Source organism: Osmerus eperlanus, chromosome 5, assembly GCF_963692335.1.
Source record: "Osmerus eperlanus chromosome 5, fOsmEpe2.1, whole genome shotgun sequence".
Taxonomy (NCBI): Eukaryota; Metazoa; Chordata; class Actinopteri; order Osmeriformes; family Osmeridae; genus Osmerus; species Osmerus eperlanus.
In genome coordinates this window covers 12,200,646-12,272,734 of record NC_085022.1, presented here as the reverse complement: position 1 = coordinate 12,272,734, position 72,089 = coordinate 12,200,646, and the positions used below count along the sequence as shown (strand labels likewise).

At 39.4% G+C, this 72,089-nt stretch overlaps 1 protein-coding gene and 1 long non-coding RNA gene across 3 annotated transcripts; both read right to left on the bottom strand.

The window, feature by feature from the left end:
- Positions 1-34,996: 34,996 nt before the first annotated feature.
- Positions 34,997-41,915, bottom strand: nr2f2 (nuclear receptor subfamily 2, group F, member 2). 2 transcript variants are annotated; one of them, XM_062461654.1, is made up of 3 exons: positions 40,704-41,915; positions 39,234-39,779; positions 34,997-37,398 (listed from the first exon to the last, which is right to left on the bottom strand). In XM_062461654.1, the coding sequence occupies exons 1-3, from the start codon at positions 41,158-41,160 to the stop codon at positions 37,124-37,126; spliced, it is 1,278 nt and encodes a 425-aa protein (XP_062317638.1). In that variant the 5' UTR covers positions 41,161-41,915; the 3' UTR covers positions 34,997-37,123. The 2 variants fall into 2 exon arrangements, with proteins under 2 accessions (XP_062317638.1, XP_062317639.1); XM_062461655.1 differs by having other exon boundaries at positions 39,234-39,761; positions 40,704-41,914.
- Positions 41,916-59,323: 17,408 nt separating this feature from the next.
- LOC134020516 (uncharacterized) lies at positions 59,324-61,888 on the bottom strand. Its single transcript, XR_009930408.1, has 3 exons — positions 61,812-61,888; positions 60,802-60,899; positions 59,324-60,204 (listed from the first exon to the last, which is right to left on the bottom strand). It is a non-coding gene; the product is annotated as an uncharacterized LOC134020516 (long non-coding RNA).
- Between the last annotated feature and the right edge of the window lie 10,201 nt (positions 61,889-72,089).

Here is a 72,089-nt window from a genome sequence, read left to right as displayed (position 1 = left end):
AGTGTCTGCATAGTCCATGCATTCAACTGGATACAATGATGCACAAGATGAATAAAGTTATCTCTAAGAGTGAATGGGATGTTGCTGGTGGGAGGGGATAGGGAGGGTCCCTGGTTTGGACTGAAAAGAGCCCTGCTTTGAGGGCCAGTGCTACAGGGTCAGGCCCCAGCTGCCTTAAAAGGTGAAAGGGACACCAGCGGGCTGGACAGGCTCAAGGAAATAACAAAACCAATCGTGTCAAATAAAGACATCCCACATTGGACGTCTACAGATTCAAATCCAAAGTTGCTGAACACACATCTCCCACACTGAAACCTTGCTCTTTGGTCTGATTTGTGTCATACATCAATTTAACATAGTAATCTAATGGTCAGATTTTCAGATTTGTGGTTGTTCTTTTTTATATCGTCTTTGGTAACATTACAAAACAAACTGTAGCTACTTTGATGAAAACAACAGGTCTACAAAGGTAGGAAACACATTCTAACTTTTACTATAATAATAAGTCAGGCTTGATACTGATTTATTTTCATTCCAAAAATAACTAAAAGGTCTTAGTATCAACTGTTGGTTACATAGTAGCAATTGTTGGTCAATAAGGATTTGATTTCAGAATTGGCATTAGCCAATTTGAAATGTTTTGTAAATCTCCTTTTTGTTTGTTGGTGGTGTTTATTAGGTGTTCTGTAGATGTGGTTCTCTAATGATGGAGCATTTAATAGACTTGAAAATTCCTCATATAAAATATATTATCTGATCATATCCTTGATCATGTTTCAAACTATTTAATTTCTCTATTATTTTAACATATTTTATATTGGATATTTGTTTTGGCTTTGGCCAGAGAGATTGGCACGTGGCTTCATATTCTCTGAGGTTACTTGATTTCCGAGATGGTGTTGAAATGCTTTAAGTTTGAATTTGCAGGGGGTAAGTAGGATGATAATCAGGCCACATTATAAGGAATTGATGGTTCATTTTCCCTGTCAGGAGTAGCAGTGCCTCACCCAAAGATGTACCGACCTGTGCAGATGGGGTTCAAAGCCAATTTCCATGTTAAAAACTCCATGTGGTCTAAATTTCCCTCTTAGCAAGGATGGTTGATCATAGCATGTGACTTGCCTGTCTACAAAAACAGGCCTGCTCATGTAAGTGGATGGAAATCTAGTACTCTAAATAGATACTATTCAGGCTAAGAGTTTGAATGATGAAAAGACATTGGTATTAGTATTTTTTCACGCATGCTTGGAAAGAAAGCAAATTACTATTGATGGTTAATGGGTCTGCTTTTTACTGTCAGATCTAAACATGTGGGTGCCTATGTGTGTGTCAGCCATGTAAACTGTCAAAGGTACCACTTTAAGTTTGTTTTTAGTTTTCTTTTCTTTCTTTTTTTCTTTGTTTTAACAGCTTTCATCAAATTTGTGCCAAGTGTCTTCACAAAGCTTTAACTGCGCCAGAGAATCAGTTTTCCCATTCATCATCTACTCACATTTAAAACCCTTTTCCTCCAGGCTGGAATATTTCCGTATGTATTGGGTTTACACAGAGAATAAAACCAGGGAAAAGAATAAAGCACTCACTGAGATGGAGGGAATTGCTTGATGAGTTATGAGATGAACCCATTTAAAAAGCTAGGAAAAACTACTGGTGCCAAATATCATTCGTTGTATCCCGAGGACAGGACAATTTAGCTTTTTTATCTTGCTGCCTGCTGGATGTTTGAGAATTAGACTTTCCTGTGTGTGAGTTTGTTTGTGTGTGCTTGTGTCTGTGGTTCCACATGTGTGATACAGAGAACACATGTGCTTGCAAGTTCTGTAAATAATTACAATGTCCCGTATTTAACCATTTTCATTTTGCTCAGACTACTATCTTAATTGCGATCACATTCTTGAGATGAGAGAAAACCACAGAACAGACTCATTCCATTTGCTTTGTTCTGTATATTAATATCACAGAACTTTGTGTAATGGTGTCCGCAAGGAAAGACAAGGATACCTGGTTGGTTGCTAAAATGGGTTTGAGATATAATATCTATTTATAGGTCTGACAGTTTAAAGTTAAACTGAAGTATGAGGCTGTCATGATTTTAGTAGTCTCTGCAAGTAACAATTGAGAGTGGTGAGATGACTTATTAAATACAGGCAACTGGCTGCATGGCTTTTCTCATTACCTTTTCCATTCCCAACCTATAATGCCTATGGGGCTTGTGACAAAACTCCCGCCATGTAATTCTCTCTCAGGCTGCTTTCATCAGGCGATTTGGTGGAGAAATATGAAGCCGATTTTATCTCACTTTATAAATTCACAAAAGGCCCCCAGAGTGCCCCCATGGAAGACATACCCCATCACAGCAATGTGGCACCACAATCGCTGATCCACTGCAATTGATAACGGCACCTCTCCTTTTTAATGATTTGACAGGCATCAAACGCCAGTCCTGAAGACACTGTGGGGATTTTTTAATAAACTTTTCTTCATGTCATTGCCTGTTTACAGCGATCAGGTCAGAGGGAAAGACATATCTTCTGCCATATCCCTTTCTGAGTGAATGATATATATATATTAAAACTCAGCTTTCCACCTCTGTGATGTCAGTATTACACAGCTCCTACTCATGATAGACTATCCCCTTTTTCAACTGTATGCAAAATATTCCTAAACATCCTTAAAAACATTCCAAATACGTTTTCATTGATTGTTATTGATAAGAATGAACACAAATGAATTAAAACTCTAATGGAAACTGATGTGCTACCAATGTCGTTTCGTGTTTTCATTCATTTTAGTCATATTATCAAACAGAACAAACAAATCTATGTAGGGAAAAATATGTCATTTATTAGAATTCCATCTCACAATATCTTTTTGTTTTTACAAGTTACATTCTTTATTTTAAACAGGATGTGGGAGATTTATGACAAATAAGGACATCACCATGACGCTTTATTTTAATGAGGTGGCTTTGAAAGAGAGGAATAATCTGGACACTTACCATCAATGGTTGTTAAAGTTATGATTTTGACATGCTTGAATTGTCTTGTATCTTCCAGCAATGTGTTCCCCTCTCATCTGATTTTGTTATGTGCTACCTGTCACAATTTGTGAATTCAGTCACCCAACAGGGATAATATACTTTGAAATGTTTTGTATTTAGTGTCATATGTAAAAAAAAAAAATCATCCTTCAGGGATTCTAAATTAAGTGAAATGTGATTGCTTTAAAGCTGCTCTGAAGCCTAGCAAAAACAACACCAAACACCTGCCACTTATCATTCACATTCATGTCAATATCCCACGTATATTCTACTCCTCAACAATGTTGAGTATCGGAACAAATACTGTTGAAAAAGAATGCTTTTAATAAGATTTTATATCACAGTCACCAGAAAGATAGTCAATAACTGTCATATTATTTTTTTCATTTGTGTTTTGTTTTACTATATGTTGTGATATATGTAATAAAAATAATGATATGGACTGTATAGAATATTAATAAAAATAAAAATAAGACTTACAATTGTAATCATGCAAAAATAGAATATGCTTTGTCTGATTGACCTTTTGCTTTCAAACTCAGTTTGAGCACCTAAGCTTTCTCCCACCCTCACTACCAGCCCCAGAGACAGCAGTTCATAGGGTCTTGGTTTGATCAATGCTCCATGTGGGGAAGCCCCCCTTTATCCTAATTAGGATTCCTTCATTAAAAGTTTGATAATTCCATTAGATTTGGTTTCTTCAAATAAAATTAAAAAGTGTATGCACATGCAATATTCCTTCTTGTTAACTCCTTTAGGGTCTGCACAGCAACATTATTTCATATTTGCCATCTTCACCTCAATACCCATAATTTTTTATCTGTAATAAAATAATCATTATCATGATTCTTTTTGTGGTGTGTTGGTGCCAAATAACTAATTTAGTTGTGAAACAGCTTCATCTATTTTGCCTACTCATTATTCTTCCCGATCATATATCTAAATACAAATCTTCGTTTCATAACTGACAGCTTATTACCTCAGAGCACATACTGATAAATTTAATTCCAATGAGTTAGCTTCAATTTTCGAATCCTATTACCTGCTAATATTGCATCATGGGAGCATAAAACTCAACACAATATAGAATACCAAAGCAAAAAAAAAGTATTAGTGTTTATAAATTATAATGAACAGGCAACAGACAAGACCTATTTTGGAAGATGACTGATTTTACTATCCTTTAAATACTATTAGTATTTCGAGTAATAGATACAACAATAACAGGGATAATGATAGTAATAGCAATAATACTAACAAGAAAATTAAAGTGTTGTTGTAATAATGCATATCATTATGTAATAATTGTGATTAGCTGTAGCCGTAAAGTTTGTATTCATTTTATTATTATACTTAGAATTAGTGTTTATTATTTATAGTATTAGTAGTAGGATTGTTGTTGTTGATATTATTATATGAATCACAATATTTTAAGTCACTAACGTTTCATATATAGAGGCATGCACTTCTATGTAATACAAAAAGGCTGTATTGAAAAGCTTTGGAGTCCTTTTCAAAAGTCTCTGTAAGTGGAAAGGGAACAAAGATTGGTGTGAAGTTGTCGAAAAGAGATGCTGCTTATAGTGTCACAATGCTCTCACTGTAATGACACAAAATAAACGCAAACTGATAAGCCTCCTCAAGAATACACTCCTATGAAAGCAACATTACAATGTTGGGTCTTTATTTTGGCTAAAAGAAAATAAAGAAAAAAAGGAACTGAACACACTTATTATCTGCTTTGATGTTGCCCTGAATAGCACTCAATTAACAATGTGGCTAATGAGCCCATTAAGGATGAAAGACTTCTCAACAGGTATGAGAGGATTCTGCTGTTTTTCTGAGTCTCAGTGCTCAGCTGAATACTGCAGAAATAACACTGAGCTCTTTCTCGCTCGCTACAGAGGCAAAGCCTCTATGCTAATATAATGTTGAGAGCAAAGTTAAATAAAGGTTTACTAGACAATTGTCAAATTTGCTGTCCCGCCATACATTGCGCCAACAACCAATCCATCTTTGGCTGTGCAAACTAATTGTGTTTCACTACAAGGAACATTTATAAAACTACCTTGAAAGTGATTTGATGCAAAAACTTAAGAATACTTACTCTGTGTTTGGAGTCTTGGAAGGTATTGAGAGATAGTCATGTATTAAAATGTCAAATAGCTCAAAGTAGGAGGAAATAAATAAGATTTATGTCAATTAGGTAAGTCTTGATTATGCAGTTGTAGCTCAAACTGTGATAATTGTTAGTGATGGCAGGTTGATCTTGAGAGAGAGCAACAACTGTCAGGCGCATTCAGCATGTTAAACTTCCAACCCCAGCACTTCAGCTGGAACACATCTCACTCAGAATGATTTCCACTATGGTGCACAGGCTGCCTTGTTCTTGGACCCCATCCAGATTCTGTAGTGGGGATGTGTTTCAGTTCTTGATGAGTAGCATAGTAAAATTAGTAGTTCCTTTTTGTTTAGAGCAGTCTTTTACACTTAAAAATATATAATGAGTTAATATATACTGATGACATCAGTTTTCATCAATGTAAAAAATACAGTGATTGTATAAATAATTTGCAGGCTCATCAGCTGTATGCAATGCAACTGAAGAATACCATGAACATTTTTTTATAACAAGTGTGTCCTTTCACTCTCTAAGATATGGTCTAGCTATTCAAGGTACTGTGTGTGTCCAAATGCAGTAGCATTTCAGCTAGTTCCACATTATTTCCATGTATCCAGTAGTTAAATGTGCTCTGAAAATGAATGTGTTGTATTTGGGGAAGCCACAAAGAACACAGAATGGCATTCAAAAACACTGCACTGTTGATACTAAAATGACAATAAGTCAATAAAATGACACAACAGGATGAATTTATCTATATGGGAAACCTGCTTGTCTAAGGAAGTTTTAGAATATTATCAGTAGTTTCAGCTCAAGAATGGCTTGAGGTGTTTCGAGTGTAAATCCGTCTAAAGCTGCCAACACTGACATACACAGCATATGCTAAATACAGATAAGAGCATTTTTAATAGATCTGCAAAAAGTCTGTCCACATAGCTCAATGGATGTGCTTTGAATGTAGTTGATAAGTTGGCTTAGCCTGAATGTAGTATCCCATGCAACATTGTGCTGCTGGGTGAGCCCATCACAAACTAGCCTTCCAGTTAAGACTGCTTCCAGGGAGGGATTATAGTAAAGCCTCAAAGATCAGCCTCATGTCTTACTGGAGTTTATTTTTTATTTTTTATCATAAATAGTTATGTGTTACAAAATAGTAAATTTCCCAGGAATAAGAGAAAAGTCCCAAAGGCAGTTCACAACATGTTAATGCATTTGTATTGCATACTTTGCACTTTAGAATTGTGTTTGTTGTATTTTTGCATTTCAAAATGTGTTCCATCTTTACAAAAGAAGTCCATTACTACTGATCATAAAATGAGTTTCAAAAAGTAACAAATTTCTCTCAATCTCTACTGCATTCGGATTATTTTTCAACTTATCGTCTTGATGGTCGGAGCTAGGGCTTGGAATGCAACTTTGAGTTGTTAAGGTTTGGTTCAGTAGAACAAGGAAGTATAGATTACAAGGAAATCCTCCTTCACCAATTCTCTCCTCCAACCACTACATACCACTCTGTGCAGTGTTGTTTTTAACAGTGATACCCCCCTACCCCCAGCCACAAAACGTGAACAAGTTTGTTATGTATTTAGACACCTACATTAAAATAATGATTTCTCAATTGCACAGTTTATAGGTACTTGTAGTAGTCAGAATCTTCAGCAATATTTTTTTATGATCTTTTTTTCCCCCAGATGGTTGAAAGACTTATGTAATAAATTGACAATTCTATTGACATAAAGCATTTATAAAAACATGTAAAATCCTTCATACCCTCTGTGTGATTCTAGTACAAAAATAAGAATGTGTCAATTTGCATCATATTTCAGAACCTTGTGTCTGATCCATTGGTTCCACACTACGCTATGCTCAAAGAAAAAACCTCATACTTTAGTTTCTCTCACTGCAGTTCCACTTCTACCCATTTCCCATCAATATGTGGGGGTGAGGAGATGAGAAGGGCAGCTAAGCCTCTTTTATGCTTTCCAAGCCTCTTAAAGGTCTGAAGCACCAGCTTCTGTTGCTATATAGAAGAAAAAAGAAAGCAAGTCATCTTTGTGCTCCAAAATGGCTTCCTTTTCGGACAGTCCCTTTACATCCAAGCACATACACCACAAAACAGAACAGTATGCATGTTTTTAGGTGAGCTTGGAGAGTTAATCTATTGAAGCAATGAGGCTTTGTGGGCACAATAGGGTGTTTTATTCCAGTTGGTGTGATTTGAATATGTATTATACTGGATACAGGTGATTTGTCATGATGACAGCAGTCTCTGCCGTACTGTTGATGTGCTCACTTGCCCTGAGCGCTTGATGTCTAAGGGCATTGCATGTTTGTAAATACTCAGTAATGTTAAGTTTCAAGATTGACTTGGTAACATCCCTTGAAAAAAAAAAAGAAAAAAAATGGTCTAACCTGTGATGCTAGGGGCCCATTTTGGAACCACATTCTTCTAATGAGGTTGCCCTGTTTGCTACTAAACACGTACAATTGAAAGCTTATAGATCACGAAGATGTCCTCTTGGTAATATAATTGCCAATGTTAGACCTGGCTGTAGTGATTAGCTTTCGGCATCTGTTTGTTTTACTGTGTTGTCAGGGAAGGAGATCTCACAGAGGAGACTGTGAAAGGACATGAACATAATAAAGGTTGCTTGGAACCATATTACTATAATAACCCAACACTGTCTGAGACGTGGAACCCCAAATGCAGACCTTTGTACCTTTATGATGTCATCTTGATGCAGTGATAAATGCCATTGTTGAAAAGCAGGAAATTTGGGTTCTATTTCATTCGGTGCACATCTTCTATTTCAAATCAGTCGCAATGTTTGGCCAATTCACATCAACCTACTACAATACTAGGACATTTTATTATCACAAGCATGAACACACTGTAATTATTTTCCCTTCCTCTATCCTTGAGATGGCCAATGCTAAGCATTATAAATACAGTATAATTTAACCAACGTGGAAAACTGTTCTGCTTTTTGGCTCATTAAGTGCCTTGTAAAATCCCTTCTTCCTGGTTTGAAATATTTCAAGCAAAACTTAAACAAAATGAAAAAAATGCAGTAATATGGTTAGCAGAAAGCCTGAGGTGATGTTCTTTTGGACCATGATAAACTGTGTGTCTCCCATGCTTATCCATGTATAATGGCGATGCAAATTATATTTAACTGGTCTTCATCAGAGCTGGTGTGTGTATATTTATACATATGTGGTGCGTATGATAGATATATCTCTCTGTGTATATATATATATATATATATATATATACACTCAGGTGTTGTCTTGTCTATGTTGGAATATTATGGCAAAATGTCCTCTAGCTCTAAGCTTTGTGTTATCCAACCAAAGGGCTGGGTAATGGAACTGGTGCACATGCCATACTAGATAGGAACTACATCTGACACAAAGAATGAGCTGTAGAGTAAGGATGATTAAACACATCCATTACTGAGATTCTTTCTTTCAAGTCAAGTCCAAAAATTGTTGCGAGGGTAAAATAAACAAGTAACATGCTTTGTAACAGTTTTTATTTTATTGAATAGTGCAGAAGAATATTAAAATAAACACTGTATTCTCATCAAAGGTATAAAAAGTATTTAAAAAACGGTTTGAAGTATTTACAGTCTATTGTCTTGACTGGACTAATGTAACATACTAGCTGTAAGGGAATGTTGCATCCTCTTTCTGTATCAGGAGATACCATACCATTGTGAGTGTTTCAGAGTTAATAAATGTTTATATATATATGTCAAATACACAATCATGTGTGTGTGAATAAAGGTACCTTTCACAAGGTTGTGAGTAACATGCTAGAAAATGAATACAGTAGTGATGTGTATTTAAATAAAATTGTTATTGGCTTGTCTTGTAACCTTTTATATTAAATTGCATATAAAACAATATCTTGGTTTGTAATTTATTCCATAATATGAATATGTTCTCAGTTCTGGAGAAATGTGTTGCGAGGTCCTCTCTTCAATGCCCCAACCTCTTAATAAGGCAGCTCCACAGACCTCTACTGTAATATATTTTACCAATAAAGCAGCTGCAAAGCCAGCATGGCCTTTGACCACCACTGAAAACTTGGAAAGCAGCAAGCAGTCTCTGCTAACTAGGTGTTCTATCTAATATGATATACCTGTCCTCTGGCTTTGGAGAAGGGGGCTTAGCGGTTGATATTTTCATTTGGGCCTGCCAAGATGCGCCACCCCACTTTAATCTTCTGTTTGACGTTAAGCAGAGTGTTCATGAAAAGCCTAAGTGAACTTCAACCTAGGGGTGGTGCTGTCATACAAAAATGATGTGGTGGGGGAGTGGAACAGCCTGGTCTGTCCTTGACCTATGCTGTTGGCCAGCTAAGGCCTTTCCCCTGGCCTTTTTAAAACCGGTGGGACCTCTCAATTTAGGCCTGAATAAGACATCTTTCCAACTCTGACAGAATTGTTTGTGCAAACAGACGAATAGAAACCATGAAAAAAACTAAATGCTAGAATCTATATGCTTCAACAAAAAGCTAATTAGCATTAGCCTTGACAGCAACGACCTACAGTACAAATTCTGCCATATGCTTTCATTGGTCTTGTTCTAATGTGGTTATATTTATTGTCTACCACAAGACTTTAGAAGAGTAGAGCTGAGAATATGTTCAGCTAAGAATGACACCATTTGTTGAAACAACATTACTAATATAAACTTATTTACAGAAAAGTCAAGTTATGGAAGTTATATATTTTATGAGAGTTGTGGTACTACTCAAAAAAAATTAAAAACATCGTCACTTTAGTAAAGTAGTTTGGAAACTGGAATTAATTTAAATTATTTCCGAAGGTTCACTCTCCACTTAATGACACTGTTGGAATATTTATAGAAGTAGGTGATACACTCACACACACATAGAATAGACATTAGATGTGCATAAAGTGACAGCTTTCAGGATCTGCATTCAACACTGTGTGTGGATCAAAGGTTAAATTCAATTTGGCAAAGTTCTTATGATCTTGAATGTTTGGTTGCATGATTATTGAAGATGTTTCACAGTCAACATGATAACACTAGAGGGGGGGTGTTTTTAAATCCACTATTGGAATTCACATAGGCTGTAACCCTAGTACCTAGTCCGTCCTCACAAAAAACACACCACACACACCCCAGGAATTCATATTTTCACTTTGAATCACAGTGTATCACTGGTCATCATGCAGAGGAGCTATTAAGAACTATTCTTTTCTCTGGATTTACAAATCCACAACTTTAGTCATCATGCATTCACATTATAAACACCCACGTTCCATCCATCATATCATGTCCATGTATCATCCCCATGACCTACATTTATGGAGATCATTCTGACAGAGATACATCTAGGGGAGTCAGGTGGCTGAGCGGTGAGGGAATCGGGCTAGTAATCCGAAGGTTTCCAGTTCGATTCCTGGCCGTGTCAAATGACGTTGTGTCCTTGGGCAAGGCACTTCACCCTACTTGCCTCGGGGCAATGTCCCTGTACTTACTGTAAGTCGCTCTGGATAAGAGCGTCTGCTAAATGACTAAATGTAAATCTAAATCTATCAGCAAAAAGTAGTAATCGGATGACCCCTCAACAGTACTTTAGGTTACCACCCCTTCAGCCAGTCTCAGATTTGAATAGCAATATAACTGTGTCTTTAAGCTGTCATTTATGGTGATGAGGACAAAAACAAACCACTTCTACTGATCATTAAGCTCAGTTTCACAACTGATTGGTGTGTAGAACCAATTGTTCCCCATAGCATCCGTGTCAGTCTATTACCACGTTCTCTGGTAATGATAGGCTGTCCCCTGGAAGATTACAGGGCTCTGTCGCAGAGCAACAATGAGCAAAGTCTCTCTCACACTGACCTGCTTGGTGATCATTGTAAATAGCCTCATTTCTATAGGTAAACACAATGAATTACACTGATGAAGGATGGAGGAGTCATGCTTCTCAAACTACTGTATTTCAAATTACCATATTTTTCTTGTGCTAAGTGGTGAATTATTGATTAAATTGAATTGCCAGACAACTATTATTTCAGACTATATCTCCTTTTGAATAACAAGTGTATTGGACATTGTTAAATGAATAAAGTGAATGCCAACATTCTTGTTTCATTTGTCATCACCTGTGTTATGAAGAGAAACATGATTTTTCCTGTTCTTCTTTATCAAAATGTCTGAGCAAACTCTGTGAAGACTACTGTTTGACTCTTGAGCTGTAACTTTTACATAGAGAGGTGACCTCCATGTACTTGTATGCATGTGGTACCAAATTGACCTCATACTGTAGTGATTGTCAGTACTAGTTGAACTGCTGGAAGGCAGGCTTGGGAGGGTGACTGGTAAACAATGCATTTGCTTTTGGTGCCAAAGAGCAATATTTGCATTCCATACAGAGAGTGTTGTTTCATTCCAACTTTTCTGATAGTTCGCATTCCCACTTTTGTGGCCTTCATTTACATCATTGTCATGAACCTTAAAATGCCAGTCCAGTATTTTGAGTCTTATGTTGTGTTTATGTAGTTACTGGGATTGTAGCAGAAACATGCAGATAAGTACTTCACTGATCCTGTAGTCTGAATAGTATAGCTTCACTAATGGTAAAGCTCAATAGAATCGTTTTTACACTTATCTCATAACTTCTCAAATCTATCTGGCCATTTTATCAAATGGCCAGATGAAATGTATTTTGTTTATCTGCAAGTACTATACTGAGGCTATAGGGATCGCCATAGTTACACAGCAGCAGTGGTCACTGGTACAATTAATGCTAATATTTAAAGTGGGACCTTCTGTACTCTCCTCCAACATAGGCCTTTACCATCAGATTTGGTTATTGACTTTGAGCCAATTAGAGCACTGCTACAAAACACAGTAGATTTATATACTAAACTTACAAGTAGCTTAAATTGTCATTCTTTTTGCACTCCTTAGTTTCAGAGGAAACTGGCAGAAAACAGAATAGAGAAAAAGTTATTCATTGACTTTTTAAATTGTAAGATAGTGATTTATGATGAGTGTGCTTCTTTTTTAGTTAGATATAGTGCTGACAGAAGTATAACTATACTGTTTGGAGTCAATATGATAACTGACTCAATGGTTGACTACTTTTGGGTAAACTCAGGCTAACTAAAGGTCAGGAGCAATCAGATTACTGGGGATACGGCTCCCCAAGTGTAATTGCAACCAATTTATGAAAACATTAAGTGTAGTTAATGACCTATAGATTACGTACAAGGTCCTGACCCTCATTAAACACACCTAAAGTACAGTTGAACAACAATCCCAAGTCTTTGAACTTGAGTGAGAACTGCACGTTCAGTGCTACAAAGTGTTTCTCCAAAATGACTAATTGAATAGTTTTAGCAGTTTTATTATGTCTTGATTCAGCAATTGGCATTTTTCTTCAGGTTGACCTCAATCATTGGAATACTCAGTGTATTTAATTACCTACTGTAAAATTTGATTACGAGAAAATATGATGAATATCAAGTGATTTAATATAGTTGTAGTTGAAAAAAGATGGCACAGACTTTAGTCAAAACAAAAGCCACTAGCTACTAATGAGACTGGTTAGTGATTCTAATTTATGGAAATGTTATTAATTACAGACACCTATCTTTCATCTGTACCATTTGGTGGTGAAGTAATTAAAAAACAACAATGAGAAACTCAGCAGTAGAAAAGCAAACAAGATCAGAGGAGGCTCAGTACACAGGAGAAAGTCCCCTATCCTGAACTGGGCCTTGCCACGGGCAACAGGGCCTCATTAAAGTCAGAAACTCTCTGTTGATCACCAATTAACCTGATTTGTTTTCCTTCTGATTAGAGCCTTGAATAACATTGCCTTTTCTTCTACTACTGAATGACAAGGTTTATGAACAATATGTGATTCTAGGTGCCAAAGAAGGTATAAAGGCAGCATAATCATCTGCTTGTGACACCAAACTACTTTGTATGTGGGTGCAACAATTACTTGATTGGATTGGAGCCCAATGGCAATGCTTTGTAGACAGAGATACCTTTTGAACATAACAGGGTTAGCAACCATACATTGTACCATGTGACCTGAATCAAAGCATTAGTAATAGATATGGAGAGATCAATCACCCTCTCTGGTATCCCAACCCTCAGGATATTGACCTATACTCATGCAAGACCCTCCAGTTGAAATAGTATTGCGAAGATAAGGAAAGGTAAGGGAAGAGCACATTAATGGTAATACTATTCCAAACAGATGACAGATTGCATATGATTGATTATCATTTATAAAAGCTGTGTACCAGTTTGTTAAACAGAGTATTTCTAAGGTGTTGTTGCATAATGTGTATCGTCTGCATATTGTGTGTTGTATTCCAAAGTTAGATATGGCAACCAAACTTTAAACAGTAGTAAAAGTCCTAAACAATGCACAATTATGTTTGCACATTACATTCATTAGAAAGATAAAGATGAAATAAGTGTTTTCAGTCGTTTTTTGGCCATGGTACTACTGAAAAACATCAGTTTTTGTATGCGTGAAGTCAATTTTCCTATGAACAATAAAGTCTCCAACAAAAACATTTTCAATTCAGATATTCTTTCCATCTCAGAAATACTTTTTGATTCCCTGTTGCAAACAATAGGAAATGTATAGAGTGAAAGCTGTATGGAGAACAAATAAGATGAGCAATCTTAATGTGGAATGTGATGGGTGAAGGTTATATTCAAAATGAGAGATTAGCTGCTCATCACAATATTGGTGGGTTATCAAGCACCTTCAATGAAAGAAAACTCTGGCTTTGGGTCGATAAGGGTTTGACTGCATTTCGAATTAATTTTCCTCAGCTTAGAAGCTCCTATCATGTTATTGATCGCACTGTTAATCCATAACCAAGCTCATCCCTTCCCTATGGAATGAGCAGAGAAAAAAGATCATTGGGAAGGAACTCTTGACGCTATAAATAAGTGGAAGGGAGTTATGAGTGATTAGGACTGATTATTTAAGAATGAACTCCAAAACCATTGTTACATTTATCCTTTCAAAGTGGCATTCGCTTCCAATAGCAGACCAGAAAATCATGTAAGTGTGCCACATATTGTAGGCTAAAGCATTGTGTGTAGGTAGATGAATTTAAAAGGTTTCTTTCAATGCAGTTGTTGCAAAATATGTGAACTGTGCTAGCTCTTGAATTCCTTGATGTTCGAAAGTGTGCATATGTGACCCACTGGAGAATGGTCACTGATGGTAGAGGCGTCTCCTCCCTTCTCTGTTTTTCTTTTCCAACTGAGTGACCTCCTCTGTGGACAAAATTTAGCCCTGACCCCTAACCTTAGGGTTCACCATTTGTCTCCAGTCCACTCACCACAAACAACTCCTGGATTGCTGTAAATGTCAGTGCAGTGGTGTTTCCAACCTCCCCCCTCTGAACCATAGGGGTCCACTCAGCCTGCACAAACAGGACTCTTTCATAACTACAGACCACTGTTTACCAGGTCTACCTCGTATCAGTCTCACATACTCTTGCATTTACATTAGTTTTATTACAACTTCAAAACTATTTAATCGAAAGGAAAAAGGACTGGATATTTTTGGTGAAACTACTGTATTACTCTGTTGAGTATTTTTAAGTCACATATCTCACTCTTGAAACATACTATGCTTAAATGGTTTCCTTGTTTGAAAACGAGCACAGGATACGTGTTGAGGATGGTATTACACTTTCCAAAAAACACCCTCTAATCAACCCGCTAATGGGGACCCCCATCTCACCTCACCCCCTTTATAAACTCAGTCACACACACACTCTCCCTAACCTCTCATAGTGTCCCAAGGTTGGTGTCTCTGCGTTAGGGCTCTATTGTTGCCTACTGCCGGATAATGTCCTTATTAATTGTACCTCTTTGTAAGGTGTCAGCTGCAGCCTCAGATTGAGATGGATGGATTCCCTGGAGTCCGCTGCCTGGCCGTTCACAGTCTTTCTGTCTTTAGACTGCACACAGGTGCAGTGTTTCGCAGGCAAGCTTACAAAACCTCATTCAAATGTGTGACTAAAGGAAAAAATATATAACACAAATAATTTGATTCTTGGTGAAGAGAGAGTGCTAATCTATGCTCCTGTGTTGGTACTGTATAACAACTACCACAAGGTATTATACACAAGCAAGATACCTTGCTATACAATGTCACACAATCAGAAATTGACAGCTAAGCTAGACAGTGTATGTTAGTATCAGTAGTTGATGTTGATGTTGCCCTTCCATTACTAAACTACAACATCTATTCCTGGATCTGGGAGTTGTGCATTCTTGTTTAGTGAACAGCATTCTTGCACCTGCCTTTGGCTGCATTTTTATGACAAAAAAAGATGGAAAATATGGAATGAAATGGCTTTCTCGTCTCTAAGTCTGTATTCTCAAAAACATATTCTCACCCCCAGAATGTCTTTGTCTGGTAGTGATAAAAGTAGTAATGAAACATCTTTTTATTGATTACTTTGGTCTGTTGAGAAATACTAGTTAATTAGGTGGAATGAAGCCTCCTTGAGAACTCCGGCATTAACATCAAATCCTCATTAAAGGAAACTGAGTCAATTTAATTAATGCATAATAATCCCCACCGATGCTCATTTTGGCTTTCTGAAAAACATAGCATGACTGCATGGGCTTCAAAATAATTCATTTGAAACATGCAAGTTTGATCATTGCCTGAATCTGTAGGCACCACACACAGGGGCCTCAATCTGAAACATTTGGGAAAATGTTCTATGATCTCAGCTTAGTTAATTAAATAGGGGCTTTAATTATATTAACTCTTCTCGGACATCATCATCAATGATGTGAGAAGTCATGTCCTCCTGGTGAAGCTTACTAATATAGGTTCAACAATGGATACGAGTGGCAAAATAACACTGCCCTAGTATCGCAAGCCTCAAAGTATCAATTGTTGTTCTTTGACTGAATGGATAAAAACAATAATTGAATGTTCGATGAGGTTCATGAAGGTTTGTATTATTGAAAGTCAGCAGGCACCCATGTAGTAATTGATTAAACAACCATATTTTTGGCATTGGTGTTAAAATCGTTTAAATCGTATTGTATGTCATTTTCTATACTCCTCCCCTGACTTCTTTCAATACTCCTCCCTTGAATGGGGGGATTGTTTGAGTCAGGGGTTATCCTGCATGCCCTTGTCAGTTTCCTGGCATGAACTGCCTCTGCCTGGCCAACACACTATTCTTACTGGTGACACACAGAAGTAAACAGACCTGCCAGTAGGCAAACATGACCAGGGCTATCTTAAAGAAGGAGTGAGATAGAGTAAGGAGGCTAAAGTGCTGATCTGGATACCCACTTGCATGCTTATCTCCTTGATATGAATTCTGTGAATGATCAACAAGACATAGGCGTCTGGTTAATAAAGCACAATGGAAAGGTAGCTACCCTGCACCTAAAAGTGTACATTTGAAGGGTATCTGCCTTCAGGCTTCAGCAGGGTCAGTTTGTTGGAAATGTAAAGTCAAACAATGAACACACTGTACTGTGCAACTAAGGTTAATTTACAGAATTGTTTCACTTTTTTTCTTTTTTAATGCATATATTTGTTAATTCTTAAAAAGCTTATCGAGCCCCTAATATCATTCATCATCCCTACTATTTGGCCGTCTGTTCCTACTGACAGAGACCACTTTGTAAGTTGCAAGTTGTAGACCATGTTACAATCCCTGTCAAGTGCAGTGATTCCAGACTTAGGAGCTGAAAAGGAGACTGAAAGACGTTGAAAGTGGCATTAATGGTTTAGAACCATTCAGCACTGCTGGAGATTTATAAGCAGGACCAAACTTTCACTCAGTCTCTTGTTATAATGATAGACATTTGGGGGATTATGAGCAGAGGCAAATTATTATATCACTGTCTGCTACCAATGTACTATCCCCACACTATCATGGTATCCAATGATAACCAAAGAACACTGCAAAAACATCCTCAAACATACTTACCAATCATATAAACCCAGTTTGATACATAATCATTCATAGAACATTGCCTTTTTTTCATAATAAACATACATGGGTAACTAGACTAATAGGATGAACAAGTAAAACAATCAGAGAGCAGAAGATGGAAATCCTTTTCTTTCAGATTCCATTTAGAGAGGCGCTACACGTTTTTATAGTGTCAATTTTTTTTTCTCTCTTGAAGTGTAGATGGAATGTTTGAATTCCAGTATTAACTGTAGAGCCTGCTGAGTTAAATTATGGTCATGGACGGTGAGAAGGCAGTAATCAATAAGGATACACGGGTCAGTGTGTAATGTGTCTGCTCCAAGCAGCAGGGACACTGCCCCCTGCTCTGTCCCCCAGCAGGTTAGATAAATATGATACTGAAACGGGGCATAATGGATTATATGATATCAATGTAGAATCAGGAAAGTGCTATTACACTCCCCTAGCCCACTGTGATAACTATTGACAAGGTTGGCTTTGAACATGATGATGGTTCTCTCTCTCTCTCTCTTTCAGTCTCTGTATTCACTCTCTCATGCTCTCTCTCATGCTTTCTCTCTCATGCCCTCTCTCTCTCTCTCAATTCAGTGAAGTGTATTGTATTTGCATGAAAAAGACTATTGCAAAAGACTATTATGTATTACAGACAAACATTAATGATCTATCTATCTGTCTGTCTATCCATCTGTCTGTTTACGCCTTTAGGTAATGGCACAGTGTATTTTGCAAATGTATACATTAATTGGCATTCCTTCGATTTATATTCTCATTCTACTTACCTGTTAATTACTTATTCATTTGATGAAAAAGATCTGTTAATAAATGCATGCTCATTTTCAAGATGACCCAGTCAAATGATAAATGTCAATTAACTAGCTTACTGATTTTGCTGCAGTTCTTACAAGCTGGCCATACAGTAAGCTCATATCACTGATCTACTCACATTATTGATTAACTCACTTCCTTAGCTGGTGAAAGGGATCAAACACGGCATGTGTGAAAGGCAATTATCAGTAGCCACTTCAGATAACCTGCCACAACCCGATACAGCCTTTTTCAGAGGTTGTCACCTCCATACCCTATCTGGTCGTCATTATTTTACTCTCTCTGTCCCGCCCCTTCCCCCCAAGCCCCGCCCGGTCTGTCTTTATTTTGTCTTTCTCTTACCTCTCTCTCTCTCTCGCTCTCCCTCCCTTTCAATCTGTCTCACTGTCCTCTATCACTTTCCCTTGTTGTCTTTATTAAACCTGCTTGTGTGTCAGGTAATTCAATATAAATAACACATATCAAGAAGTAACTGGTAAGGTTGTATCTCCATGAACAAGATTCCCGCTCACACTGGCACCCTCAGCCTTCTCTTGGGTGCTATCTTCAATGGACAGATAGGAGTGTGAAGAGGCTCTTGCCGTTGTCTTGATGGAGTGTTGTTGGGCCTTTGGTAACCGGTAACCCCTTAACCTCGGCTGCTGGAAAGCACGTCCTCTGAACTGATGTAACAATGCCCTAGGGGAGACCAGAGACTGACCTGAAGGCTTACATGCCTGCACAGTGGGTCATTATCAGATTCTCTGTGACTTCATATCAAACTTTATGAGTATTCATAAGCTTCCTATTTCCCAGTTTCAAAGGCTAGTTTGCGCATGGTAAAAGAAGAAGAATACTATAAATGTTACTTGTGCTAATATAGTTAAGCATTGTTGCTGTTTAAACCCAGTGGTTGAAAAGATTAAATGTGATAAAACCATAGCAAACTGGTCGTAGAATTATCATGACCGTGATGTTGGGCCACCATAATACAACATTCTATTTATGGGATTTTTCTTTTTTGTACATGTCTTTTCGATATTTGTTCTATTGAAATGTGAAGAGAAGTGACAAGACAATGTTGCATCCTCTTAGAGTATCACTGTCAAGAGAATGTCATAATAGTTTTACCAGTTTATTGCTGTTTGATCATGCTCAATCTGTCTAACTAGTTGAATACATTCCTTAGAAGTATATTTTGTGATAGTGAGCTCAATTATAACCAATCATGTTTCCAGATGTCCTATGTAATGTTCATTTGTGTATACTAACATTTATTTTCTTCTATGTTTGCACTGTCCAATTCTGTCTATGTTATTATGTTTGGAATATTTCATTTAATCTGTATTTTCTTATTGTAAGGAAAAGCCTCATCATTGGAGTTTTTGGTGACAGAATTTGTGACTGGTCTTTTCTATTTTCCCCACAAACGATTCTATAGAATGTTATTTGCATAATGTGTAATGCTAGAGCCAAGATCCTGATGGAATTTGTGCAGCATCCTTGTCTCTTAGCAACACTCTTGCTCTCTTGGTCTCTGTGTTAAATTGACTGCTCCTTAGCGTTCATCCTTTACCCATGAAACTTACAATAAAACCATCCCTCCAACCTGTGTCTTATCAGACATAGAAAGCCAAACCTCTCTTTTCTACATGCAAATATGTTTGTTTCATAATGCAATTATTGAATCTCTACACCATTTAGGTCACGGTGAAGAAGTGTTAACCTCTAAAAAGTTCATTATTTTAGTATTATTTTGGCAAGATGTCAGTAAGCAATAGGCCTACAATTAAGAACATGCATTTTTGGCTAAATCTTTGAACGATTAAATGGAGATATCTGCAAAACAAAAGTACCAGTGGAGGACTGTGGAAAATGATAAAGAATTAGAAGGAGGTTCTGGCTTTCTGCCTCTGTCCATTTAGGTGATGATGGGGATGTTGTTTTCTTAGAGGGAGATTTGGTGTGTTCTGAAAATGACATGCGCTGTCTCCCTCCATGTTGGGAACTGGAGACAGGATACAGATGCTGGAAAGCCGTGTTAATAGAGGGTCAAATTTTAGACAGTAGTATCCACCCAGGCTTTCAGAACTGCTTCTGTAATCCAAGCCATCTCTGACTGTTCTCTCATAAGCAAAACAGGACATTTGGTTCAATTACCTCTTTTTGACAAGACAGCCAAACCCTACAACCAAGCCCTGTACTGCTAGTGATGGGGACATTTTATCACCTTGACCACGTTTGGTCTCAGATCAGATATCTAGCATGGAAGAAATTGGCCTTTAATATATATGTTATAGGCTATATATATTGCACCGATATTAATTACAATTAATATAAGTAGGCCTAGCACTGTCTCAACGATCTAGTATATTGCCTACTTTACCGACAATTAAAATGTTGCCTAGACGTTGTAGTATGGTAAATAATTATTTTGCGCTAGGTGGTAATCATGTTGGATTATTACATTTGAGATCATTTATCTTGTGCAATCATACATTAAAATCATGTTAAATACTCTACATTCTAGGAAGCAATACTTGCCGTCCAAATTCAAAATAGCCTGGCAAAAAAATAAATAAAAAAAATTTCGAGTGGTTCTTACAGTTGTCGAACAAAAAAAATAACATTATATAACAGACAACTAGTTTGTCTGTTATACTCTAATTTTGTACTCTAATTTTCTAATTCTAATTTTAAATCAACGTAGAAAAAACATGATATAAATAATATCCTAATTTGTATGTAGCCTAAGTTTGTTTACACATTTGAGTAATTTGAAATACATTATTGTAAATTATGTGTTTGCTAGTGTTGTAAATCTGGGTCCTAAGTGTCTGTGGGATGTTTGCAAGTGGGACAAGACTGAAGCTTACAATGTCTTGTGCAAAACAAAAGCGCAAGAGGTTTCATGCCTTCACAAGAATCTGTTCAGAGCAATGATAATCGAATCAAATCGAAACAAATACCAAAATGATTAAAGTTGTCAATACCCATGTTACAGAGACACAGAGTAGGAAATCGCTGGTTCTTGGTGAACAAAAAACAAATGCTGTTCAACTGTTAAAGTGTCCCCGAACAGCTGCTGTAGACACCGTATTACACCTGTGAAGTTCGCCCGCGAGAAGGCTGCGGAAGAAAACGCACTCCTCATTCGCCTGCAAGCAGCCTGAGTCAGAACAGTGACCCTTCAAATTTTAATTAACTGCGAGCAGATGCAGTGGAGACAAAGGTTCAGTAAAGGACAAATTGGGAATCATGGAGTAAAAGGGAGAGGGAGGTAAAGAGGTGGGATAACATCGATGCTGTGATCAGTTTGCCCTTTAAACAACTAATGTCTTTGCATGGTGATGAACAGAACCAGACCTTCAGGATTTTTGTGTACTTTTTATTCGTGTTAGAAATATATAAATTGCAGGCTAATTGTGGCCTTCATCGAAATTGCTAAATTATTATTTCTAATAACAGCGGACTATGTTGCAGTCTAGATCTAAACCAAAGCTAGGCTGCATTTCACAAAGATAGATTTATTCAGACTGCTGACAGTTTTTGACATGCTCTCCACGGACTCATCCTTTGTATGAATCGGCTTGCCGCCCCATTTCGAAGGGGTTGTCAGGTGATATTCACCTGTCTAACGAGAAAGGCAGCAGATGACCTATCCTACTAATTGGCTGTTACATCGAAACAGACATGGTAACTGTACCAGGCAGCTACTGGCTGTCTCTGCGTAATGATTTCCCACATCTTCATACACTCTGGCCCACAAGTAGTTTATGGCTAACATTTACACTATGGTATAAATTCTGTAAATTATGGAGAGGAAAGTACCCTATTTTACTTGTCAAAATATTGAGGGTGTAAAAGGTGTGTAGCAAGGCTACGCTGCCCCCCCCCCCCTCCCAGCGGATTAATTGATCGCCTGCTGCTTGGTGCCACTTGAAACTAACACAATTCTAATAGGCCATAGATTAAATACCTTTTGTGTCCGGTCCTATCGATTTATAATCAGCTGTCGTGTGTGTAAGTATTTACTTGCGCCACAACGTGTAGCCTTGCCTATATAGGCCTACCTGCCTGAACTATCATTCAAATAGCCTACACTCACTCAAGAAGTAAGTATTCATTCTAACATTCAGGCGGGATATCTGGGATCGATATCTGGAGTTTAGATTGGGTTTTGGCAGGGACTGAGTTGCTCGCGGCAATTCTGTGGACTTTTATCCCAATCTACCACAGATTGTAATGATATAAAGCCCTCTGTCCAAGAACGTTGATTACATCAGAGATTCTCCGCCTCTACCTATCATCTCAGGTAATCTCCACTCCTCGTGGCATGCTCCCTAAATATCTAGAGCATTTATATTCCACTTGTCATTTCCCATATACCCCATGTCTTCTCTCGTCAGCGTGTCATAACCTGTGATGAAATCGTAAAATTGCCTGTTTTTTGGGGTGGGGAGAGAGTCCAAAGGGCATCAGATTCATGTCAAACTGACAGAGGAGGAGAACGCGGGACCACGGGGGTTTGGTAGCTACTCCTCCCCTTTAACACATTCAGCTCCAGGCATCATATTCCCAAAATGTAAACGATTGAATCTTTTTGTGGTTCGTTTTTAAGGTAAATTACTTGAATTATTTAAACAAGGAATAAAGGTTTAGCTTGGTTGCAAGCATCTTGTCTGTGTTCTGGTTGAGTGACTATCCTACTCTTGACACGATATGGTCTTGTCCCGCAGAGAGTTGGAGAGCGGGAGACACCCCCTGCAAATCCACGAATCCGGCGTATTCTAATGGTCTTAGGTTTTGGTTCCTGATAATAATATTTTGTATTTGTATAGGAAGCTTCACAGTTCTCAAATTCCCTCTCTGTGGTCGGATTTTATAATTAAGTTCCAATGTATTCATCCGTGAATCCCAATCAATTAGGCTAAGACTATCCCACTTGATGTTTCCAACTATATACATTTTTACAGTTTATATAAAAAAATTGCTCTATGTGATTTTTATTTAATTTTTTTATTTAGTCTGAGAATGTTTAAATATAAATGTGTCCTTAAACATTATACCCAACCTTACCCACCTTCCACTTAATGCCCTGTGTGTGTAACTGTGTCGCTCTGGATAAGAGTGTCTGCTAAATGACTAAATGTAAATGTAAACTGTGTACATTTTCTCCCCAGCTAGCTGAGCCTACTGATGATAACATGATGTAGCACTCCCCTGATGTAATTGTTTCTCAAACCAGTCTATCCCCAAAAAATATATGCTGTGATCATGCAATAGTAGGTTTACAAACAAGCTGTGTGTCTTCTGCTGGTTAAATCAGGGCATCATGCATTGTGTGTAGCAGCCTCCCACTGCCACACCTAACTGATAAAATGAAAATATCATCACAGTGCTTGTGTTGACATGAATCCCAAATGGACTTTGACAATTCTTTACAGTATGGCCTTTCATCTGAACCTATTGCAATGTTAAACCTAAATATTGTCCATTGTTGGTAAAGGAGGTCAAGAAACTTATGAGACAAATAGTTAAGGTTATATTCCATAATGAAGTATTCATGAAGAGTCAGTAGGAGCAAGGTATCGGTTTACATAACACTGGTGTCTGCCTGCTTCAGCTCCTCTTGTGTGGTGCTCTCTTCCCCACAGGCAGACAGGCCATCATTCCTCGTGTGTACGTCCAGCAATGATATCAAAAAAAAAAAAAAAAATTGGTCAAGCCAAAGAAAGGTCACTCTAATAATACGCAAGGTCAGTGGTGGGAGCCAGAGAGTCTCCCAGTCATTTTTCATTTGTTCACAGAGTTAATGACAGTTGCAGGGAGACGAGAACTTGGAGCCAGCCGCCATGTGATGTCACTAACACATGCCAGGGGATTAGGAGGGCAGGCAGGGGACAAGGACTGTGGATTATAAAGAGAAAAAAATCTTTACCCCCTCAGACAAGTTTATTCTATTTGGTCCCATGCTGATTTTAAGTTGGCTCTAAATTGCTGAACATTGTACTGCTGAACATCATGTGATACACTGATATGAATTGTGAAGAGATCAAAAGTAAGACTTTTAGCATAGGTAGTCTGACTTGTTTTATATGTACATAAACAAGTACTGCTGGTAGGCCGAAAGAACGTTCATCCAAACCCAAGGTACAAACCAGATGTCCTTCCACATCCAGGGAAGTGATGCTTATTCACAGAGTTTGGCTCGTGAAATTTGTTCTTGTCTATCTATGCTGATGGTGCTGCATGTGTTGGTTAACATAACACTAGGTTAGATTGAATACCTGCCAAAAAGTGAAATATGTAACTAAAATGTACTAGAATTTTGTAATTTAGAGTGGACCAGCGCCCCACCCTCCCATTTTTGCATCAATCTGTTGAACATACTGATGCATTAGTTGCCTCTGTCAAATTCCTTCAGCTAAAGTATCATCTTTTCCAGCTTCTGCATTTGTAGCCTGAATGTGGATACAGTAGATCCACTGTTTGAGCACAAGGTCACAGGGTAAAAATATGAATTGCATCTTGCATTACTTCCAAATGAGTGAAGCTGTCAGAGCAATAATGCAAGCTTTCAGTCCTACATTACGCCACTTCTCCCCCATTTTTTGGCTAAGGGTCATGTGCAAATCAAAAGTGACAGTCCAGCCAGCATGTCCAGCAGACTAAATTGTTAGTAGATAGGGTGGCCTGTCAATGGCACAGATCAGAGCTCTGTAACACCATGCATCTTCATGAAGTTCCCAAAGACTCTAGAAATCACCAGGACCAAATGAGAATGTGACAAAAGAAACAAATGTCTACACATCTATTTGTTGTCTTGCTTTACAAGCAGGGAGAGTGTCTTCTGAGTTCTCTTCATGAGAACTTTTTCTGTTGGAATGCCTTACACACAGATTTTTTTTTTTTACAAAGGTATCAGAAACTATTGGCAGGAACTTGCAAGATAACTACAGAATGGGATGATCCATACACTTAAAACTTTTCCAACGTATTCTGCATTATGTCAACATCAAGGACTAGATAATTTAAAGTATTTTTTTTCTTGAAGGTCAATGAAACAAGTGTCACATTGTTAAATGAATTCATAAACTAGAATCTGATTATCTCCTCAAAGGTAATATGCTTCCAGTTTTAGATGAATGAAATCTCATGGTATAGCATGTAGTTATTTTTAGATTTTTTTTTATCACCTATTCTAATGGACAAATTAATGAGTGCATGATGCTGTCACATCAAAGAACACATAAATATCATTCCTCATGTTTTTTTATTCAATTTTTTGCTTTACACCAAACTGTCAAAATCATTCAGTCCTCCATCATCCATTTGAATCATAATGAGTAACGCCATTACAACTACTTTGTCCAATCTTTAAAACAGAGGAAAAATAAAGTGTTTTTGTCAGGTGAAAAAAAAACTTATGCTCCCTGTTCTACATTCCTGCTGAGAGCCCTTGAACATAATAATACACCCCAGAAACACATGAACATTGAAAGGCCCTGATGGTTATAAATCTGATGGGATTTGCATATTTTTTTACCTCCCCCACAAGGAAGCAAGGGAAAACACACTACAAAATGAAAAATTGATGCCAGACATTGATGTAATTGGAGATTTTATATGGAACAGATTTGTGCGAGGGGGATGGTAAATGAAACAAATAAATCTTCTTGCAATTTATGTACAGTACAGTATATATTTTTGTTAAATGTCTTGCTCAAGGGCACAACAGCAGCAATCAAGCTATTCCATTTTGCTGCTCACAATGTCAGATTTTACCTGTTTACTTGAACAAGCAACCTTCAGGTTTCTGCAAATGTTCTCTAACATTGACAAACACAGGGTCATGGGTCAAGGTCGACATATGTACATTTTAACATCAGTAGGAATTTTGGGATAAATGGGCCTCCAAGAAAGAATTAATTCACTAATAAACCTGCTTTTAAGAAGATGAGGATGTTGATGACTGTAGAATGCCTATAATTGTTTTTAAATTGTTTTTGCATTGATACCAACATTATATCCATACCAAACACTTAAGATTTATTTATTAAAGTGTACTATAGTGTGGATTTCTCTCTCGCTAATTATGTAAGTATTGTGAGCAGCTCTGCAATTTCACACATTCTAAACCTCTCAAACACCCACATGTACATAAAGAGAAATATTTAGAGACATTGTTTCTTTAATCGTACGATACATGTTTAAAGAGCCACAGTTGTATTGTCTGTTTCACATCTTATGAAGGCTGAGGTAAAGGCTTGTATTGTGCCTTCCAAAATCACCCGTCCCATGGCCATCCAAACATCAGAATTCTCCAACCCCTGTTCCCTTTTTGTGATTCCACTGATCTGAGCTTGAAATGCGAAGACAGCAAAGCACTAAGCCTTCAAACGTGTGATATTTTCAAAAGATCTCTGGAAGCAATCTCAGCCTGGATGACCCCTGACAGCTGCACATCTCTTTATTTCTCTCTCTGCCGGCACTTCATTTGGTAGAAAAGCTCTCAGATTCACACCTCTGTCAGACAGCACAAGTGTTTATTATGTGCATACACACAGAAAACCCATAGTGCACACAACCCAAAAACATGCTATCTTTGCTGTTCATGCTTCAAACACTGTGCTACTGTACTCCCATAGTTTCTTTAATGGCTCTGTGTTCTTTTTTATTCTCCATTTCCAATTAGTTTGCTGAAGTATTTTCCTAAAGAGTAAAAAATAATTTACAGAAAATGTAGCCTCTTACATTATGGTGAACAATGAATAAGATGGTTTCCTTTCAAATAGATGTGTTCTAGTAGGTTCATTTCAGTGTAAAAGAAAAATGAATGTTATAGGAATTAAATTGCAATCTGAGGGTCCAAATCACTCTTCTGGTAGAAAACATGTCTGATGGAAGTTTGGTGTCAACAACAGCACACTCAAATAATTTGAAAATAATTAGATCCACAACAGTTCAGACTTAAGAAATTGTAATTGGGGCATCATAAATTTACCACAAGAGACAAATATCCACACCAACACAAAACTCCAGAACAATAAGATGCATGTTTATTTGGTGTTTGCCTTGGTTCATTTGAATGCCTCTTTCTCCTCCCTCTAGGAGTGTATGTACTATTGGTTCCCTCCCTCTCTTGAAATGAGACTGCAGGCTCTATCATTAGATCCGATGGCAAGTCTTTATACAAAGTGTTTTGCATAATTACATACCAAAGCCAGAATAGCCACCCTCAAATTTTATGGGTCACAAAGCATCAACAATTGCCACATTATTGTCCACCAAAGTCCAGCCTCACCAATGACAAGGAATGAAAAAAAATGTCCTCTCCCTAATCTAAGTTTGGGAGATTGAATTTTCATTCTTATAAAAAGCAAAGAAGATTATTTCCAAACTGACAACTTGTTTACATATATTTGTTAAGTTCAGAGAACTGGCCAGGACTTCGGGATACGCGATTAAGACTGCACACTCAGTCCAGCACAATATGAAAGGACCTTATAAAAAGAGTAGATTTAAGTCCTCTTTTTCAGACCATAGTACCCTCTCTACCTTTGTGTTGAGGTAATTAAGATATTCTAGGATAGACAGCTTGTCTGGTAACTGAATCATAATATGTCACGGCTTGCTGTAACAATTCATTTTAGCAATCAGTTTGTGGAGATTGAAATAGGCTACTGTTAGATTGTAACACACTGTAACACATTGTTTCATTATTATTAATATTATTGCTATTATTAGTTATCATTAGATTTAGCAATAGACTGATATAGTCGTTTTAGAAGTCGCTTGTCTGTTTGTTTTGCTAATCATGTCTTACATTATTATTAATAATAATAATAGTTTAATAATAACATCATTCATAGTATCAATGCTCTTTTTCTTGTTATTATTAATTATTATCATTGTCATTATTATAGAAAATATAATTCAAATTATTCTTATTTGAAAAGTTGATCCACCAAAATTATAAATATGGTAAGACATTTGAATTTACAGAGCAAAATGTTTGTGTTAATGTTTGTGTGTGCGTGTGTGTGTGTGTGTGTGTGTGTGTGTGCGTGTGTGTGTGTGTGCATATGTATATGTAGGCACCTATGCATGGGTAGGTCTTGTGTGGTGGGTGTTTGATTGTGTGTTTGCTGAGTGTGTACTTGACCAATGTTATATATGGGTTGAAATTTAATCTGACATTTCTTGCATCACATATGGACTCTTTAATTTGTAATCCATCCATAATAATAATAATAAATTAAACAATAATACATTTTCGGATTTCCAGCATTGACTCAAATTGATTACAATATTTAGAGTAAAAAATACAATGCTGTTTGTTAGTTTTTTTCAGTAGAATGTGGACTACAGTCCATCCTTTCAAGCACCAAAATAATTGTAGGCCTACTAATTTGTAGAGAATGAGAGGATTATTGTGGAAGTTCTAGTGTTTGACGTAGGTGTAGTAGGCTATTTTTTCAACTGTAAAGAAAGCTTGAGTTCGTAGAGCTTCAGTTCGTAGAGAAAAAATAGCCCTACAAACGAATGCGTGTAAGTAGATGGACAATATAGTAAAGAGTGGCTCCCGGGGCTAAAAGAGATGTCTCCTATCCGTAGAATTATGTATAATATATTCACCTGGTTGATTTATAACAGAAGATAGTAGCCTTGTATCGTTAGATTGGGCTGCTCATAATGCTGCATGTCATAATTTGATATGCAAAGCCGGTATGTTTTAAATAATAATAAATACTGGCATAATGGCTCTGGCTCTGGTCGCATGTTCGTAGCCTACTGTTGAGCTTCTCGCAGCAAAGAGTATATGTCTAAACCTGTACATATTGTGAAATATATATGGAACAGATCGAATGGTTGTATAAAAACACAATATGTAATGTTTCAGCTGCCAATATTGTAAGTAAAGCTGAGCAGCGTTTTAGTTGTAAAGGCTAGTCAAAGCGAGTTTACTTGCAACTGCTGATTGAAATTTAGAACATGATGAATTATGAACAGGAGTATAAATTAATTTAAAATTAAACATATTACAGTGGGCATGCAGTAAATTTTCATGCAGTAAATTGTGATTCACAGACTTTCAACATTGCACATTATTCTCATATTGCAAAACAGGCTTCTATAGACAACAACACTGAATGCACGTATTACGTTCATATTATTGTTTTGTGGATGCGCATTTTCACATCGTTTAGGAAGACTTCGAACACATCCTGAACACAAAAGAAATGGAACGAATGTGAAGTCCAAGCGCATGTCCATTTTAGTGGTTGGCATGCAAAATAGCGCCATCTCGCTTATAAAATGGGAAAATCCGGTTTGTGTTGTTTCTGCCTTGTCTTTGTATTGGCTAACTCTTTTGGTGTGTTCGCCTGTCATGGAAAATCTATAATAAAATCTAAGTTTAAGAAAATCACTAGGGAGTAAGCAGTCCCTCAAATCGAAACACTGTTCCAAGATTTAGCCTATAGCCTACTCAAGGTGGAGAAATAGCCTAATTTACAATAAGTAGGCCTATAATTGTGAAGCAATGAATAGGTTACCAAATGTGCTTTTTAACGTGTAGCATCTGCATTGGATGAACCAAGGCTTAGGCTACTTTGTTTTGAAACAACAACAAAAGAGAGAAAAGGCAATCTTTGTATCTTTGTAATGATATCACATATCAGATTGCCCATATCTTCGTCATACCCCATGTATTAATTTAGGAGAGTTGGAATAGTCTGTATGCCTACATATGTAATCTAATTATCCTACATCTTATCCTAATAAACACTCAGGAATGGGTTGACGAAATACGGTAAACAATTAATCTAACACATTGGTGAAGTGTTTTATTCTCTTTTCAAGTTGTTTGTATGCATAAACATTTTGTTCGTGTGGCATTTCATGACTGATGGGCACGAGAGGAATAGGCCCCTTACAGCCTTTCTTTTTTATCATTAAAGTGAATTCATGATTGCTTTAGTTTCTCAAAGAAGGAATGAAGCTCAGATGTTCAGGTACGCTGAATATCAAGCAATGGTGCCGACAACGGACAACCCCTTACAGTAATACAAATATAAATCACCAAAGGGGACAACCTCCTTAATAAATCTAAGGGTTAACGATATTTTGTCCATTGGGCAAGAACAACAATAGGCTAAACATTCTACTTAACTACCAAATAACAACTATAGACCTACAACAAAGGCGATTATGACTTGGCAAATCAACGTCTAAGAAAGTTATTAGAATTCAGAAGCTTATCTTGAAGTTCAACATACTTTTCCAAAGGCATTCCGTGCCAATTTAAGCAAATCAAAGCAAGCCACCTATCATTTGTGTGGAAAATATATTTGCTGGTCATCAAAGAGTCATAAAGACATCTGTAAGTGGATTTGTATAGTACATTTGATCTGAAATAACAATAAACCTACCTATTCATTTTTGCGCTGTTGCAGTAGGCCTACACCTTAGACATGTAGCAGTTAGGCCCATATGCCAAGCTAACTTGACCAATTTAAAGACAGCACGTTTGAAGTCTCATATCCACGCAATGTGTTGCACGCCCTCCCCGGTTGTCTTAAGGAGGGGCCTAAAGCGGCTTTGAGAGAGAGAAGGAAAACAACAGCTCCATCACTTTAGGATAAAGCTGCCAGTAGGTTGATGACGCCTGAAATAAATATTTTTTTTGCCGTGGGCTATTTGAAATTGGGCATTGAATAGGACGGCTAACATTTTCCTTCATGTTTAGCCTACACTAAAACTTTCTTTTCGGCTCCCCTATGCGTAGGCCTTGCGTCTTCTGACAAATAGAAGAAGACTAGTAGCCTTTAGTTCTCATTTCATCAGCATTATCCAAAAAGGTTGTCCGTCCGAGTTAATGTATTTATTTTGTAACCTTCTGACTTGTTGCTGTTAGTGGGCAAATAGCTACGTCCCGTCCAACAACAATTCTGCAGTTCAAAGTCATTAGGAATTTCACACATCAACCATCTGAAAGCTTGCATAGGCCTATTTTTCTATTTTTTAACAGCCACAAAGCAAACCACCCAGTTATCGTAAAAAGATGAGCTCAAAACTCCAGCTTGGTAATCATTGCGATGGTTAATTAGTAGGCTGTTATTATTCTATGATTAACTTGACTCAATAATAGTTTGCTTGAGGATGTCAACGTGAACGCGGACAAGAATATTCAATAGAATATTTTGAAACAAATATTATTAATTGGCTATGGTAATTACATTTGTCACATTACCTTTTCCATTAGCAACTTATACTTTTCCATTGACGATAGATTTACAAAAAGAAACACAACCAACATTTTTGCAAGTAAAGCATTATGGCTAGCCTATTAACCATAATTTGTATCACGCGCTGATGAACCGTGCATGTAATTAGTCAATCATATCACATATAGGCCTTTATAGGCCTATACAGCATGTCAAAGCTCCTTAAGGTCTTTGGACTCAGTATCAATAAAAAGATTGTCGAAAATGTTATATTAAACAAAGTTGAATAAAATGTTATATTAAACAAAGTTGAATAAATGACAAGGGACAGTCTGCCGTGGGTGTATCCTAAATAAGAGTATTAAAGTCTCCTTCAAATGTTCACAAGATTTTCATCGCTGATCCATCCAGTTACTCCTCTTTGTAATAAGGCTTCACGGTCTTCTCATTCCTCATTGGATCATCTGTGATGTCACCTAATTCATGTGAATTTGAAATAATAAAGTGTTGTTGTAATTACTTTTGTAAAGAAAAAAGAATGTATAAAGTCCTTACTTGTCCTGTCTGGTCGAGTTGTTCCCGCGTCTTTGTCTCAGTCTGCTCAGCCTCCAAGTTCGGTGGGACCTGTCCTGCAGGCCAATTTGTGGAACTGCAAATGAGGTGGCCAACTTCTTCAGCTCCCACGACCATTCTGGAGCGCGCATTAGCCAACTATGTCCGCTCATCCAGGGATGCCAATGTATTGAATTTAAAATGAATTATTATTTATGCTAGAATTGCAAAGATGTTATTCCCTCCCATATGCAGTTTTCTTTTTTCCCTTCCCATAGCCACTGAATGTAGTGCCACATTGAAAGGCTGATACTTTCTTTCCATACTGCCATACTGGTGTCGACTGGCCCTTCTGCTTAGCATCCCCGATAATTCTCATTTGGATCAGGGGGAAACTATTAATTGCAGGAGTGCTTATTTAAAACTCTGGGATCACGCAATTTTATTCGACGTCATGATGACATACCGGCATAACATTCACTAAGGTTTGGTGTAGCCTACTGTGGCAAATGCAAAACCATCGCTTCCACAGTGGGCCTATAGCCTAATAATAACATACTACATTTATTAGCCTATTATCACATTATACACATTAAAGAGATATCTATCGATCGACCGACCGATCGATCGATAGATAGATACATACATGCATGCATGCATTGCATAGATACATAGAAGATGGAAGAACACGTGCACAAGTTACTGAGCAGCAAGCGGACAGTCAAATTTTCCGAGGACTCCGCAGGTCTTGGAAGTGACAGTTCTTTAAATAGCGGGTAGATGGCACAATTTTCTAACATTTAGAGAGAACGCATGACGCCGGGCACAGAGATCTGTCTAAAACACTGTATTAAAAAATGACAAAGTAGAATACTTACTGAAGTTGACAAGACTACGACTGTCGACGTATTCTTTAGGCCAACACACCTAAACAGGTATTGTTATAGAAGGCCAACAATTAAGGATAGACCAAATGTCTTCAACACTAAATCGAGCAAGATAGATTAACAATGGTCCCTTTCGGCCTATACCGTCTTTTTGCAAAACATGACGTCCCTTTTACTTTTACTGGGTAGTGACAGGCAGTATAGGCTACCGGGTTTTCTGGCGTCGGACCACATTGACCTGCCTCTCAAATTAGGATGTATTATTTGAGTAGGCCTATTCGAATCGATGAGAAGTTCACCTATAAGAGTTTTTGGAGGGAAGATTATCAGTCAAAGTCGTGAGAAAATGTCATGACTTATAATTCGTTTTCTTGTCTATCTAGGACACGCGAACTGGAGCTCCCTCAAGACAGAGGATTGCCCGAGCTCCCAAGAGATTTGTGTGTGTATACGGTGGTGTTGGATGATCAGTTATCCGTTATCAGATAACTAATGCAAGAAATCAATTGATATATTGAATGAATGTTGCAACATACAGTAGGCTATAGCATGTGGACACCCGGACATGGCATTAGGGACCTAGTTCAGCCACAAAAACGCATGTCATAATTTAAACGAGGTAATTAATGGGTCCATATATTTTGAAAGATAAGATACTAGTGCAACGTACATAAACGACAGTTCTGAACATGTGTGTGTGTGTGTGTGTGTGTGTGTGAGAGAGAGAGAGAGAGAGAGAGAGAGAGAGAGAGAGAGAGAGAGAGAGAGAGACAGACCGACAGAGAAAGAGACAGCGAAAAGGAGAGAGAGAGACAGAAAGAGGGAGAGAGAGAGAGAGAGAGAGAGAGAGAGAGAGAGAGAGAGAGAGAGAGAGAGAGAGAGAGAGAGGACATATTGGCGGGACTGCAGCATTCAAAAGCGGAAAGCAAAGACAAAGATTTAGCTAAATCTGTTTTAGTTAGGGCCCTACGATCTATGCGAAGTTTAATCGCCAATTGAAGTAGTACATTTTCCTCAAGGATTTAATAATATGACATTGGATTGAGTGGTGACTCATTAGTTTGTTAATAAAGGAGAATAAGTGCAAATAATAGTTCAGCTTCAACACGCTGTCAACTAAAATCCACACCAGTAAAGCAGTGGTCCAAAAGACTCCAAAATTATTGCCAATGGCATGAGCCATTAAAAATGAGGGAAAGGGCATTCAATGTAGAGTTATCCTTGACAATTGTAAGATATAGCTAATGTCGTCTCAAATAAACGTTTATCTTATGTTAGCAGTATGCCTTTAGTCTACGAAAACGGTATTCAGTGTTAGCCCTATATTAATGGATTTGCATGGTAAGATATAGCAGTTAAGCAAATGGGCTTGAGGTAGCTAACATTAGTGTTTTTGGAATCGAAGAAATTGTCATATAAATAGCCTATTCCTTTTCACCCTTGCCCCGGGAAGCCTAGATTCGTTTTGACAAGAACAGCAAGGATAACAACAATCACTATAGGTTATGAAAATATTGGGGCGTTTCGACAGATATCGGCTTATAGCCTAATAGCTATTATTGATGACTCTGTCTGCTTTTGCGGTATGGTTTCTCTTATGCATGAACCGTGGCCATAGCATTCGTTGCAGTATTGACTACGGGGACACAGATTAAAGGATAGTTTTGAAGCCGGGACGGCACGCTTGATCTCCATCGTCAAATTTCAAATAAAAGACTGCTAAACTTGGGGTGGAGTCCGTCGTGTTAAAAAGTTTGTCTAATGGATTGAGGTCTATCTTTTCAACTTTAAAGTAAGGAAACCATAGGCTATAACCTCTAAATGCATTTTTCATAAACTGCAAGTGGCCTACATTTTATAGTCAACCGACAAGGCATTGCCTGGACAGTAAACGTTTGAATTTGAAATAAATTAGGCCTATGTAACATCACAATATCAGGTTAACCCACAATCTATCTCCGTTTTTGTAACAAATAACTTTAAGTTAACTTAGTGACTGAACTAACTAGCACACGCCTTGTTACCAAGGCCAGCATATTTGAGACAACAGAAAATAATCGTCAACCAAAAGAAGCCAGTCTCTCTCTCTCTCTCTCTCTCTCTCTCTCTCTCTCTCTCTCTCTCTTCCTCTCAGAAGGAGGAATTTAAGCAGAATGTAAACTTGCTCTCTCTGTTGCTCTCTCTGTTTCTCTCTCTCTCTCTCTCTCTCTCTCTCTCTCTCTCTCTCTCTCTCTCTCTCTCTCTCTCGGTCTGTCTATCTCTCTCTCACACCTACTTTGACCCAGACAGGACTATGTGCACGCGCACACATACAATAGTTTCAATGGTAATAAGCAAACATAGTAAACTTTTGTTTTCAAATTCATAAATTATAATTTAATACCAAGAACAAATTTACAGCAGAATGCTCGTTTACAATAAGCTAACACAAACAAACAAGAATTGTGTTTAACTATAAACTTTCACACACACTCACATGTATCACTTGCAATTAATAATCATAATAATAATAATAATCGTCATAAAAAAAGTATCTATACGTTATCAATACCCTGCAGTCATATATTTTTATATATTTATATAAAAACGTGGGTCAGTTTAAACTGTTCATAATTACAATCATGTATCATTCTCTGGTCCATATGTGGCATGGGAACAGCCAAAGATCAGTATTCAATCAACTACACAATATGATCCCTTTTTATCCGACCACAACATGGTGTCTTGTGTGTTGAAGAAAAGCCTCAAAACAAGGACAAAATTGCTAGCTTTCACACACATGTACGCACGCATGTGCACATGCATGCACAAACACACGCGCACGCACACTCACACACACACGCACACATACATGCACACAGACACACAGACACACACACACAAGGCATCTGTCGTAGACCGAAGGAGCAGAACACTAAGTCAAAATAGTACTCCTTTCCAAACCAGCTCACCCTGTTTAGTCTAAGCCTAATATTGAACTTTTGTTTCTTTTTTAAATACAAGGGCTAGTGTACTGAATGCACAGATTATATCTATACAGTCAAAAAACATTTACATTTATATATATCAAAGGTAAAATAGGTTAGCGACCTGTGGCCATGCATTCACAGTCTAAATACATGAAAAGAAAACATTTGTCGTAATATGTATATACATTACAAACATAACTTTCAGTGCTACTAGCTAAGTCTGCCACTTAATTTGAAGACGTTGTATTACCGAAAAAATGGCAACCACAGATTTCTTAATCACATATACTTTGTATAAAGGAAAACTCGTTGAAATGAATTGACCTATATTTACAACAATACTGCTTCTAATAAATGTTTTCAAGTGAAATGCTCAAGCATAAGACTGAAGTTTCAAATCTAATCGTGTTCTATAGGCCTACTTAATCAACATTTTTATAAGAAATTACATCGCGCTTGTCAGGCACTTAATGCTTGAAGTGAAGGGTGACATTTCAGGGAGGTCATAATAATACTGCTATTAAACCCTTTTCCAGCAATGTAAAAACATATGACCCATGACCATTTGAAAATAGGTATGGATAGTTGTTTTACTTTAGCCAAAGTTTAGGCTATAGGCTATGAATCATCGTTGAACAGAGATACTTAAAGGCTACATGTAAGTATGAGGGTTTCATTTGCATTAATACCATTTAAAGGTAGAATTAGGGTGGCCTGTACCGTCGCATAGGCAGTTGTCCCTTGTAAAATCTCAGTTTAGAGCGGATGTTCCACTGACTAGCCTAACTGGAAACAGTTACAGAAGTAACTGGACCCTGACAGTCCATCTATCAACCTTTAAAACGAGCAAATTATTTAGCTGGGTCAAAAAGTTACACTAAAAACTGGAAAACACCCTTTCCCAGTTAATTGGGCCATCTTGAGTAAGTGCGCTTGCAGCATTAAGCATGTATTTTCATAAGCCTTTTCCTATTGCTGTGGATTAAATTTTAATTCTTGAAGAACATTTGTACATTACTTTACTGTTTTAAAATAATTCATGGTTTTAGAAAAGAACACCACCTGTACTACATAATCACATATGCCGGTTTGGAACCAGAAAGAAGGAACAAAATAAAAATACAAAACACAGCTATAGATACATGGACACAGGACAAGTAGGTTGGAAAAAGAAAACTTACTTTTTCTTTTCCCTTAAGTTTTTTTTTCCAATTTTTCATTTTAAATGCACTTTATAGATTTGTTTTCCTTTTAAGGATTACCAAAATCCTTTTCATATTTTTTTGTTTCATTTTCTTCTTTCTTAAAAAATGGATAAGAAGCCGGTTGTTCCGAATGACACTGGGAGCTTTTATCTGCATTTTGAAAGTTCACTGGATGTCTCAATTTTAAAATTCACAGTCATTTCACAATGTCTTTCTTCATGAAAGCGAGCTCGTGTAACAGCCGTTTTCCTTCTACAAAAGAGGCTCTAACCATTGTAGTCTTAGCCCCTTTGTTCATTCCTTCTGCTTACTGAATTGACATGTAAGGCCAGTTAAAACTGCTCCCCGAAAGCAACATATCCCTGATGAGGGTTTCAATTGGGGTTTTACCTACCAATCGGACGAAAAATAATTGCTCTATGACTGAAGAAGAGACTGTGCGGAGCGAAGGCAAGCGAAGTAACAACTTCCCAAAACGAGTTGGCTGATTGGGATACTGGCTCCGAACATATTCCTCCAGGGCACATTGAGACTTCTCTTGCAAACTTTCCACATGGGCCACATCTGAGAGGCCACAAGCATCTAGAGGAAGACAGAAAAACATTAATCATGTTGGTTTCATAAATATAAACTTTTAATACATAGAAAATTTGTAAAATATTACCACAATGCTCATAAATTAACTGACATATCCAATAAGCATATATGTATACTATATATTCATATAACATACAACAATAGTCTAATAGACTGAAATCCTCATGATATCACATGTACAGTATTTCTGACAGCAATGGAGGCCTACCACCTACATCAATGTTCATACTGAATCCATTGTTTATTCAAGACAGCACTTTCCATGTATTATATTTTGTTGAATTGACCTTATCATTTAATAAGAATTGTCCTAAAAGACTGAGTTTTCATCATTTAATATGTCTATTTCATGAAAAAAACTATCTGTGGTGCTAATAAATGTGTAAATGTACACTTGAACCTGACAAGAGTTTTCCTAAATAGAACCAGTTAGGATTGCTCTCACTCCCCCCCCCCCTCTCTCTCTCTCTCTCTCTCTCTCTCTCTCTCTCTCTCTCTCTCTCTCTCTCTCGCCGACAAAAACATGCACGCTCGCACGCACGGAAGAGGGGAAAGGGTTAGGAGTTGTGACCTCTGCACATTTCGCTTCAGGAGTAGGACTACAACCCGACAGGCAACCTCGTTTAAATGAGTTGGGGGATACGGAATTTTAAGATATAATGAATACCCATTCATTGAGTAGGCTATACAACGTGACTAGTTACACTGCCAAGATATGTGTACAATGACATATTCGGTAGGAAATGTAAATAAATAAACCTTAAGTGTTATAATTAAAAGTCGACCAATATGCGAAGGATGTAAAAAAAAAAAAAGCATTCATGCATTTAGGCTATATAGTAATTGTGAATACAAAATACTGCCTAGCGTTATAATGTATGAAGCAAATTATTTCCGCACGACCATTACCTTTTTAAAAGTTAAATGTAATTATGTAGAGGACTGTAAGAATATAGCCAGCACGTTTGGATTATGACCCAGTTAGAGAGTGTGTCCAGAAGATCTGAATATATAGAATATCAGTTAGAACAAGTTTAATGATTGAGCACATCAATCTAAACGTGCCTTCATAAGGCAACAAATCGTATGCTTCTATGCATTTTCTAATTCCTGTATTTTTGGTGGCTTGACAAAGCCTACGTTGTGGGACTGGCTGTAATGTGTGTGAATGGAGCATTAAGCAAGTCTTTCCTTTTCTACCTCCCCCCTCCCCCAAGGGGTGACATCATTTATATCTGTCATTTTGTGCAATCTGTCATTTTGTGCAATTATATGTGCATTTGCACATATAAACCAGAGATTGGACATAGGCCTACATATAAGCTTACTAATGATAAGTAAAGTACTACTAAAGAGACAACTCATCGTCAGTCCTGTGATATTTCACACTAGCAATAGCAAGTAGCCTGTGTCATAGCTTAATGCTATTTCGCAGAGTTTGAAGGAACACTTGCATAGGGACATTATGTTTACGTACTTTCTTTATTAAACTAAAACTTTGTATGATATCCTAAAAATCGTATGTGTGATTGTAAATTACTTTAGGGTAAAGTAGTACATGGGGATGGATTCTCAACAAATTGAACGAAAATAATTATATTATTGCTAAATCATTCAATGCAAATGGACGCCCATTATGCTCTCGCTGCAATCGGCTACCCAGGGTTTACGACAGGCCGTAGGCTAACTTGACATTTCAATTACCTTATTGTCTTCAATTGATAATCTAGACCCCTTTTTGAACAATGAGTTTAAAATGTTTGACACATGCATAAGCCTAGCCTACTACACGCACACCCAACGGATTCATTGGAGCTTACCTGAAGTGAAAAGTACAATTGCCTTCAAGCAGCTGTATTCAGCAGAGTCAACGTGCAATGCTTTAAGCTTTTCCACTTGTTCTTGGAAGATCCTAATGTGGTCCATAAAGGCGACCACTCTGTCCGCAGACATGGGGGAGGCGTGAAGGCCAGCCGCCGCAAGAAGTGGAGCCACATGGAGAGGCATGGAGCACTGCGCGGCGTTGAGCACAAACAACTCACTCCAGGTCAACCTCAGAAGAGCCACCTGGTCAGTAATCTGAAGGTCTGGAAAGAATGGGATATTCCTGGCCCACTCCACGGCGCTGAAGAGCATCCTGGCTGCAAGTTCACAAATGTTCTCGATACCCATGATGTTGTTGGGTTGCATGCATTGACTGCCATACCGGGACGTAGGATACGGCTCCGCTCTTAGCAGAAGAGAGATATATCCGGATAAGTAAGAATGGCAGTGCAGTGGGTCCCCATTTGTCAAGGCGAACTGGCCGTGGTGTGGCTGTGTGGGTGGCATCCGTCCCCTTTGCACCGCTGCAGTAAAAAGAGAAACTGCAGATATTGATACCTGAATTCTATACATCATGAGACCATGTATTCTGACCTTGCACGCAGTAATGCTACATGATAACAGTCAAATTGAGATGAATGGGAGTATAAGCAATCGCCATTGTTCTGATTGTCAAAGATGCCTACATGTTCCAAGTGTAGGCTTATGGCTTATCCTGTGTTTGTATTTAAGACAGAACACTTTTTAAGCAATGGCTGAGATGCATATTCCTACATGTTGCTAGCATCCTTATCTACACAACCTGAGCCTTTCCAATCAACTAAACATTGTAGAGAATGCCTTTGCATAAATCTGTAAATTTGGCTGTTTTGTTGGGCCTCAGCAACATGAGTAGCCTACAAATAGGGAAAGGCAGACCTTGCATGCTTTAGCCTACCTTTAACCTACTTAGTGAACAATTTAGCTAGTTATACTACAAACTATTTTAGACTAAACACGAAACACAATTAAGATATATGCTATGTATGCCTTATGCTGATTAAAGCCCCGCTTTCGGATCGAGATAAACAGTAATGGGGGATAAGGGCTAGCCTACACACACGTTGTCCTCTTTCGACACTCGCCATAATAGCGCGTTTGTATTCAAATCCAGATGAATATCTATTGACTGACCATCCATATCAAGAATAATGTTAAATTCTAAAGTGTTGAATCGCAGTCACATGACTGAAATAGAAAATAATGCGTTAGACTGGAACTATTCTTTCGAACGCTAAAATGTAGGTTTGATGAGCTCCGTATCGAGCACAAGAGCAAGCGGCTCCATTGCGTGTCTCGGCCGTACAGCCGAGAGAGGAAGACCCGGGAGAGGATATAGTGGACCGAAGCATACAATTACACAATTCATTCACCGCACGAGGATTCACATGACAGATACATCAGTAAGAAAACAAAAATCCCAATACCTTCCCGTCTCATGCCAACTTTTAGGCATTTTTTAAGGCGACAGTACTGACACTGATTGCGATGGTGCTGGTCAATTGGACAATTCCTGTTGGCACGGCATGTGTAACTGAGGTTCCTTCGTACGCTCCGTTTGAAGAAGCTTTTACACCCTTCGCAAGTAAACTGGCCATAATGTTTACCGCTAGATTTATCACCACAAACCACACATTCTATGTGTTGCGGTTGCTGCTTTTCCGATTGACTCTGCGTCGTCTGGTTTGTCGGCGTAGATTGCGTGTTGTTTGGGGGTCCTTGGACGGGTGTCTGAGGGGTCGGAGGGGCGACCTGAGAGGCTGTCAGATTCAACTGGCCTGGTTGAGGGGTTGGAAGGGATAGTCCTCCTTGGGCTTGCGAAGAAAGAGTACCTTGAGTGTCAGCCACATCGTCCTGGGAGCCTCTCCACACTACCATTGCCATATCTATCAGTCAACGAAAAGAAACTTTTTGTCTGCCGTTTTTGGTGTAGCGATGATCGTTTAGCCTAAGGAATGCAAAACGTTATACTCAATATAGGCGAGTCAAGTAATTGTCAATACCCTACTGTTTTCAAATGTCCGTGGAATCTTCCGAAAAATGTCGAGATATCTAAGGGCTATCGCTGTTGCAGCCGCTGCGAAGCTCACGTTTCAAAACTGATGTGATGGCGAGCTGAGTCGCTGCCTTTCGCGTAAAGGCCAAGTCCAGGGGCGCTTACAGTCAGCCATCCAGGAGACCCATCAAGGGAAAAATGTTGACTAAATGATTGTAATAATGAGACGAGGTATGGCTATTCAAGAAACCGAACAGCAAATTGCACACGACGTGACAGCGGCATAAAACGCAATTGATGTACACACTGGCAGCGAGTGCTATCAAGTTCCAGCACGAGTCTTGAGGAAAATCATCAACTGGTAAAAAAATATTGCTGCTTCTCCTTTTTCTTCTTGTGAGGTAAAGCGCGAGCAGCGGCGCGCAACTGAAGCCAATGCTTGGGAGCTTAGAATGAAGTCAACTCTCCGACGAGCAAATGATTGCCTTCTAAAACAAAAAGATCACAACCTAGAACCTCCTTCATGCGCAGAAAAATAATAAGAAAAAGAATAGAGAATCAAAGTGATCAAATATGTTAAAAAGGGGGAGGTTAGGAAATGATTGCGATTTGTAGGAGTTGGGCAGGCAGAATGCTTTCTCTCTGATCAGCTCACTGAGCTCTCTATATAGTGAACTTTGACACGACTGCTGCAACTTAGCACACGTTACCATGGAGATGAGCTGCCATATAAGGAAAGTGACTGTGTTTGACTGGTCAGAGCTCACGGACCTCCCCCTGAACCCCATTGGCTAGTCGGCATTTGTGCTACTTGGTGCCTTGCCAAAGCACGGATAAGGGTCGGGAGTGCTGCGTGGTCCTAAAAGGAGAAGTATTAGGATGGGGTACCGTGTTTGTAGAATAGGCTAACAAAAAAATCGACAATATGGTCTGCAAAATAAAATAATCTTTCCGGATTCACTTCTCTGTGTGGGATAATGCAACAAAATGTCCAAGATGATTAGTTTAAATTAGTGATTAGTTGCCCACTCTAAGAAGGATGATGATTAATAGTCTAAAATTATCAATATTTTTCCTATTGTTGGCTACCCGGAGAGATTGTTAGGCTGTTACCCTACTACACACACAAGATAACAGACGCATTTGATTAATATTTAAGAATCCAAATGAAATATAGGTCTACAAAGCTATGATAATAGGCCTTTTTGACTCATGTAGCCTAGCCCGAGCGAAATATTAATTCCTAAATAGCCTGTTTATAAAAAAAATATTGTCATTTTTTTAAACGTTTTTCAGACAAGTAGCCTATAAGACCGTTTTTCTAAATGTTAGGTTTGTTTATGTTCATTGAGGCATAAACGCATCTGGGACAGTCCATACTGGATGGATGAGTTTCTTCTTTCAGAACATCCCAACACCAAGCATGATAAAGGATAGCTTACATGAACATCATTATTTTAAAATAGGTTATACAGACTAGGCCTGCACAATAAGCAGCCAACTACTGATTACATTTAGAGAAGATTTACGAGGACAATATGCCTACATATTTCTTACGATAACAGTGTTGAAGCAGAACAGGTCGAATTTAGAAGTTACAGACTGTTAAAACAATTAGGGCAGAAAAAGGCAATAATTAAACGTAGTTCTATACTGCTATCCCGATAAAGGTGTCACTATGATTGTAGTTCCTGCATATTTTCAATGCAGGGAGTGTTATGAAATGTTCAGCACGACCTTAGGCCCTAGGTCTGTTGGAATAACCTACTGACCAAAGCATTGTGAAAAATTCTATCAGTCTATCAGTCTATCAGAATCAGTTAACAGCTTCTCGTTTATTAAAAGCAGAGTCTCTCCTAGGAAGAAAAACACTTAGGCCTACATCATCAAACATTTTCATTAACTTTTCAACCTATATAGTACACACAGAATAGGATAGGGCTATTATTTTACGCAAAGACACTGATTCAGGAAGTTTGAGAAATAGGCTAATAGGCAAGTGCTCTATGTGATCTGCAAGTAGCCTATAACTGTTAGATTATTGTCAGTTTTCAACAGCTTTACTTGTGGTAGCTGTACTTTCAAAATCACTAGGTGCTGTCAATGTTGGGTTCAGTGAAAAATGTACAGAGTTAAATCACAGCTTAGGTTGTCAGTGAAAGAAACTGCTGCAACATGCAGGATCTTAGGCTCAAATACAGTATATGGGTGCCCCCTAGCGTACAGAATCGTTCGGTCTCGAAAACAGACTCATTTAGAGAAGCGCCATCCACCAAGGAAACTTCAGTCCCCTGTCTTTCACACTGACTAAAGCGCAATAACGTTGGCTCATTTCAGACTGATTAGGCTACTGTTTCTTGAAATATTCATCTTAATGGCTCAGACAACGTCGTAATTGTGTGTGATTTTCTGTTTAACTACCGTAAGGTGCTCTGATGAGCGCGGAATAAGGTAAACACCGTAGTTTTATGTTTTTAAATGTAGGGAAACCTACGTTAGACATAGACCAACTGTGTGCGCCTGTAGATAACAAATCTTTAGTTCTAAAGTTTAATTATGGATTCTACATGTCACACTGCATTGGTGAGTAGTTTGTTTATTTAACGTATAACTAAAATAATTGTTTGGATGTCTCATAGGGATTTGAAGGTGAAATAACATTAAAGCTACAACTGGATCCATTAATTATAGGCTAATATGTTTAATAATCGAATATGGTTTGCACAACTTACAATATTCAACCATTTTCACAATATCCTATAGTGGAAGGACGGATGATTCATGACAAGCTAATCATTGATTATGATTATGATCGTCTTATTTTTATGGTAGGCTACTACATATAGGCGAGTCTTATTGGTTGGTGAATTACATTGATTGTGAGGCAGACATATACTGTACGTATAGGCTACATATTCTCACAAACGTACCAAATGCATATGTTGTCGAATCGTCCGTAGTGTGTTGCATCTTCTCTCTATCCAGAATAACTTAATCTTCTGTCTCTCTCTCTCTCTCTCTCTTTCTTTCTTTTCGAGATATTGTTCAGATTCAACGGAAAAAGGTGTCCTTTTCCACCGGAATGAAAGAAAAAATATTTTTTAGAAAAGTCACTTATAGCGTATAAAAGATTAAGAGAGCGAAAAAAGATTATTAAACAACTTAATCAATTAGGCTAATGTGCTGAACCTTGTTTGTATGTTGACTTCTCTTCTTGGACAGAACATTGACAAACCTGTGCCTCTAGAAATGAGAAAAGTATAGGATAATAATGCAGCAAGAATATAGCCTACTCCGGTGCGCCTTTTCTGTTCCAGCCTATGGTCAAATCGCACCTCTACGCTGCCGCTTTGTGTGGGTTGGTTGAGAATGAGAGGGGAGGGGGTGCAGTCAGAACAGACACCTGTCTTTTAGCGGGCAATAACTGGTATGATGCTCTAATGCTGTGATGTTGAAGCCTAATTGCACGCATTTTAAACTTAACTATAAAAAAGATACATCCCTATTTATTTATAAGAAAACATAATAGAATGTACGCATTCTAACTCAATTATTGAATATAAATGTGTTTTAGTATTATTTGTGTTTAAAAAATATATAATTATGATTGTTATTATCAGTATGCGTGTTGTTATTATAATTTATAGCCCATCGTTAAGTGTTATAATTATTTTAGTGAGAACGATAGTTTGTGTATGTGTGTGTGTGTCACTTCAATTTCTACAAGTTCACTGTATGATTTACAAGATTTGTAGGCTATAGCGTTAGTTCTTTATGGTAGAATGCATAAATACTGCACTAGAAGACTAAAATACAGACCTGAGTCAAAGTAATAGCATGCCAGAACAGCTATTTTGTCTGGATATTAGGCTAATAAAATGCACATTATGAACATAAGAGCTAATTAAAGGTATAAAGCTTTCCCCGATAAGCCGCTCCTTAGCCTATAAGGTTGTCCTTTAGACAGAATCTTGAAGCACAGGCTCAGCAAGCTTCCAAACACAATAGCGCACCCCATCGGGACTCACATCGATTAGGACTAGACTCGAGGATGTTACCGTGCTAAATATTTACTGATCACACACAAATAGCAAGATCTTTAACGATTTTATACTCAGGGCGCCGTGAAAAGGGTAAATCGCTTTATTATTGTTTATAAAGAAAAGCGCGCGGGGACACAGGGCTGTAAGATGTGCCCCAATCTGGAGAACCACAGTTAGGTAAATCGATAAATAGTGCTTGGCCAAGTTAGTGTTTGAAATTCACGCCCGTGCTTTGAAAAGCCTTTCACTCATGTAACAGGTTAAGCAAACACTCGAGCTTGTAGCCTATCTCTTGAAGTGATACAAACATTCGACAGATTTGGCCGACGAATGCTCGAACTAATAATCAACATGAAAGCAGTTAGGCTAATAAGCATATATTGGAGATTACTTTTTCGTACATACATCTTGATTGGTGTCTTGATTTTTTTGTCAAATGTGGTCAAATTTGGAACGAAGGCTTATGCCCAAATTCTGATCATATAACTCGGATTTTTCTTTTACTTTGCGTCGTGTGGGTCAAGCGGCAGATGATACCCCGTGCCTTGGATAGAAGGAAAGACGAGGATGAAAGTTCACTTTAATCTTATCTTTCCCTTCACCAAGTTCGTGGAGTGGGAGATAGAGAGATACTGACTGAAGGTCTCCTGATTAACCCTTCCAGGCCCAACTGGGAGCAAAGGTTAACCAGGCTAATCAACTTGAAGAGTCTGATTGAATTAGATGACAAGGAGTCAAGGAAGAAACATCATTCTTCCTTGACTCCACATCAGACTTCTAAAATCTCCCTGTGACCAGAAAGTCACATTTAAAATTATACAATTATTTGTCTTCCTTAAAATGTTAACCATTATCTTGAAAATATGAAACAGATAAGGTGTTCATGCAAACTGTAACAAATGCAAACTGTCAATTAGTAGAGCAGAATGCCCAAATAAATACAGATCTTGGAAGTCCTCAACCTACTTCCTCAAAACCATTTGGCATTGGTTTTGGGAGTCTTCTTAGTGTTGAACATACAATTGTGATTGGCAGAATGCAGCAGAAGCAAATGAGCAGCTGCTGATCGCAGAGTGAGTATATGTGTCCAGTCTGCCACCAAACCAATAGGGCCTCGTTGTCCAAGGATGACAATAGAAGAGGAGCTATAAGTTTAGACCCATTACACACAATACCTTTTCCTCCCTTAAGTTATACTTATTGCTACATCAATCTTCACAAACTTAACACCATGTATTTCAGATAAACCTGTTGACAATTATCATAAAGAATTGATCACGTGTTATATATTTTTATATCTCTAACCCTCACCCTAACCCTAACTGTTGGAAACATAACTAACTGTCGGAAAGTTTTGACTGGAGAACTAAAGAGTTATTCATGTACTCTATGATAAGTAAGTTATGAGAAGTCACAGCATATTTGAACATTGACAAACAAATATATTTTGTGAATGTGCCAAAAACTGAACTTACTTTTAACCTCAGTAGGCAATTATTTTTTTTGCTGGGCTTTAGGATTGGAAGTTGCCAAACATTGTGATCCATAAATCTTCAGATCAGCTATTCAAAATGGTCACACCTCTAACTTAAAGCAGTACCTCTGAAGTGTGATAGTTTTAGTGCATTTTATCAGTGTGTTCATGTGTGTGTGCATGTTTGGTTGTGAAGTCCATTTAGCAGTGTGTATCACTCTTCTCGTTGTGTCTTTGCCCTAAGGACCTATGTAAAAAGCAATAGATCAGCTCACAAAGTTCAATTTGCCATTGACAGATTAAAATGTCAATTTAAACAGTAAAGGATTCATCTGTCTCCATGATCTCTACTTAGGCTCACTCCCAGTGTGCTACAGTTACTGTCTCCTTAAAGTGTTTGAATCATAAACATTATGATGGTCAATAAGAACAACAAAGACACAACATAAATCTTGCCTTGAGTTGTTTGATGTAATTAAGAGATGGAGTTGTAGATAGGTTAGTATACAGGTAGGTGATGTAGGCTACTGTAGCATGCTGAGGGAAGACAGAGGATACCATTTTTTAACAGCCAATCTTTTAGCAAGACACAGGTTGTCACATGGTGTAGATGTGTTCACCTGTTGTGATTAAGTGAGATTGATAGCAGAAGCCGCCTGGTGGTGTACCTCCCCTCTTCACAAACAGAGGATGGATGTGTGAAAATGTGTAGTTATTAGTTTGTAACAATTACTGATGTGCTTTCAATCCTTCTAGAAATCAAACACATTCATGATACTTAATCTTAAATTGTGTAGGTGTTACCATAATAAATAACCATACCCATGCTGGGCTGTAACAAACTTTTGCATCACATGTCATGAATTTGCTGAACAGCAATGTTTTGTGGTATAAAATATATGTTGTTTTTATAAACCTTGTAAAGGTAATTGTTGTCTTATAATTGTACAATCAACAATGGAAATAAACTGTATAATAACTTACTTAGTTGTGTCTAATTGCCTCCCGATCGAATGAGTTAATGTTTCAAAATGATTCCTGATTTATATCCACCATTCCAATTGAATGTAATTGAAGAAAAGCACAATTATATTTCTGTTACAATAACTATTTGAAAATGTCAAACAACAGGACAAAAATAGAGCTTACTCAGTTGCAAAGGCCTTACATTTGAACCAATTAGAGGCTTGAAACTGACATTTTTATGATGTAGCATGAAAATAAAAGGTCTACATTGGTAGGGGAGGATGTAAAATGATATAAAAAAAGGTTTTCCACATACATCCTGTTACTCTCACTGACTCAGCCTGAACCTAATCATCAACCATTGGATCTCAAGTTATCAAGAAATATAAATATTTTCAGAAGTAATCAAAAAGGAAGGGCAAGAGAAAGACTGATTTGGCTTGTGCATTGTACGTAATTGGAAGCAGCTTGTTTTCTAATGAGGGCCGCTGGAAGACATGGACTGAGGTTTGAGCTGTCCTGGCATGGGCTGGTCCCTTGTTTTCAAGTATATTGCATATCTGTCTTAGTATCTGAAAAAAGTTTAACAAAACAAAGAGAAATTTCAGTGTTGGCAGTATTGAACTTAGCCGTCATCATATATCAATATTTTCACTGGGGGTTTTCTGTTTCTTGCTCATAACACAGTATTCTTTAAAGTAATTTGAAAAAAAAACGAAACAAAAAACAATGGATTGAAATGCACTGTTGTCACCTTGAAATATGTTTCTACGTTTTTGCACTTTGCAGTACACATGTGAATAGAACTGTGCCAAGATATGAAAGTATGTCTAATTCAAGTATTCTGATTCTGAACCCTGATCTCACCACTTGTGAGACAAACTTCTCAAACTCCTCTCTCTTTGCTTATTTCATACAAATGCATGTCATATAAATACAATTTGCTATGTCATCAGATTCAAATGTTTTGCATTATGTTGCACTGTGAAATGCATCTGATGGATTTCCACAAATAGGGTGGCCTCAAGTGGCAGCGAGAGGAAGAACACCAGAATAAAAAAATATACAACTTTGTATAAACAACAGAAATATCCAAGTAAGTAATGGCAGTCTTTGCTAGTTGATATTTTATCAACACTTATAAGACAGTTGTCAGAAGAGCAGTAAATATGCCTGTCACTCTGTCAGTGTTGGAAAGTGAACACAGAAAAATGAGTTATTTATCTGTACTGTTTTGTAACAAAATACATACAACATTAGCCTGAGAGTATCAGACACATCTATTGATCAACACTGGTCTTTTACCTGTCTTCATAAACTCAACATAAGATTTACTGAGTGCTGGTATTTCCCCAAAACCTAAGCAATGCTTAGCAGATAAGTGATGTGTCTGCTATGAAAAAATATTGTCAAACAAGATTTGAGATCAATTACACAGACAAGTTGGGCAATGTTTACATTATCACAACATAACCAACCAGCTGCAAGAACCATACTACTTTCAGTCCCATGTGACTCCTTTTGTCCAATGGAGGTCTACAGGGAAATTCTCACCCAAGGATTTCAGTGGTACTCACACTGCAATCCGTTTTCTTGGAGTGAGACGGACAGTAAAGTGCATGCCTGTCCATCTTCCTATCCCTGAGTGTACACATTGTTGTCCCTGCCAAATATTCAATAATATCTACCTATTATCTAGCTCATGAATTCTGTTCAGACCCACTAGTTTAGTGGAATATTGAACGACGGCAAGGATGATAGGTTTTTGGATCCTCTATTGTAGAAGATATTGAAAAGGTACCCTCTTCTTCCTGAATGAAGACAAGTATGAAATGGCATCTTTCACAAGCTTTTTATTTGTGGGTCAGTTGTCAAGAGAATAGAGCTTGACCATGAACCCATATTATTGTCTATTCATCGTATGAGGTCATGAACGACTAATCCTTTACCCTGTATGATATTCCTGTTTGAATATTTGTTAATACGAACAAGTAAGTTGGAAGACTTTTGTCTAGGCCATTTCTGCATTGTTAGAGATACAATCCCTTATGCAATTTATGTCTAAAGAGGCGTTTTATCATTTCACAGGATCAGCAGACTGTTCAAAAGTGTTAACTAATACCACCACTTGGCCCTCCACGGTCTAGACTTTCCTTTATGAATGAAACATTAGCAGAGCTGTGGCTGTTGAAAAGGGTGTGGCTGGACAGGTTGGGCTACATCTCAGGAAGTAGAAGGGCACAGCTCCAGACAGTGAGGGGCTTTTGATAGTGCCAAAATGCCAAGATCTCAACACCACAAGGCCATGGCCTTCTAGCTCCTTATTTATCCTTGAGTCAATTTGAAGACGATGCAAAGTCAAGTGTAGCCTGCTGAGCAGCTCAACAGCCAACACCTTGTTTAATCACTGACTCAAATTACAAGTCAGGTTGGCTTCTCTAATGAAATCTCACTCTACATAATGAACAGTGTGGAAGTCAGCATTCTCATCATATGTAAACAGCCTGATGACCCTATTAGTGCAGTGTTTGCATATATCTTTAGTAATCACCCCATTTTACTTGGTCAGCTTCCTTCTTTAATGAACCTTCATGCAATAAGTAATTTACACCAATACAATTATTGTGAAGCTGGACAAGATTATCCTTAAAAGAGTTAGGATCATAATATTCTTTGACTTGAGCCCTACGACATGTTTGCCTTTAAAGTTTGTCATGTGGAATATAAGTAACAGCCATAGAAAATGTTGACGTGTGAAAAACCATATGTACAAATAATTTTTATAGCGTCCGAGGTATAGGGCAACTTCAGGGATGGACAAGTAAATGAACAAAAATGAGGACAACTTTGTACTTAATTCCAATGCAATGAGTCACCATTCTCAAGTAATTGCTTCCACATTTGCCCCCTCTTACCCTTTCTGGCAGGCAGATCGCCTCCAACATCCTCAAAACACTGCATTGCCTTATTAATGATTTTGTGTATTCACTGTGCCACTGCTTACAAGTTCACTTCTATTATTCCCAGCAAAAAACTAAAATTCCCTTCATTGCCCAATACTCTATCTTTCAATTAGCATGCAGTGCAATTTGATATTAGATTATTCCAGGGCATTCTGTTTGGGGTTATCTCTGCCTATGGTATTTGTCGATCTCATTGACTCATTGCAAGTCCACAACCAATCTAACTGTCTTGTGAGACCACACAAGTCTCAGACCATCTAAGCAGGTGCCCTAACAAGTTATTTGGAAGAAGACGTAAAGAAAATAGAAAAAGGAAGAGGTGGTGATCCATTTACAAAGAATAAAGAAAGAAAACAGTCAGTTTTTGACGCAACTTTAAGAACTGCAAGGCCTGACCGTTACTTCATTACGGCTTCATGAGGTGATTCAAAGTTTTGAAACTAGCTCTCTTACTGGCATAATGTACAGAATGCTTGGCATTTGCCAGTAGCATCTTTGTTATTTAATAGCCTGGTCTGCTTTGTACTTTTTCTGTTGTTCATTTTGCATTGTGTGTTCCTGTGCTGGGGAAGTGCTAATTCTATAATACAGGACAAAGCCCTAATATGCTACCACACCACTTCCTCTGCAGCTCAAGGTGAAATTAATATCATAAACTATCAGACAGTTCATTATAATACCGGTTCACATATCCAGGACGCTTAAAAAGTAGGAGCCATTTCATCAAGCTAATTGCCTGTTTGTTAGAGGGGGCAAACTTTTACACCATCAGTCTATTATGGAGCCTCTTTCTTAATCACAAATAGAGCCCTTGTATCCCAGGGGGACTTGCATTCTAATTTACAATTGAACCACAGACCAAAGCTATCAATCTTTCACAGGCATTTTTCCCCCTTTTTCCCTTGGCGTAATTGTGGTGACATAACAACCAGCAGCACAGAGAAAAGGCAGCAGTGACAGATCTGTTTTAAACACAGTTTTACACCCCGTCCCCACCCCCTACCCCAAACACACACACGTGTAAATACACACACAAGCACCATTTGAACTATCAAGCCTTTTGCATGACACAGTGTGTGTTTAAAAAATCAGTATCCACCATATGACTTATTTGAAGATGATTCCATTTCTGTCTCAGGTGTAAGAACACCCCCAGCAAATACACAATGCTATATTTAAGTGATTGTTAGGGGTGTACAAGGCACATACTGTCACGGTGTGAGGTGGGGTTGGACCCAAACGCAGGAGAGTCGGCAGGCATAGCAGAAACAAGGGTTTTATTCTCAAAACTGGGACAGGTATGGTAAGGACAAGACAAAGACTGGACACAAAACAGAAACCTAAATACACAGAACCAAACGACACACAGGTGGACACAATAACGCTAACGAGAACAGATGAAGACAATGACAGGGAAACACTAGGGCAGGGCAAAAAACTGAAACCGGGGGGGGCACGGCTGTGGCCGTGACAGTACCCCCCTCTCAAGGGACGTCACCGGACGTCCCACAAGGCCGGAGCAGGTCCGGAGGTCGGCCCGGAGGCAGGGCAGAGGGCCGGGGCAGGTCCGGGGGTCGACCCGGAGGCAGGGCAGAGGGCCGGGGCAGGTCCGGGGGTCGATCCGGAGGCAGGGCAGAGGGCCGGCGCAGGTCCGGGGGCCGGCCTGGAGGCTGGGCAGAAGGCCTGTGGCCCGGAGGCCGGAGCAGGTCCAGGGAACCACCCGGGGGCAGGACAGGCACAGGGGACGGGGGCAGGACAGGCACAGGGGACGGGCACAGGGGACAGGAGGCGCCTGGGAGCGCGGACGAGGGGGCGCCTGGGAGCGGACGAGGGGGCACGGACGAGGGGGCGCGGACGAGGGGGCGCCTGGGAGCGCGGACGAGGGGGCGCGGACGAGGGGGCAGGAGGAGGCGGCGGCCAGGAGTCTCGGGCGGAGGAGGTGGCCGGGGTACAGGGCAGGACCGAGGCTGGGGTACAGGGCAGGACCGAGGCTGCGTCACAGGGCAGGACCGAGGCTGGGGCACAGGGCAGGACCGAGGCTGGGGCACAGGGCAGGACCGAGGCTGGGGCACAGGGCAAGAACGAGGCTGGGGTACAGGGCAGGACCGAGGCAGGGGCACAGGGCGAGAACGAGGCAGGGGCACAGGGCAGGAACGAGGCTGGGGCACAGGGCAGGAACGAGGCTGGGGCACAGGGCAGGAACGAGGCTGGGGCACAGGGCAGGAACGAGGCTGGGGTACAGGGCAGGAACGAGGCTGGGGCACAGGGCAGGAATGAGGCTGGGGTACAGGGCAGGACCGAGGCTGGGGCACAGGGCAGGACCGAGGCTGGGGTACAGGGCAGGAACGGGGCTGGGTACCGGCGGCAGGTGGCCGAGACTCCCCGGCAGGAACAGCCTCGGTGCTCTGGGTGCTGGGCGGCGCAACCTTGTTCGTCCGGGCGCAGGGCGGCACAACCTTAGAATGAGGCAGGGGCACAAGGCAGGATCGAGGCAGGGGCCCAGGGCAGGACCGAGGCTGGAGTACAGGGCAGGAACGGGGCTGGGTACCGGCGGCAGGCGGCCGAGACTCCCCGGCAGGAACAGCCTCGGTGCTCTGGGTGCTGGGCGGCGCAACCATGTTCGTCCGGGCGCAGGGCGGCACAACCTCAGGATGAGGCAGGGGCACAGGGCAGGATCGAGGCAGGGGCCCAGGGCAGGACCGAGGCTGGAGTCGGGGTTCAGGCTGGGGCTGGAGCCGGAACCAGGACTTGGGGTGGGCCCTCCGCTGCAGGCTTCGGGGTCCACCAAAAGCAAGTCGGGTCCCTAGGAAAGGGTTCGGGGAACTCTCTGCTGGGTCCATTTGTGGTCTTGTCCTTCTGTCACGGCGTGAGGTGGGGTTGGACCCAAACGCAGGGGAGTCGGCAGGCATAGCAGAAACAAGGGTTTTATTCTCAAAACTGGGAACAGATAGGGTACTCACACGGACAGGTATGGTAAGGACAAGACAAAGACTGGACACAAAACAGAAACCTAAATACACAGAACCAAACGACACACAGGTGGACACAATAACGCTAACGAGAACAGATGAAGACAATGACAGGGAAACACTAGGGCAGGGCAAAAAACTGAAACCGGGGGGGGGGGCACGGCTGTGGCCGTGACACATACTGCATTCATGCTGATGTCTGAGAGCATCCTGAAACCACAAAGTGACATAAACCTACATATTTTCCAGAAGCTCTGTGTTGGAAGAACAATCTTGAGTATGATGACATGAAAATGGCTGACTTGACAACTACAGATCAACAAGCCCTGAAACTGCCCCTAAGGATTATTAAGGTCTCCATTAGGCTGCTTGAGGGCTTTGGTCACATTCCTCCGGGCAGTGTCACTGCCACTGCACCACGCCTTAGTCCCCTTGATGCCTTTAATGATGAGTTTTGTCGTTAATGAGTTAATGCGAAAACTCTCAATGTCATCGGTAAAGATAAGAGGGAAGAAAGCAGTGCATTGTACACATAATGACAGGCTCCCCGCCTGCCTCTGAGATGTCACGGGTCAGCCATGTTAAGAATGTGTGTGCCCAATCATCTACTGATCTTTATCTGGCAGGCCTGCAGCTAACCAAGACATGGGCCCAATCAGGGGTGCTGATGAATGAACAATGGGGCCCTTGGATTGTTCTGGCTGCCACATGACTGACTCTATACTAACACATGATGACATTTGCAATCAATATACCGATTACTGAACAAGTTATTGAACTTTGAGTCAAAACACAGTTATGGACAAATTGTCAGTAATCTGCTTTGTGAATTCTGACCACTTGTACATTATGAAGACACTGGCAGGTGTGACTTAAATGCACTATGCGACCTTTACTTAGGGTAAAGACTCACACTTCCCTTCACACTTCCCTTGTCATTCCACGATCATGACATTCTATTAGATAGACAGGTAAATTGTTTAAAACTGCTTGCCAAAGTCCTCGTTCCAGTGTTAGCATTATGCCATTGTTGTGGTAATAACTCTACAGATTGTATATTCAAGGAGAACTTTGCCCAGTAAAGGATCTACACGGTGACAAATTAGGATCTTAGGTTGCTTTGCATGGCATAATGAGGTGGAATATAAAAGGTGAAGGAGATGAATTCCAGTTGTCACAGATATGGTAAGACCTGACAAATTGTATTATAACAGTCAGTGAAATCCATACCGCACACTGACGTTCTCATCTCTTCAAGCACTCGCTGACATAGACTGTCTCATATTCTAGTCTCCAGCTACAGCCAGGCTTAGACAAAAGGCTCCTGCCAGTCCAGTGGCATTTGTCTCGTTCTACATTATCTGAAATCAAATGCTCTATTCTACTCCCACGATTCCACATGGAACAATCAGCCCTGCCCTGATGTGGGATTTTTTTGTAATCCTCACAAAGGATGCTGACATTTATACCCACCAGAAATAAATTATAAAAAACAGGGCCTGGATTCCTTCAGTGGCTTTGTGCACTGTACACAAGATGGTGGGCGGGTAGATAATGACACTTTATTACAGGGTCATTACGGCAGGTAGCTCTCCATGATGGAAAGGCAGATCCAGCCATTGTAGATAGCTGTGAGACAGGTGACCCAGCATGTTAACAAACATTGCAAATGGGTGTTGTGGGACTAATAAATTCAATGCAACTCTGGGGACATGTCCACTCTAAAGCTGATGCAATCAAAACATTGTCAAAACCATAAATGTCCTCATCCTGGCTGCAGCAGGAACATATTTTCAAAAATAAATTTGTCATGACTTTCCCACTGTACCAGTGAGATAGGAAGAAAAAACATAAATATTAACAAATTCCAAATAAGTGGTTTCTGTCTCATTCTGGTCCATCAGGCACATCCATTAAGTGGACTGTTGAGTGCAAGTGATCTGAAGATAAATCTCTCTCATGTGACATGCCTCTTGGTCTCTCCCTAACTATAGAAAGGTCAGAGTTAGTATACTGATACCACCCAATAGGTGGTTCATATAAAGCCTCTTGTCTAAGACCTTGTCACCATGCCAGCAGGTAGCAATGAGATCAGTACAGGCTTGTGTTAATCCTATAACTTATCTAAGGCTGTTGACCTCACAGATGAGGTAATGACATCAGCTGATGCATGTTTACAGGTAACTTTTCAATCAGGTGAACTGAGGGTACCTTAGTAAAAACCTAACAGTCGTCATTGAGACAAACATCCGATACCCAATGCAAGCCTTATTAATAACATGGTTTAATGGCTGAAGCATTAGTATTGTAAGTTAAATTGACTGGCTCTGATGCTCTTTAAGGGTAGTTGCAAGCAAGTAAATTAGGCTTGTTTTCATACTGGGGGACATACTTGGCTGCTAAGGTTGTCGCTAACCCGTCACGAACATGCCCCACTGCAAGATGTTAACCCCTTGAAATAGTTGGGACAACTTGGCACAGCAACCCAATACAAACAATGACAGACCAAACTCGAACTGTTACAGACTGTTAAAGAATACTTTTTGTGAAAATGAATTATCATTGGATCTAAAGAAGTAAACATTAAAGTATATACTACTGTGCACCTGGATCAAATCATCTGATCAATAAACATCAACAGATATTTGAAGTGTTCACACCATCAAAGCCCTGTGCACAGCAGTGGTGTATCTTCTTGGCGGTGCTGTTGATAGCAGCCGATAAAATTGGCAAAATTTTAGCTCAAAATGGAATCAAGCCTGTAGCTTATCTCCCCAGGAACCCCTGTAGACCATACCTTTGTAGGCATACACACACAATCCATTTATTGGAGAGTTAAACGCAAATTATCAAAATCTACACTTCACAGTCATAAAGTTCAAACTGAAATGAAGAAGGAAATATCCTTAATCGCTGATCTTAGTGGCCTGAAGGATTTGCAACGGACCCCTCCGATGAGAAATGCCTTTGGTCATTTGAGTCAAGTGTTGGTGTGTCACTTTCAAACACAGTGCTCTGAATGGCACACCCGGATTGATCCTCTACCTCCCTGGCCAGATGTGTGGGGCTTTTCCCCATCGCATCCAAGGAGGAACCTGATAGTTGCAGGTGCCAGACTGACATGGGGGCCGGCTGCATGGGCCTTCACAGAGGGGATATCCATTGGCTGCGTTTAATCAGCGCCAGTGGGATGGGATGGGATTCATTGCTCTTTGATGGAGAGCACTGTTATGAAGATGGACAGTCACTTTGCTCTCTAAGTGAAACCATCGTTTAGCCTCAATTCCTAGAGAAAAGGCCCATTTGTTATCCACAGGGGAGTGCAGCAGGGGTGGTTATGCTGGGTGGGGGCTGCATGCATTTTCCACACAATTACATTGTTCAGGCATACATTTTTAGCAAGGGAAAGCAGACTCCGCTCGAGCCATGCATTGCCCATACAGAGCAGCGTCTGAGCATGCAGAAGTATTCGAACTTGAGAACTAAAAAGTCAACTGTCGCTCCACCAATGACGCGATTCAGGCTTGGTGTCAAGGCTGGGTGTGCTTAGTATTATTGTGAGGGTTGGTTTAAATGCTGTGATACCTGTCTGGTTTGATTTGGTTTTGTTTGGTTAGTGTGCATGTGTGTGAGTGTGTGTGTGTGTGTGTGTGTGTGTGTGTGTGTGTGTGTGTGTGTGTGTGTGTGTGTGTGTGTGAGAGAGAGAGAGAGTGAGAGATTGCTGAGTCAACATCACTTGTAATTCATCCACCTATTAACTCACTGTACAAACAAAGCTCCTGTCTAAATTGCCATTATGGGCAAGTCTGGTAGACTGACACGGCAGAGATGAATATTGTTTGGTGTCACTTGTACATTCATCAACAGGTTGTTGACTAACATGTGTCCTACCAAAGTGAATTACATGGCAGTGAATTTGGCAGTAAAGCTTATGTGTGGTCCTACTTCCTCAGTCAATCAGTTTAGTCGAAGGGAATTACACAATAACTCAAAGTGACAAGACAGTCTTCTCTAACCTTGCCTAGGAATTTGAACATGGCTTCCAAACATGTCAGAAGGGTTTGTAAGTCAGTCAGTGTTATTTGTAGTGCAAAGAGTTATTTAGATTATAACATCATGACAGTAATTTCACATACAAAGAAAATAAGTTTGTGTGATGCATAAGAATAACAATCTAGTATTATCACACATACACACACACACCTAAATACACACACACACAAACAGCTCAAAAACAAGTGAACTGCAAGTACTGAAATATGTTGCTTTGTCAGCCATATGTAGTACCTCACAGTTTGTCTGCCTTGTCTTAGCGATCACTCCTTTGTTGTTTTAATGCTGTGTGCAGCTTTAGACGACTGATACCAGCCGCATGGTCATGTGTTCGCACTCCCCCAATATCTATTACAATTAGTTTTTGATTAAGGGATCCTGTGCGGCTGTTGAAGCCTTTAGTATTGTGTCAACTGGATGATGATGGAGAGAGCACCAAGGACGCCTCCCAGAAACAGAGATGCTGGTAAAAGGCTCCAAGTTAACCATTTTATCTTCTTAATGGAAACCAGATGACCCTCCCTGTTTTTTTCTGCTATCTAATGTTGAAGTGTTTGCGTAGGAGACACTGACTTATATAATTCCCTTACTCATATAATTTATGCCAGGTTTTTGAGTTTGCTTTATATTCTCATTTGGGTTAAACGACAATGTCACTCTTGCTTTTTACCATAGTTTGTGCTGCTAAGCTACGTGCAGAAAAATACTACGTAATTCTTAATTTTAACAAGTCCTGAGAGGCCACACAAACTTGTAGAGTTTACACTTTACCACCAAGACATGTGTACAATTTCGGCTTGACCCGAGTTTTAGACTTGGCACAAATAAAGTCTCATGTGAATTAAGAGACTCGTCTCTTAGCAGCAAGATTGAAATGGGCTTGTCAACCCTGTGTTACTTCTGTGTTGTAGGACTGCAGCATTCACTACCTTAGAAACGTAAGAGTTTGTGTGATGAATAACCCATTTCTGAAATCGTCATAATGTAATTTGAAGCCATGTTGCTGACGCAGTACACTGCACAGGAACAGTCAGACACCAGAGCTGAATGCCAGTTGTCGTGAAGGGCTTAAATAACTCACAAGCTGGCCAGCGCCACGAAAACAGCATAGCTGGGGCATACTGACTTACTTTCTTCAAGAGAATTAGTCAAGCCATGACATTTAAGACAATGACATTGCAGAATCATATCATACTAACATGGTTTAATTAGACTACAAGTGAGGAATCTCAGATCAATATTCTAGCAGCAGAATTCTTTGTCAAGCAATCCTTTGAGCGATACAGAAGCTGGTGAACATATTATGTACCACGTAAAGTGTGAAGCACTGTAATGCTTTTACATTTCACATTATTACTACTACATATTTTTCCAAATACTGTTTTGAAATTATGCTAAAACCTTGCTTTCATGGGATAAGCGCTTGAGTGGTTCTGGATGACCAGGCGCTCATATGTGTTCGTATGTGTGTGTTACATACACACACACACATACAAATAATGTGTTTGAATGTGGGAATTTTACACAATCACACTACTTTCTATACTTTATAAAAGGAGACAGAGGTGAACTCGTTACTCGCCGAGGGTCTAACTGACATTTGGTGCTGAGCTCAGCCCACTTTGTTTTCAAAACACAAAAATGATAAAGGAAGAAATTGCGATGGAAAGAAAGAAAAAAAAGTCCTGGCATGCAAGAAGACTGATAAGTTGCAGCTTGCACAGTTTTGCTCAGTTTACTTTATCCCTGGGCTGGAAGTGACCTTGTGAACTTGAGAGTGCTTTCTTCTCTCCTCGTTGTAGTCGGAACAGCCAACCACCCACCCACAATACCTGCATAACTATAGTGATGGCTTCCAACAGGCATATTTTACAGAGTTCTCCACAAATCGAGTGTTTGTGTGACATTACTATATCAAAAATGCTTGAGTTGTTCTCTCTAGAACTACTGTACTACATTCACACATCATAGGTCAAAGAACGCTGTCCTAAAACAATTACACTCGCTCCTTAGCACCGGCATGAACCTGCTTTCACCCAACATGTCTTTATGCACACATGGCCTATAACCTGACCAACACTGGCTTAATCATTACCTCGACCTGTTTATCTGGTTGTCATGAGGTAACCATTAATAGGTGTTTACTTTCCGATGACCTCTGAAAATGTACATAGAGCTTTTGCCTCAAAAATGTCAACACTATCAAAGGGTTTGGCCAGTTTTTTCTCTCTTTGTAACACTGTTTAGCACTTGATGAATGCTTTAGTTTCAGCTGAAAGTAACTTGCATTTGAACATCTCCCTGGACCATAAAGACTAATTATAAGAAAGACACCTAGTACTCAGTGGTATCCCAAATGATTTCAGCCAGTGGCTGAACTGATCCTGTATGTCACATTGCTTGTGGTCCCATTTTGTAGGCAAACTATCCAGGCTCCAGAAACAGATCGGCGACCTCAGACAAACTGCGAAGTAAAAGAACACAGAAGTAAGAAAATGCATTGGCCGAAGAATTGAGTGCTTTCCTACCTTGTTGCAGTCTTTGTACAGCCAGATGTATCTCCCCTCATCTGTTCCGTTGATACAGAATGATAACTCACCAGTTGTCTGCCTCTGTGAGGCTGGTAATATATTGCTGTGAGGTGTCCTGACATAGTTATATTTGTTGGTGTCCTCGAAAAGACAAGGAGACTCAATTACAATGGAAGTGCAGAATGCCTCTACGAATGTCAACTCCTGGCCTTGACAGCTGTGATAAATAACACCTGACCTCACACCAGGCACAAGTTCCTCGGCAGGGCACACACCCAGACAAGGAAATGTAAAATCAAGACAGTGCAGAAAGGTGCTTCAGTTGGCGGTGTACTTGTAGGATACAGTGCAATAAGAAAAGGGGACATCTGAAAAGTGTGTGTAGCTACAAGGCTACATACACGACTTTTGTGCCATTGAACAAAATTGTGTGAGCCGCACTGCTGTGGAATTATGTGGAATTTTTACATGGGGGCTGTTGTGGCTGGCCCTTCTGCTCTTCATACCCTTTTCTGACAAGACAAACAAACCTGCATGCTGTCGGCACATGGTCTGTTTATCCACTGAGAGCAGAGAGCAGCAGGTTGGCTTGCCATGAGGTCCTGCCTCAATCCTCAGACTGTAATCTCTGTTGACAGAAAGGAAGTATGGGTATCAGGTCACTTTGCATGGTATACAACAAAGCTTCTCTGCAGTGCCCAAGTCCAGCAAAGTTCAAGCCCTGGTTGTTGATACTGTAAGTGTTAAACGGATATAGCAATCTTCTGCTCGCTGGCGAGGAGAGAGACGAATCAAGCCAGGAGTGTCTGTGTGCAAATGTAGGATAAGCGTGTGTAAACGTTTGCATGGGTGGATGGATGTGTGGGTGTGGAGAGGTGTGTGTTGGGCTTGTGTGCCTTTGAATGTGTGTATGAGTGTGCAGGGGCAGAGTGGGGCAAGTGGGGGAGTCCCAGGTCTCATGGGAGACATGCTGGCTGAAGGAAGGAAGGAATGAGCAACAGGAATGACACAAGGGCACAGGCAGATGTGTGCAAGGATAGATGAGGAGATAAATCACTGCCTGTCTGGGCCCAGGGCATTTACATTCCTGAAATGAAGCTCCAAAGAGTAACATTGGTGCATACTGAGCCCCACTGACACATCAGAAGGAGGAATTTAAGCAGAATGTAAACTTGCTCTCTCTGTTTCTCTCTCTCTTTGTCTCTCTCTCTCTCTCTGTTTCTCTCTCTCTCTCTCTCTGTTTCTCTCTCTCTCTCTCTCTCTCTCTCTCTCTCTCTCTCTCTCTCTCTCTCTCTCTCTCTCTCTCTCGCTCTCTGTTTCTCTCTCTCTCTTTCCCTCAGTCAACAAACTGGATAGGAATAACAGCTTTTGTCAAGCAAATAAACATGGGCAACAAATAATTGTATTAGTTAAATGCACGTTTTCAGTCGGATAGTTCTGCATGTTGACGTGGCACCACCTGGCTAATTTGCATGCATATCAATGAGGATTGACAGATTTGTGAAATAGATTTGCACCCAATTCTGATGCTCATCCTTACTGAAAGCTGAAATGAATGATGTCCATTTGAAAATGTGAAATGCTCCTGTTCCTATCACTTTACTTTGCCAATGTTGGATGGATTCTCCCCTGAGTAGTCAAAGGGGAGAGTTGCAGACTTCGTGGTGGGCGGTTCGGAGAGTGTGGGAGGAAACTGGGAGGGGAAACTGTCACCAGGAACTCCTTAGCCCCAGAAGTGTTGAGTAACTAATGAGAATGTTTTACAAGTGATGTCTACTATGTTTGAGGACAAGCAGCTGGATATGCGTACCGCGTAGTGAGTGATTCAGCTAAAACATTTCATTGTCTTAAAATCTCCTCCTCTCAGCTCTGAACGAATGATTGGTTGTTCCCACAGCTCGTGCGGACGAGTTTTGGAAATACTTTATGAAGTGAAGGAGTTAGAGAAACAAAAGGGAAACAGCTGGATTTACAAAGCAGCATGGGTGGTGGTTAGCTTGGTGAGAGCTCTTTGAAGCTGTGTTGTTGGATAGGAAGACTCATCCCAGAGGGGAAACAGTGGATGCCTTACAAGCCAAAAGAGACAGAAAATGTTAGGGTTCGTCGAGAAGGTGGACATTGTGGTAGCATGAATGCAATGTACGGTAACATGACATCTCAAAAGATAATATGCAGTCAGCCTGTAGATAATACCACTAACAAATAAAGACATTTTGCAAATGTCTACATGATGTGGGTTTTGAGAGCAGTTAAGAATGATTTATCAAATTGGAATGTGCCTTTGATGGGAGTGAAGGATTATTATTAAAATGCACAAAAAAGTTTTACGAATGAAATCCCTCAAACTTGTATTCATACACAGTAGCAAAGTCCATGCACTAAAAATCATTTCTATAATACCCAGAGCTCTTAAAAAATACAAAACAACAACTTGCAGGGATTATGAATGCATGTTCAGAACTTGACGGATTATTATTTTACTTTCTTTACTGTGGCTCACAATTAAAGGGCCGTTTGGCAACAAACAATACCATGTGTTAAGCTGCGTGTGTTAAGCAGTGCAGTAGTTGCCAAGTGAATGTTTTATATTATGACTGCAGCACTCCTGGCCAGGCCAGGGCCCATGCTGTCTTGCATTCCTCTCCAGAGTATATTATAATCAGTCATTATACATGCCAAGTTTCTGTTTGCCGATAATGAGACAGAAAAAAATTATGCTATCAAACAAAAGTGCTTTACTTTAATATTTCAGTGTTCATCTAGTGGCTTTCAGATATGTTTTATAATGAGAATTTATTTGGTCTGCTATTCCTGGCAAGGGCCATACATTTTTCATGATTGTTGTCTTGTTAGACATGTCATCAAAACATCATAAAAGCATGAACCAGCCTTTTCATTTCTTTCTTCCAGTTTTGATAGTTGTCGGACGTTAGGTTAGGTACATGTGTACGTGTACTACAGTAAGTGATGACACAAAACAATGATGGTTCGTGTTTAAAGACATAAGTAAAGGTCATAGAATAATTAAAGGTCAGATAAAGTTTCCAACAGCAGTCACATATTTGAAATTGAACATCCAAGCTGTCTTAAGCCACTTAAATCAGTGTTATTTGATCCAGTGTTTGCAAACCGTTTACTTTTGACCTGTGCTCTCGCATTCCTTAAGCCATCCACACAGCCAGGGGAAGTGAAGGGCCTTTTAAGGCCCTAAGTATTGCCAAAGTCCTCCTTATATTACAGATGATATCTTTGCTGAAGAGTTTGCTGACAAGAACCCGGGGATCAGAAATGGCCATAAAGCAGATGGGAAATTACATATCATCCAACATACACTGAAATGGCCTGTCGGTTGATGGAACAGGCTCATGGCGTCTTTAAACAGGGACTTAGCCTCTGACCCATCCTTCCTAACCCCAGCGACCATGGTTCGTCCTGTAGATGCCATTACATCGTAAGTCAGTTGCTGCAGTTAACTACTTTACAACACCAAACTGGACAAATACTGCTTGGACTGTGTGTCAAACAAGGAGACTGGCAAATATATAGTGTAAAGCTCATCACAGCAGAACACAACACACAGGAATGAAGCACAGAACTGGTGAGTGAACAGATTGGAAGGTGAAACATACAGATTGACGGGAGTTTTCCAATATAATTTGATTGAATATTAGAGAGTGAGGCAGAGACAAAAGAGAGAGAGAGGGAGGTAGAGAGAGAAATGAGAACAAGTGAGAACAAGCGAGTGAGCAAGAGAGAGCGAGAGAGAGAGAGCGAGAGAGAGAGAGAGAGAGAGAGAGAGAGAGAGAGAGAGAGAGAGAGGGTGAGAGAGAGAGAGAGAGAGAGAGAGAGAGAGAGAGAGAGAGAGAGAGAGAGTCAGGACAATAATCCCTTAAGCCTTGCAATGATGGCCTCTGACCAGGCCATATGAGATCCACTACCCTCCACTAATCTGTTCCAAACAGTGATGAACCCAGAAAGTGGCTCTTGCATTTAACAAACTGTCTACAGCGGGATTATCTAGTTTGTCCTAATGCAAAGTTCAAAAATCACATAATAATCTCTGTCTCACTTGAGCTTAAAATTTGCACTTGGAACACAATCCATGCACAAGAATAGTCTCTATTATCTCATCATAGCAAAGTTCTTACCTTCCTTGGTCATTTATCAGCTGTACATTTGAGAACTTGGGCCTACACCTTCAGATCCACACAGGGAGGAATGCACGTTACAAAATATTTTGCTATGCTGTACTTTAAATTGTGAGCACATTGATCTGTTCACACATCATGATTGACTGACAGTCAAGCTGGACCTCAGTCATACTAGGAAAAAACAATAGTGACTGGCTAGCTCTACTGTAGCTAGCTAGCTAAATGTTTTAACATCACACAACACAATGTTTGATGTCTATTTGTGAGCACAATCTGTAGAATGGATAAATGAAACATAACCTTTTTACAATTCTTACATAGTTCACCCTTAAGAAACTGAAGGAAATACAGCCATTTTCAGATTCTTTATAACAAAAACCACAAGATGTATTCATTTTGTCTGGGAATTACAAGGGTCTGCTCTTAGCTACATTCAGACAAAATCTTACACCATACATCCCTTCTGCTCTAACCTCTTACATTTACAAGTGTATTGATAACCTTCGTTAACTTTCTTCAATAACATAAACTTGGTTTGTTCAATTTATCTGACAATCTTATTGTGAGATGCATACATGATATATCAATTGCATTTTAAGTATTGTAGCACTGAGGCAATAAATGTGTATGCAGAGTTACCCACGATTCAGAATAGCCAGCTGAAAATATCATATTGTTTTGATCATTTCTTTGGCCAGCATTTGACTGGGGAAAATGTTTGCCATAGACATAAGTCAGCAGATTTGTCTGGGTACATCTCATTGTGTCACAATTGCTTTCCGCTGTTTAATGTCCTTGTAGAAGGCTAAGTGAGTGTGGAGGGGAGGTCAGGGTACACTGATGCATCCTGCCAGGTGTCAAAGACTCGCCTGTGCTGTTTATGTTGAGAGAGAGGAAATTATCTCTGTGTGTGTTATTCTATGTGATGTGACTAAAATGAAAATCTCAAACATTAACATCTGATTCCAACATCTCATGACCTCCATAGTCATTCACATATTATCCTTAAGGGTACTTAAATATTTCTGCCTTGTGACATCAATTAAAATGATTGTACATTTTCACTACTTTGTGACATCATATCATATGACTGTTTCATTTTATGTATATGAACATTACCAAACCAATTCATCTTAGATAATCTTAAACTAACTTTCAGAAAGATTGAATAACTTACATTTTACCCAACTTGATGTTTTACCAACAAGTCTCAATGACACTAATATCGCTCCTTACTATATAGTTTGGGAAAACCTTATGTTTTATGTCAAGTTATTTTCAAAATACCTTATGTTTCATGTCAAGTTATTTTCAAAGCCACCAACCCCTCCACATACACACACACATACACACACACACACACACACACACACACACACACACACATGCAAACACACACACACACAAACACACAGAGACAAACAAGCCTCAGTTTACTCTGGTTGGCAAGGAACCAGACTCTGCTGAAAGAAAAATCTCCCTGCTTTCCATTCTGATAGAGACCATTGAGCTGCAGACCCCACACCAAGACTAATAGGAATGGGAATCAGCTGAAAATATGTGACATAATCACATTAGTGTCTTAAAGGACACAAAGCGCTTAGTCAACTTCCCTTGATCAAGACACATCTGGAGGAGCAGGGGACTTGAAACGTAGTCCTGCCTATCCCTGTCTGAAATGAAAACAAGCTGTTTCGCTATGTTTCCCGGCCAAAGCAGAACAAGAACTTTGACACAATAATGGATTGCTCCAGCAGCAGTGTGTTTGAATGTGTGGTGTGGAAGAAAAAAAAGACTAGATCTTGAAAGATTTGGGAAAAACGCCCACAGCATTCCCAGGGATTGTGAACTCTGATGACCAAATGTCCAAAGTTGACATTTTTGTTCAAGTTCCAGATAAAAATTCAGATACAGTAGCTACCTGTTCAAAACCTGCTGTTTATATGTTACTGTAAAGTATAGCTGTAAAACATAGTTATCTTAGGCAAAATATCACAAACACAAGACATTTAATTAACATTACACTTTTGATGAGCATAGTTAAACATGCAAGAGATCTGTAGTTCAGCCGTGATAAATTCCCTAATACATAACTCACACCTCGTAGTCATGAAACCACAAATAACAGTTATGTTTTGTTTTATATAGTTTCACAACAAAGAAGTTTGTAAAATATCCCAATTGTATGTACCAAACTGGTTTCCAACTCTACACTTTCTCAAGAGGTGACAGTCATTATATTTGCCTTCTGTTTCATTCCATTTGAGATTTCTTTTTAAGCTGTGAATGCCTGTTAATATTTTCCAGAGGTCCTTCTACACACTTTATGCCCGTTTTTGTCTTCTCCTAGCCCAGGGAACAAAGCCCGGTTTCTGTTTCTGCTCTCAGCCTGCTGTGAGAAAGAGGGCCTGGTCGTCCCATTAACACCCACCTCGACATGTTCCATTCCAACATTGGGAGCTAATTACAAACACTGGCTGGGTTTAAAAACCCTCTTATACACAGCAAACAAAGGGGTAGAGAAAGAGTAGGAAAGTGTGTGTGTGAGAGAGAAAGAGAGATGGAAAGAAGGAAAAAGGAAAAAGAAAAAAGAAAGAAAGAGACAGTAGTACAGAGAGTCGGACAGAGAGAGAGAGAGAGAGAGAGAGAGAGAGAGAGAGAGAGAGAGAGAGAGAGAGAGAGAGAGAGAGAGAGAAAGAGAAAGAAAGAAAAAAAGAAAAAGAAAGGGACCTGACAGAGGCCCAAAGTAAAAAGGCCCAGGGGATTGAAAAGGCCCATGAATCGATAGAAAACTCCACTCCTCCAACATGACATACACGCTCCCATTCGGGGCAGAACAGGGCTTTAAAATGTTCTGCTTTTGTCTCGTCTAGTTCCTCAAGAGGACATGTAATGTGAATGATGAGGTCTTTACTTAAATGCAGGTAGGGCTTGGGGTAAGTGAGCTCTCTATGCATATATATATATATATATATATATATATATATATGCATTTGTATCTATTATTCTATGTCTGTCTGTCCTTACGTCCAACCACCCATTCATCCATTCATTCATCCATCCATCCATTCATCCCACCATTCAGTAGAAAATAAAGGAGTAAACAAGTCAAATTTGTGTTTGCATGTGTGTGCACAGACTGTATGTTTGTGAGAGAAAGTGTGTGTCCGTTGTTGACGTGTCCCATGTTTTTGGATGCCAGTAGCCCTTTCCTCCTGCTCTTCTACGTCTTGATAAGATCTTCCGTCTTATCCCTGTAGCTGACCAGGCACTTGTAGATAATACGTTGAGCAATAGTGGATTCATGATTCAAAACAGTTGTTGATAACTGTAAGGATCCATGTGGGTGTGTTGTGGCAGACCACAACCAGGTGATGTGGTGAGCACTTTGCTGAACAATTCTTTTCTCTCAGATTTTTGACATATTTTATGAATTGTTTGTGTAGAATCAAACCACAGTCAGTAATTTGCTAACTTTATGCGTCAGTTACTCCCTCAGTATACTGTGATCCTCCTACCCAAAGACACACATAAATGCAAACGACTGACTTTCACCCCAAGCTGTGGTTAATGCTGTAGCTCCCACATGTAATTTGCTCTAATCAAGTCTTGTGTGCAGACGCCTCAGGCACTGAGATCAGACAGATTTCAGAGTGTGCCTTCAACCACAAATTACAGGCCTTGATTTTAGGTTAACTGCATGCCACTCCCCTGGGAAAAAAAGTGACAGTTGCAATACCTACGTGCAGGCCAAGACCTAGAACCTATGTAAACAATAAAATAAAATAAGGGGAAAAATAAATTTGGTAGATGGATTGACACATACATACATACACACATACATACATACATACATACATACATACATACATACATACATACATACATACATACATACATACATACATACATACAGACAGACTTACCTGTACAAGTAAACTTACTAATTGGAGAAGTCACTTATAAAAAAAGAACTCAATGTACTTTTCTCAACCAAATAATTTGTAACTAGAAAATTCAATACACTCTATTCTATACAACACATTCAATAACTGAAACATGGATACTATTACATGTTGGGATAATTACTATTAAGTAATGAACAACCACTAGTATACAAAATAGTAACAATAAATTAATAAATGCTCACAAATTTGTAATGAATGACTACTAGTTAAACATGAACTAATAAGTGCCTAATTAATGAGTTAATAGTAAAACAGAAATATACATGTGGTACTTAAATTAAAAATCATGGTCTCTACAAATTGTTCAGAGAGACATCAAGTACCAGTTATTGTAAAACAAATTTGCCATAACCTCCACTTTCTCTTTATTACAAACACAATCTACATTAAACATATTTTGGCAGTTTAAATTACTGTACAAGTTGTTAATCTGTGCCAGGTATACACTAAATTGTTCCACAAATAAATATGGGTTTTTAATATAGAGTTTTGCTTTGTTTCTTGGCAGGTATGTCAAACCCTGAACTGGGGGACAGAGAGTTGAGGCACGTTCATCATCAAAGCTCCAAAACAACTATATTGGTGTTGTTTTGCTCTCTCATTGATTTAAATGTGCGGATGAACTGGGTTAGCACGCTGACCACATCATGAAGCTGTGCAAACAGTTTCCGCCGTGGTTGACACCACTTCCTACGAAATATACTTCAAAATAATGTTTACACTGATTTCTAAGAACTTTGGGCACAGCAAAAACTTGTGTTCATTACTTGGCTGTGGCGATCAGGAGCATGCTCCATATGTGGCTCTTGAGTTGGCCTAAAGGGTTGTGTTTGGCCGCCCAGTTCAAATGGCTTGTGGGCAGTCTGCCAGAAGCAAGCGGCCTCCTACTGTTTAATGACAATACATTTACTGCCCTACTCCATATTGCTGTTGTATTGTGTAAACAAGGTTAATGCCCCTTTTAATTGAGCACCTGGTGACAGATAGTGACCTTGCTAGGGGTGGTTGTTACCTGAACTCCTGCCTCCATACTTTGATCAGAATTTATTTCTCTTAGATATCAGTACACATCCTTGTGGAGTTTAACTCTGAGCCATGGCAGTAGTTGCATAGCAATTTGCACTTTGAAGTGTGATTAATGTAATACTTAATGGCTTATGGTACTTTCACTCTACTTCATAGTCTTGAAGGTAACATGTAAATTGAATATTTTGCCAGGATATGCCCATTTAATCTTTCTATGGGTATCTTTAGAAGTTATATGGAAACCATGTATAAGGCATATTTAATCTTTCTATGGGTGTCTCTTTTTCATCTTAAACTCTTAAAAATCTAAAGCCCTTGTATTGTAACCTCAAAAGAGGGATTGCCGCTAATTGAGCATTGTAGCCAGATAATTGCGCCAGAGGACCTATCCACATGGAGAGAGTGACCCTTCTAACCTGGCCCTGAAAAAGAGACAAAGCAAGTGGGAGGAGTAATGTGAGTTAAGGGATTCTCACCAACTCTTATAAGAGCTTGTTTCACATACACAACCCAAAGTGGGGCTAATAACTTAACACGCTAGTGTTCACTCTTGAGTTCATTTCCCTCGAAACTAGAACGTTTTCCCAGATCCCTTGGTAAGGACTCTTGAGAGACTTTCCTTCTGCTTGCCAAACTCAGACAAAGACACATACACAACACTTCTCACAAATGATCTGCTGGTCAATGGGTTCTGGCACTTGTAAATTCTGGTAACCTCTCTGTTCCAGTGAGCACCCCAAGTGATGTCTTTAAACATCACCCCGCTTGTGGATTGACATTTTACTAAAGGTATTTAAAGTGTACTTTTACTAGAGTATTTATTCTGTGAAGGGTACTAGTTTTTCCTTAATAAATTGCAATTTTGTTGGCAAGCATACTATATATTGTAAAAAGCAAAGAACTTGTGTGTAAACTTTGTAACTGACGAGTTGACTTTGAAAATCTTTGTGTTTAAGTTTAGACTTCATACAACTTACATTCCCTCATGTTGTATACACCAAACTAACACTGGACACCTTGGGGGTGAACAAAGTACCTACAACTACTTCACACGGAGACACATAAACAGACAAATAGCCACCCATACATAATTCTATGTGCTTTCAGAAAGCTTCATTTTGTAGACAGAGTTAGTTTCAGAAGTTAACCAGAAGTTAGTTTTGAGAGAGTAAATGCAGCAGTGTTAATGAAGCCCATATCCCACTCACTCACACCCCATCTCTTCACACACTCCAAACACACACACACACACAATCAAGAGAACACTCCATCTTGCCCTTGACTCCTCCCCCTCCTACAGTAACTAATTGATTGTACCTGCTCTTCCCCAGTGCGACCCCATAATGACAGTTTTGAACCAGCTGGTTTATAATTCTAATATGGGCTGCTTTTTACCATACCACCACTGATAACAGACTATTTAAGTGTTTAAAAGCAACAGGCCTTCTGTGCAGTGTGCCACAACTTTCCGGCCAAGTGTATGGTTATTCACTTCACCACTGAGATTACCCCATGACCCAGGTCAGGTGACTTGTGTGTCTTGAGGACAAGACTTTGTGTGACTTTGAAGACAGGAGTGGGTGTGGGAGGAATGGGTCTCTGAAGATTAAAGAAATGAGTGGGCAGATCATAATTATTGATTAAAATAGAATGCATGATTTGTTATCCATCCATTTAGGTTAAGAAATGTGATAGAAACGTTTGGGATTTCTTTTATCTTTCAGATCTAAAATGGTCCGATAACTTCCTCCGAATAGACTTCACACATGCTATCATTTCTGTGGGTGGGTCTCTACTGCAAGGTCTCTGGTAGAATACCACAGGGCTACATATGACAAACAATAGGTAAAGGAAGATATCAGAGAGCATTTGGTTCAACAAGTCTTTGTCCATGTTGTATCTGTTCTCTAAATATCAGATGGCATTCTATTGATGATGAACTGTGTGTCAACTCTGGGATGGGGGCCAAAATATTTTAGAAAGGTCAAAGATTTGCTCTGTCTAAATTCCCCTTGCATTTGGCTCATATACAAATAGTTTACAATTACTCTTCCACAGAAATGAATCCTGGTTCAGTGTCTCTGGGGATTGACCCTGAGGAATTGATTTAATGCAGAAAAACAAACATGACACAGTGTACTCTAAATCTTAGAGATGGTAAGTAATGCTCCTTAAATCTCCATGTACTGCTGGACACCGAAATGATACCTGGATTGACCATTCAATCATTACTGTAATGATTCGGGCTCTGAAGACTTATTTTGATGCGTTGAAATCTGGGTCCAATCCTGATGCATGAAAGGGGTCAAACAGTCTCCAATACTGTAGCTGTGACTTGCGGTTAGTAGCCTCCGATTGAACGAAGAAACCAATAGCAGTGGGCAGTGGTTAAACCACAGTAGCAGAAAGGTTAATACTCTCAGCACATGTTGCCTCTTACAACAGGTGGTGGAGAGCAATCGGCGGCTCCCAGCATTCCAGCTTTTCCATGCCGGTGGCCCCTGGCATTCTGGGATTTACGCAGCCTCCCCTCCTTCCAACCACAGAGCCCTGACTGACAAGCTAATCGTTGGGCTGGGATCCCCTCAGCTATTGATTCCACTGCAACACAACACCTCCTAGTCAATGAAACTGCAATATAATGCTTGAGCTGCGAAGAAAAGGGGAGGATTA

Coding starts and splice junctions, on each gene's coding strand:
- nr2f2 (XM_062461654.1), bottom strand. CDS start 41,160: ATGGCAATGGTAGTGTGGAGAGGCTCCCAGGACGATGTGGCTGACACT. Junction 39,780..40,703: donor AGTTGGCATGAGACGGGAAG/GTATTGGGATTT, acceptor CAATATCTGCAG/TTTCTCTTTTTACTGCAGCG. Junction 37,399..39,233: donor AATTGTACTTTTCACTTCAG/GTAAGCTCCAAT, acceptor GTCTTCCTCTAG/ATGCTTGTGGCCTCTCAGAT.